This window comes from Pipistrellus hanaki (assembly GCF_964339955.1).
Source record: "Pipistrellus hanaki genome assembly, chromosome: 1".
Classification (NCBI taxonomy): domain Eukaryota; kingdom Metazoa; phylum Chordata; class Mammalia; order Chiroptera; family Vespertilionidae; genus Pipistrellus; species Pipistrellus hanaki.
The window spans coordinates 197,391,998-197,464,086 of record NC_140503.1 but is presented as its reverse complement, the minus strand read 5'-3'; the positions used below and the strand labels follow the sequence as shown (position 1 = coordinate 197,464,086).

The following is a 72,089-nucleotide window of genomic DNA, read 5'->3' as shown; positions in this document are numbered from 1 at the left end:
GCTGGTGAGTGTAGCCGCAGAAGCATTTGGACATTCCCTGAGGACTCCTGGACCAAGAGAGGGCACAGGCCTGGCTAAGGAACACACCCCCGCCAAGTGCATGAATTTCATGCACCAGGCCTCTAGTATAGTACAATTTCAAGTCCCTGGAAAACTCCTCTGCTTCCAGAAGTGCCTCTCCCAGTTCATAAAATTATACCATTAGGGCCTTTCCTTCTACTTGAGACTCTGGTCTCATTTAAGTTATATATAGGTCTCCCTGCTGCTACCTGCCACTCAATATATGTGGTAGATGACCCCAAAATATTTGAAGAATCAAATTCATTTAGAGATTGGGCGCTTCTAGAAAGAAAATTTTGCACATCAATAAATCAGAGAAGAGGAGATGGTGGAGAGAACATACAAAGTACCTTCTCAGTGGGGACCTATCCCTAAACCAGAAACCGGGCTGCTCCCACACAAGGCGAAGTTCAAGGAAAGGGAAGGTTTCTTCTGGGTCCTCTGATTCTCCCTGTGGTTCCTCTTTCTCCTACTTCATCTCCTGAGCCAGGCTCAGGATGCCTTGGGCTGCTCCACACTTTAGAGGCCAGACTTTTCTGAGAAGCAACATGTAATCTACAGGAAAGGTGATTTGGATAAAGGAAGAGCACCTACTGTGTGTCAGGCTGCTTCACACGCAATTCACTAATGCTTCCAAGAATCCCGAAAGGTAGCTGTTATTAGCTCCATTTTACAGAAGAGGAAAGTGAGGCTCAGAGACATGAACGCCTTGTCCAAAGTCACACAGCAAAGAACCTGTGGAAAGTCCACATCACAGCACCAACCACCTAAGAGACTCTCAGTAACTGCATATGTTTTATTGGCAAAAAGCTGGCCACCCCACTCTATGTCCCGGGTTGTGTAAAAAGTACTCAAGCTCGCTGTCTTGTTAGGTTCAGACCATGAATAGCTTTCTGGCATTTTCCTTCTTAGTATTGTTGCTGCGCTGTATCCAGGCTTGCTTTTCTGTTTCCAGGTTTCCAAATTTATGTGCTACCTCTCGGCCATTTATCTACACCTTCCTCCTCAAAGTTTTCAAAGGGTTATCAAGCACTAGGCTTGCTCTCTGCAGGCTGACATATGCAGTGTTGATATAGAATAGAGAAGAAATAGTGTGTTGAAACATTTTTTTTTAATGCACACACACTCACTCAACACGAGATAGTGGTGGGTGATATGCTAAAAAGAAATGACATTATGTTTAGACCAAAAACCTTGTGGGTGACAGCCAGTCAAGACAGCCCTACCTAATGGATAGTGCGAGCATTGTTTGGGGACATTTACTGCAGAATACAAGGGGGTAAAGGCACCAAAGGTGAACAAAATATCATCCTTCATAGGCAGAAACTCAGGCAGTGACAGAAAATAAATTGCTGGAGAAGCGTCTCTTAAAGAAGAGTAGCTTTAAGCGTCTGCCCGACTTGAGTACCAGAAGCTGCCAGAGTTTTATCAACTGGAGGGATGGAGCTCAGCAGAAGAAATCTGTTTTATTTTTCATTGGGGTATGTGGCGTGATGCAGAGAAGGCTGGTTGTGTGTGGAGAGACGTAACAATGCCTGGCTTCTTTTACAGAAGTAAGCCCTGTCTTTCTTTCTTTTTAAAACCACATGTTTTACATCAACTTTATAGTTCGGGAACAAATACAGGAAAATATGAGAGTCATAAAGGAAAATGTGGGAGATCACAAACTGTGGTATCAAAATCCTGACTCTAGCGACTACTACCTATGAGACTGTGGTAAGTTACTAAACCCCTGTGTATTAGTCAGGATGGGATAGCCTCTACCGCAGTAACGAATATGTCCAATAGCTCAGTTTGATTTCTTGCTCCTGGCCAGTTTGATGCAGGTTGGTCACCAATTCTTGGTAGCTTAGCTCCAAGTGGGGACTCAAGGATGCAGGCTTCTCCAGTCTTCTGACACTGCTATGTTAATACATGGCTTCTGTGGTTGCTATGGAATGGGAAAGGGCTGTGGTGGACAGTTCAGGGGCGGGGATGGGAGTTAGGGCCAGGCCTGGAAATGACATGCATTACTCTGCCCATTTTCCATTGGCCAGGTCCATAGCACGGCCCCACCTAATGGTCACAGAGGCTAGAAAGGTGGTCGTCCAGCATGAGCACATGGGATCATCTCTGCCACACTGAGCATCTGTACAGTGGAGGAGATACAAGGCAACTTACTGCCATGTCGCTGTGTGATTAATTGCTCATGCAAAGGCAGTTGTTATCTGAAGTTGAGCTGATATAGGCTCAATTAAGCAGTCCTAAAATTTGGTCTGGGTGGTGGTCACATTCATAGAGAAGAAAGTAGGACGGTGGTCACTGGGGCTGGGAGGGGGATGGGCAGTTCTTATTTAATAAGGTTCAGAGTTTCCGTTTTACAAGATGGAAAGTTGTTTTGGAGATGGCTGGTGGTTGCATCATAATGTGAATGTACTTAATGCCACTGTCCTTAAAAATGGTTAAAATAGTAAATTTTATGTTATGTTACTTTATCCCAATTTTAAATGATTTTGTTAAAAATTAGATATGAGCCGAAACCGGTTTGGCTCAGTGGATAGAGCGTCAGCCTGCGGACTGAAAGGTCCCAGGTTCGATTCCGGTCAAGGGCATGTACCTTAGTTGCGGGCACATCCCTAGTAGGGGGTGTGAAGGAGGCATCTGATCGATGTTTCTCTCTCATGGATGTTTCTAACTATCTCTTTCCCTTCCTCTCTGTAAAAAAAAAACACAATAAAATATATTTTTTAAAAAAATTAGATATGAGTTGGCCTGGCTCTAGGACAGGGTGATAACTGATCCATGGTGTTGTTGTTAAGCGCCAAGGAGGTTAGTTCTGGGTCTAAACTTCTGAGGAAATGAAGAAGTTTTAGATGACCCACCCTATTTGTGCTGTATTGGGAAGCCTGGTGTTTAAATCTCTTAAAGTCCACCTTGAATGCAGTCACTTATCAAGAAAAAGAAGGAGGTATCATGTAGTAGCAATGGTCATTCTTTTCCCAGGCACCCCTAGCTGGCTTCTCTCCTCCAGGAGTCTTATCTCAATCTTGGTTGCCTTAGGACTGAATCCCAGCCCCACACCACCCCTGGGGAGCTTTGAAAAGATAGCAAACCCAGGCAGAAGCTCGATCCAATTAACTCTGGGCCCCCCCCCCCCAGCTGGGGTCTGTTTGAAAAGGGCCCCAGCTGACGTAAATGTATATCAGCTTTCTGCAGAGCTCCTAAAAGCGGGGGCCTGGGACAGACTCTGACTCAAGTCTCATCTCCGGCTCCTGCTGTGTGGTCTCAGACACATCCAATAACCTCTCTGGTCTTCAGTCTTGTCATCTATACAGTGGGGGCAATGAAAGTGGATGAGATCCTGGGTGGGAAGCAGAAAGTGCTCGCTGCTCTGACACATGCTGGTATGAACACTTCCTGTTACTGTTACTCCTGAGGGTTAAGGGCTTAGCACTCAGTGGTGTATGGTCTTATTTTTTTTTTTAATATATTTTATTGATTTTTCACAGACAAGAAGGGAGAGGGACAGAGAGCCAGAAACATCGATGAGAGAGATACATCGAACAGCCGCCTCCTGCACACCCCCCAACTGGGGATGTGCCCGCAACCAATGTACATGCCCTTGACAGGAATCAAATCTGGGACCCCTCAGTCTGCAGGCCAATGCTCTATCCACTGAGCCAAACCAGTTTTGGCAGGTGTATGGTCTTATTACAAACACTTCCTGCTGGGAGTTGGGGCTTGCCACGTTTCCCACAGGAATTCTGTGACTTGCCATTCCTTGCCTGCTCCATCAGGGTTCTGTCAAAGGCAGGAAAGGACCGGTCCCTTTTTCTCCCCTAACCCCTCCCCAACCAGCCACCTGCTGCTCTCTTCAAATCCTTTCCCTCAGAACCTTCCAAATCCTGTCAAGCAAAACCAGACACGAATATAAATAATCAAATACAGATTTCTTCCTAGCGTGCACCTGCCACGGAATGTGACAGGAGTGTTGCATTGCAGGGGGAGTGGGGGGGCAGTTGAGGGTGGCCCTTTAACCATGGCTCACTGGAATTTGTTCAGGCTGGTTTGAAGCTTGGGAGTAAACAGAAGAATTGGTATGGTTCTGAGTTAAGCCAGGTTTGGGTCTTAATCTCCCTAAGCCAGCGTTTTTCAACCGCTGTTCCGCGGCACACTAGTGTGCCGCGAGATGTTGCCTGGTGTGCCGTAGGTGCAGACAAGACAAGAATTTTATAATTTTTCACTATTTTGTTTACTTAATATTTCATAATAAAGTAATTATAAAATACTTTCTTTGTGTTTATTCGATTCCTATTCAAGAGAATTACTTTATATATAGTCAATATAGGCACAGAGTTAAATTTTTTAACATTTTCTAATGGTGGTGTGCCTCGTGATTTTTTTCATGAAACAAGTGTGCCTTTGCCCAAAAAAGGTTGAAAAACACTGCCCTAAGCAAACCAATCAGACAGAGGCATGTGGGGCGGGGGGTGCACTGGAACTGGTGAGAATAGCAAGGCGGCTGGGCATGGAGGAGTAGAGGCTGGGAACATGCTCCAGGAGCTATGGATGGAGTGACCTTGAACTTGGTCAAAGCAGGAGGAGAAGCCCAGACCCATTAAATCAGAACTTCTTGGCAGTGGGGCCCAGGTGGCAGTAATTTTTAAAGTTCCCCAGAGGAGTCCAGTGGGTAGCCAAGGGGAGAGCCAGTCACAGAGGCAGATCCAAGAGTATTCCAATCCAGTGTTGCTAGAACAGGCAAGTGATGGATGGTGTGTGCATTATATCTCAATTAATCTGGTAAGAAACAAATGGGCAAGGATGGGAGTTACAGGATCCCAGGGAGGGCAGCCAGATTCTGACTCTGGGTGGGGGTGGGGCTCAGCCAGGCCTCCCTCGGGGGAGAGTATCCTCTCTGCTTAGACATCAGCAGTAGCCAGACGTGTTGAGGTAATGAAAGGAGAAGTGCTGCCTTAGTTCTCATTTGTAAAGTAACAACTCCTTGCATTATTGACAGTATAGGACACACTGCATAATTAAATCTGTTAATGAGTATTAATAAATTGGCACATTTCTTCATTGAGATTAACACTTTTCAAACCTCAGGAATAGCTTCTGGTGGTTCTGTTGGATCCTGCCGGGCACTCTGGGAGAAGTCTCATGTGGAAACAGAAAAAGCGAGTCTGGACCAGAGAACCTCTGGGGCAGTTTTGACTCAGCCCCTTCCCTCCTCCCTGGCTCTGAGCAGTTATCAGTCCTGGTAAGTCTCCATGGTGAACACACTCCAGACACAGCCCCCAATAATCCCCTGCCCTGCCCTCAATGGCTGCTCCTCACATTAGGAGGTGGGTTTGTCTTCTCTCCTCTGGTATCTGGACTGGCCTGTGACTTGTTTTGATCAGTAGAAGGCTGTGGAAGATATTTTTTGAATGTCCAAGGCCAGGCCTGAAGAGGACTAAAAGGTTCTACTTTGTCTCTCTGGAGCCCACATGCCATGCTGCAAGGAAGCACAGGCTAGATGAAGGATGATCAGAGCTTGCCCCTGGAGAGAGACCTGGAAGAATGCTAAGAACTGAATTGCCTGCCCTCTAAAACTCATGTTGATGCCCTAATCTCCAGTATGACTGTATTTGGAAATAGGGCTTTTGGGGAAATAAATAAAGCTAAATGAAGTCACAAGGGTGGGGCCCTGATCTGATAGGATTAGTGAACTTTAAAAAAAAGGGGGCGGGGGGAGACCAGAGTTCTCTCTCCGTGCATGTGCACCAAGGAAAGGCCAAGTGAACACAAAGCAAGAAGGTGGCTGCCTACAAGCCATAAATAACAAGAAATCACAAGAAATCAGTGCTGCCAGAAACTTCTTGGACTTCCCGTTCTCCAAGACTGTGAGAAAATAAATTTCTGTGTTTAAGCCACTCTGTCTATAGTATCTTGTTCTGGCAGCTTGAGAGGATGAATACATAGGATGAGAGAACAACTTGGAAGCTCCCAAGTAAATTCAGACACATGAAAACCCCAAGTGAAAACAACAAAACAAAACCCAAGTGAGACCAGCAGAAAATCGCCTGCTGAGCCCCGGTCAAACCAAGTAACCTACAGAATTACGAGGAAATCCATAAGTCATTGTTCTAAGCCAATACATTTTGAATTCTTTTGTTATATTGCAATAGTAACTGGGGATAAAATCTTCCTTTGGCACCTTTCCTGTCCTTTGTGGGCATCACAGTCTGACCTAACTAAGCCCATTTGGTCACACCCAATGATTGGCTGGGCAGCCACTAGCAGCCTCCCAGTAGGGTTTTTTAACCTGAGGGTCATGGAATTAAAAAAGGTTTGAGAACTTGAATAAGGAAAAAAAAGTAACATCTTTATTTTCATTAACATTGTACTAAATGCATTCTCTTTTAATTATGAATGAGGCAACAAACCACAGTAGTATAAGAGTGCTTGTGACATTGTCAGTAAAGAAATCACAGACAGGTTTTTTTTTTTTTATCACATTACAATTGTTAAAAAGTGTCCTAAAATACCTTTTATGTTGATCACTGCCCACTGCCCAGACCTTACTATTTAAGATGTTAATAAAGGAGTGCATATCCTACCTAATAAAAGAGAAGTATGCAAATTGACTGCACCTTTGTTGCACCTACAAGCCCTGCCCACCAACCAATCAGGGTGAGTATGCAAATTAACCCAACCAAGGTGGTGGTTAATTTGCATATCCAGGCCAGAGTGAAGACTGAAGACAGCGCAGAAAGAAGCCAAGCACTGAGTGAAGCTGTGGAGAAGCAAGCAAGGTGGAGGAGAAGGGAGAAAAGCAGGCAGGGCAGTGACCACAGCAGGAAGCCCTATTGCAGGAATCTGCCTACAACGGGCCTCTAGTATTATTATAATAAGTTTGTTAACTGGTATTTTGATAACAGTTTTTCAAGGCAATTCATCTCCTCTGCAATACTAGTATTTTGCTTTATGATTTAGAACCATTATCCTTCAGTGGTATCTATAGGCTGCCCCAGACTACTAAAGGGGTGCATGGCCCTAAAATGAAATAAAAACTTTTGAACCAGAGGTCAAAGTTCTCTGCTCCACAAATTTCTCACCAGGTTGCATTGAAAGTTCCGGACTGAGTACCGCCATCTGCATAGACATTTATTACCAAGCTAATACTAAAGCAGTTTCTACAACTTCTTCGGGAAGCATGATCAAGTTCAAGGCCCTCTCTTTTCCTTTCTACGACATCTCCTCTGAAAGGTTCATTCAAAGCAAATATTCTGGTTGCAGGTTTCAGCCAATGATTTGTTCCAAAGATCAACATAAAAATAGTTGGGCCGAAACCAGTTTGGCTCAGTGGATAAAGTGTCGGCCTGCGGTCTGAAAGGTCACAGGTTTGATTCTAGTCAAGGGCATGTACCTGGGTTGCAGGCGGGGGTGTGCAAGAGGCAGCTGATAGATGTTTCTCTTTCATTGATGTTCTGATTCTCTATCCCTCTCTCTTCCTCTCTGTAAAAAATCAACAAAATATATTTTTTTAAAATAGTTGGAATAAGAATAACATAATAATGGCTAATACTCAGACAGTATTCTAAGTATTCAACATGAATTAACTCATTAAATCCTCACAACCACCACATGAGGTGAGCATATTATTATACCCATGTTACAGATGAAGAAACCAAGGCTCACGGTGATTAGTGACTTTCTCAAGGATACAGAGTTCATAAATGATAAAGCTAAATATGGAGCACACCAATTAAGCTGATCTCCTCAGGTGGAACCCAGGTATCAGTATTTTTAAGCTATAAAATTATTTAGTCTTCTTGTGCCTTAGTTTCTTCATCTGTGGATGGGAATGAAAATAGGACAGACCTCTAGGCCCTAGGGCTAGGAGAATTAGCAAATGCTTGGAACTCTGCCTGCCACATGGCTATCAGTGATTACTATTGAAAGACTCTAGTTTCTTGGAAGCTTGTTAAAATTTAAAGAAGATGGAAGAGATGGCAAGGGGGGAAGGAGAAAAGAGGAAGGGAGTGGTCACTTACTGGCCACCTACTGAGTGCCAGGCGCTGTCTTGGGAACTGCAGACACACTATCTGATCTACTTCTCCTGACCACCAAGAGGTGAGGCTCAGGAGGATGAAATGCCCAAAGTTACACAGCAGAGAAGAAGAGGCAGGTTTCAAACCCAAATCTGTCAGGTTGCAAAGCCCTGTCCAGATCTACCTCTCACACCTGAGCAACAGCAGACAGAAACTGGAGCAAAAGTGGGAAGTTCTTTGTCTTTTTCTGAGCTTCAGTTTTCCCATCTCTTAATGGAGATGAAGTGAAAAATAGCCACCTCCCAGGATTGCTGAAAGAATCAAAAGAGATAATATTCCTGAGCCTTCTTTGCAAACCAAAATGTTTCCTTCAAATGAAAGAGGTGAGCAAATTACTGGAGAAGTCAGCTGGAGGGGACTGAGAGGAAGTTGGGGTGGGGTGGCCAAAACGTGGGCACGGCAGCTGGGGATGAGGATGGGGAGAAAGGCCCAGCCTGGCACTTGACCCAAGCAGCATGGGTTTGGGAGGGTGGCTTTGGACTGGACACCGTGTGAAGGCTGGACACTCAGTCCTCAACCCAGGTCTGTTCCCCTGAGGGTCAGGTTCTTTGTTTACTAGAGAAAGAAGAAGTGAGGAGGTTGAGAGAAGTGTGTGAGCATGTCTAAGAGCCACTAATGCATTTTCAGCTACCAGAACTGCAGTGCTGAGTGGAGGACGCTCTGGACCTGTGTGAATCAGCTGATGGGATTTTCCAGCAAGTGGCCAGGCCTGCGAGGTAGTTAACAACCTAATTGAAGAGCTGATTTGGGTAACATGCTCAGAATGGTGCCCTGGCACGGGCTACCTGCTCTAGGTGGCAGCTGTCCAGGCTATCCAGCATGCTCTCACTGGACATACCTGCCATAGTCTCCCTCAGTCCCACCCACCACTGTGCCTACGGCCCCTGACTGGGGCCCTAATGCTGGTGTGTCCATGCCACTCCTTGCTCTGAGTCTGATCTGTCTATGCTCAGCCAGCCAGCCCACCATGGCCCTGGCTGCAGGGTGAGTGAGAGAATGAATGAGTGAATGAATGAATGAATGAATGAATGCACAAATACTTCTCTGTGTTCCTTCACTGAGTACAAGTTGGCCCTTTGAACTGTAACTTGGTCCTAGAGGCAGAGGCTGCAGAAGGTGTGGGAGCAGGAGAGGCAAGCTGTGGGGTCCTGGCTAGGTTGCTGGTCCTCTCTGCACATGTGACACTGGATCTATAGACTCCAGGCCTGGGGCCCCTACAGAGTACAGCTTCTGAAAAGCAGGACGTCTCTGAAACAGGGTTTTCCCTCTTTGGGGAAAATTACAGCTTCCTTGCCAGGCTGGCTGTTCACCGGCCTTCTTAGGTTTCCCATCTCCCCAAGGTGAAATGAGATTCCTTTCCCAGCTCCCACCCCAGCTGGGCCAGGTCCCCTCCATCTGTCCAGGCGGTGTTCACCGTGTCTAGGAATGGGGTCCTGAATGAGGAAGGAAGGGCATTTGCAGATGTAACAACCTTGAGCCTCTGCACATCTGCTCCTGGCGAGTGCCTCGCACAGCGTGGCAGACACGATGGGTCCCAGTCATTAACTGGCTGTCAGGTTCTTCAGATGATGGAGCTAAAAATAGCACGCTATAGATAGAACTCCCACGCAGGCAGGCACAGCCTGCAATTGGAAGTGGGGAGCGGGGGCTGTGCGGCTCTCTCTCCCTTAAAGTAAGGTTCCTGCACATCTCCAGCCCCCCCGCCGCTCTCGGGGGGGGGGGGGTGCAAGTCCTCTGCCTCCAGCAGCATCCCTCCCTCCTGACCCGCAGATGCGCCCAAATGTCCCAAATCCGCGCTCATTTGTATGCCGCCCCCTGGATAAAAGCGATAAGGCCCCCGTACACTCCAAGGAGATGCCCGCCGATGAAACCCCGTGCTGGCTCGCTCAGGAAGCGAGCTATTTATAGAATCCAAATATCAGCATTTTCCACCCATTTACACAAAGCAATTTCAGCCTTCTCAGATGAGAAAAGAGCAGCCCGGGCCGTCATTCATTCCGGGGCTGGAATCACATTCGGGGCCAGGAAGCCCTGATTTTTATAGGAAACCTCAAGGCAGGCTGGGATTAAAGATCAATGGCGACATAAAATGTGGGCTGTCATATTTCCCTGCGAACATGTCCCGGTAATAAAAAATGTTGCCTTAGTAAATAAACTCGGGAGATGCATGGCTGGCTGCTGTTTATCCCCAGGCCTCACCCTCAGCGCTTGGAGCAGAAGAGAGACTTGCAGCCATAACGGGAGATCCACAGCTGAGCCGCCAGCTGCCCGCAAGCCTCCGACACGTTCTCACTTTCAGACGCTGCTGTGCTGGGGTCTTCTGTGCAGAGACGCTCACTGCTTCTCTAAGAAAAGGGTGAAATGCATTTCCAAACAATGATGAGGCTGGCAACCGAGCAGGCTGCCCAGCAGACCTGGGGGACAGATAGACTGGAGGTCAAGTAGGGCCCCTGCCACATCCTAGCTGTGTGAGTCCGGGAAGTTACCTAATTCCACTAAAGCTCTATTTCACACTTTCCAATTGGGGCATGGTTCTCACTCTCACTCTCACTCTCAGCAAAGTTCCTGTGCATTTAGACCATCCCCTCCAAACCAATCTGACATTCTTGACTCCATGCCCTGATTCGGCCAAACCAAGCAGAGCAGGGAGCTGGCAGAAGGTTGTCTTTTTTCCAGGTCCCGTCTCCTCATTCCTTACTCCCTCCCCAACTCATCTTTCTCCTAGACCAGCGGTTCTCAAACTTCAGTGTCATCAAAATCTCCAGGCCAGCTCATTAAATCCCGGAGAGCTGAGATCTATCTCCAGAGCGATTCCGAAGGGCTGGGACCGGCCCTGGGAATTCACATCCCTGACAAGTTCCCAGATGATCCTAAGTGATACTGATCCCATCAGGGGCCACATTTTGAGAACCAATGATAGAGAAACTGGGAGGAAAAGTGAGGGACGAAGAGGCTCTGATGTCATTAATCACGTTTGGTAGAGTCTCAGTGCATAAGCTCCTTAGGTCTTGCTGAGTCTGGACTTTGAAACCACCAAATCCTACCTAATAAAAGAGAAACATACAAATTGACCGCACCTTTGCTACGCCCACAAGCCCCGCCCACAAGCCAATCAGGTTGAGCATGCAAATTAGCCCAACCAAGATGGCAGTTAATTTGCATATCCAGGCCAGAGTGAAGACTGAAGACTTGTAGAAAGAAGCCAAGCGCTGTGGAGAAGCAAACAAGCAAGCGGGGCAGGGGATAAGGAAGGGAAGCAGGTGAGGCAGCGACCACAGCAGGAAGCCTTATTGCAGGAATCTTCCTGCAAGGAGCATCTAGTAAATGTACAATTACAAATTGAGATGAGTTTTTCTAGTCACGTAGGAAAACTCAGCTGTATCTTGAGAAAGCATGCAGGGGGATCTGGTTCAGGATCAAGGACTTCTCTGAGAATGTATGGAATTCTCGGGTCTTCTGAGTGAGGATGCATAGACTTAACCAGATGACGGGCCAGCAAGCAGCATTGCAGGAAAGGAGCCCAGCATACACCTTGGAGCCACATGGCCAAGGGAGGAAAGTGAGAGCAAAGGAGAGAATATAGGAAGTACGCGTTTCCAAGCCAAAGCAGCCCATTCCTGACTGTGGTGTGGGTCAGACATACTGATAAGAGGTCAGAACAGAGACACAGGCCCTTCTTTCTCGCCATCCATTCCTGTCCCTTGTCCCGCCTGTGTCCCTGTACCCCTCCCGCCTACCCAGCACCATCCTGCAGCTGGGTTCCCTGCCTTCCTTGACTGGTCTCTGCATTGCACACCTTTTCAGTGGCAGATGACTGCATGGTAAACCCCAACATTTAGCTCTCATAATTCTGTGGATTGGTTGTTTGTTGGCTGGTTGGTTCTTCAGCCAGACTCACCTGGGCTCACTGATGCAGCCATACTCAGCTGGCAGGTGGGCTGGGCCGTGGGCCCTCTGGACTGGGCTTCACTCTCCATGTGGCCTTTCCTCAGGGGGTCTTTGTCGCGTGGTGGTCTCAGGACAATTCTAAGAAGGTGAGTTGGGAGCCACAGGGTCTCCTGAGGCCTAGGCCCAAGAACATACCTGTTGAGACTTCTGCCACACTCATTGGCTCAGGGAAACTGGAAGGCAGGGTGTGTGGGGAGGAGAGTCAAAGAGGGCGGTGGAGCTTGTTCCTTCCTGCTCCTTCTGCGTGGCCTCAGGAAGAGCCTGCAGCAGGCAGCAGCAGCTTGTTGCAATCCTTCCCACCCTTCCAGATGCAGCCAGATGCCAGTCCTGCAGAGCACCCCCTCCATGCCAGTTCCCAATGACCCTCCTCTCCCTACTCCCCCAGGTTTACCTACTTGAGACCTCAGTGTTCCTTGTTTGCCTACTCAGTACTCTGCTCAGACAATGTTCCATATTTAACTATCTCTGTTCAAGGCAATTGATGCCATTTCTGCTTTGCTGACTAAGCCCTGAGTCACACCATGTCTATCAGCTAAAATGTGCTCTGTGGCAAGCATCAGACACCCACTGTTTGTTGTCGGATTAAATGACAGGACATTTATGGTTTGCTCAAAACAGGTCTGGAGGTTGATGGTCTGGAGGCTGGCTTCGTTTCTCAACAATGCTGCAGAGGCCTGAGCTGCTATTTTCCTACTGTCATCTGTGGGGAGCAGACTTTCCATCTTTGTCCCCAGGACCATAGGGTAGTAAGAGGGCTGCTGCAGCTCCAGGCACTGCATCGGCATTCAAAGGCAGAAAGCAGAGACACAGCCTCATGGAGCAGTGAGGAAGAACTTTCTCAACTCAGTCTCTTTCTCTCTCTCCCCGCTTCTTTCCCTCCCTTAAAATGTCTCCAACAGACTTTCCCCTATATTTCATACACCCCAACCTAGGACCATAGTCTACCCCTCATCACGTGGAAGGCTGGTAAATAAACTATCTAGCAAGGAGGAAGGGGTGACCCCCAGAGGCTGAGGTCAATCCTTATTCCCCACCTAGTGCTCCACCTGCTGCCTGGAAGAATCAGGGCTCCATTCTCAGTGGGGCATGGGCAGGAATGGCAGGAGTGGTGATGCTGCAAGAAAACAGTCCTCTGTCCAGCTCCCGGCCTTGACTGCCTCCCTTGTGCCCTGGTGGATTCACTGCATTCAACTCACTTCCGAGTTTCCTCACCCAGGGCTTGCTGCAGCCTCTGGGCCCACCATACAGCACAGAAGCCAAGCCCTGCCTTCCCGTTGCCAACCATGCAGGTGACTGGCCAAGCCTGAGGTCACAGCCTCTCCTGTCGCGTTGGCTTCCACACTTCTGGCAGAGGGCCAGCTAGGAAGACACATCGCTCCCTCCTGACTCAGTCTGTCCATGTATGCCCTGGGCAGGTGGCCAAAGTCCCTTCAGAAGACTGGGCCCTCCTTCCTGCTATTGCCCACTCCTTTGCTGGCCTGACTGGTAAACGGGGAAATAACAGAATTTAGGAAAATGTTTTCCCTGTCAACAGAGCCTGGCTTTGTGAGACTGCTCTCCTGCTACATAGGGCAAGAAGCCATCTCAGCCTGTTTGGCTGCCTGCTCCCAACCCTGCCTCTGTACCATCACCCAATAGGCAAGTCGTAGGAGGGCAGACTGAGGGCTGGAGCTCCCCTGGGTCCTGCAGCCTCCCCTAAGGCATGCTCCACCCAGTGCAAAAGGTCCAAACTCCATGCTCCCTAGCATGCTCCTGCCTATCTGGATATTTCTAAAGCTGCCAACTCCATCAAGAGCCAACAGAAAAGCAAGAATCAGATCATGACTTTTTTGGGGGACTCTGGCAGGGCTGAGAGGACTGAGTGCTGCCATTTTGTGGCTATGAGCGTTGCCATATTTGTCATGGTGTGACAAAAGGTATGGTCAATTTGCATATTCCCTAATTTGCATATTAGATAGCATTATATATAAATGCATCCTACGTTGTATATAATGGATATATGTCATAATATATTTTAAATATAATGTGTGTTGTTCATATCTACACTAATAAAAGAGAAAGATGCAAATTGACCATACCTTTACGATGCCCACCAGCCAATTAGGAGTAAGTATGCAAATTAACAACAATGATGGTGGGTTAATTTGCATATGCAGGTGCCAAGCGGCCAGGGCTGGGGTGGGATGCTTGCATCATCGCCATGGCAATGATGCAGGCATTCCACACTGCCCCCAGCTGCTCCAGGTCTCTGGGCAATGTGGGAAGGCAGAAAGGTGGTTCTGGCCAGAGCAAAGGTGGTGCCGGAAGCCAGGGGAAGGAAGGCCCATTCTTTAACAAACCTTTGTGCATCGGGCCTCTAGTCCTAATATATAAAGACCCAGAGTCCATAACATCCACAATGAACAGAGGCTCAACCAACTGGAAGTCAGCACTGACTGCCAAGGGAGCTGAGATCAGACCCAGAGAGAGGCTTGGGAAGAGAGAAGCAGGGTCTGATCCATAGCCTCAATGGCAGTTGTTGATCAGCACTCGCCTCTCTTTCACTCTGGGCCTGGCCAGCAGCCACGTCTCTCTTTCTCTCTGGCCTTCACTGGGGCTGCTGATCAGCCTTGCCTCTCTGATAGGCCTGGAGATGCTGACTGGCATAGAAACCAACCAATCAGAACCAAATCTGTGTGAAGTGTGAGGAGCCAATGGCTGCCTAGGAGGCGGAGCTTTTGACACTGATTGGCATATTAATGGACCAATCAGAACCTAATCTGGGTGAACTGCAAAGGCACAACCTAAGATTGGGGCTGAGGAGGGGTTTTAAGGGCAACAGCTGTTTGGTGTAAGGTGTAAGAAAGTGATTCAATTTTTTAATGATTGGTTTGGCAGTATAGTGCATATGGCTGGCTATCAGTCCAGATATAGAGATTATGTATTGTCTGCCAAGAGCATCTCCTCCTGATGAAAAAGACTCCCCCCACCCCCTCCCATTTAAGCAATCCTATCCTATATAATCTATCTATACTAATAAAAGGGCAATATGGCTAATTAGACTGGGTTGAATAGCCATCTTCCAGACAACCGACTTCCTTCCAGACAAAGCCATGGTGGTGGGTGCTGAGGCAGAGGCCGTTAGGGGTGACCAGGCTTGCAGGGGAGAGCAGTTAGATGTAAGATCAAGGCGGCAGGGGAGGGCAGTTGGGGGCAAGATCAGACCAACAGAGGAGAGAAGTTGGGGGCAAAGAGGATAGGGGTGATCAGGCAGGCAGGCAGAGGTGTTAGGGGCTATATGTCAGGCAGGCAGGTGAGCAGTTAGGAGCCAGCGGTCCCACATTGTAAGAGGAATGTCCGACCACTGCTTTATCAGGCCTAAACCAGTGATAAGACATCCACCAAGGGGTCCCCAATTGGAGAAGGTGTAGGCTGGGCTGAGGGAACTCCCTGGTGCACAAATTTCATGCACCGGGCCACTAGTTATATATATTAAATTATAATAAACAAGTCTCCCTCTATTCCAGGCACAGCACAGTGTACTTTCATATTAACTCATTTCATCCACTCAAAGGCATGCAGTTCATAAAAGAAAGAGCTGGAATTCTAGCAGGGAAGACTGGTTTTTAAAAGTACAAGCTAAAGAAATGGTATTGGCCAGCTGAGCTCAGTAAATCCAGAAACACTTCTTGAAGACGGGGGTAGATTCCAAAATATTTAAAGGACACAAAGAATTTTTTTTCTTTTCTTTTTTTTAAATATGTTTTTATTGATTTCAGAGAGAGAAAAGGAGAGGGAGACAGAGACAGAAACATCAATGATGAGAATCATTAATTGGCTGCCTCCTGCATGTCTGCTACTGGGGATTGAGTCCTCCACCCAGGCATGTCCCCTGACCAGGAATCAGACCTCGACCTCCTGGTTCATAGGTCGATGCTCAACCACTGAGCCACACCAGCTGGGCAGGAAGAATGTTTTCTTGGTGGGAGCGGACAGAGAAAACCAAGCAGGAGCAGCAAGTGCACAGGCAAAAAGCCGTTTGCCCTTTTTCTATTCCTCACTCATCTGGCCTAAGTCAGTGAACCTGAAGAGCAACTGCTTTATTTGGTTCCGGGGAAAGATCGTTGCAATGAACATTATGCTGATACGCTGACCGTACCAGGAATCGCTGAGCCCCGGTCTCGGCATTTCAGACCTTTAGTAAGAGTTCACGGTCAGTTATCAAGGTGCATTACTTTCCGTGTAGCATTCGGTGCCTTGCAGACACTCCATCCACTGTAGCTAACGGGCTCCTTCTCCGTCTGCATGATTCTCAGCGCTGTCAGTCGGCGTGACATGTGTGCACCGGGCCTCTCACCGCCATCTGGCAGCCTCTCGGAAATCACAGCTCCCCCTGCACCCCCCCACCCCGGCCTCCATCAGGAGTGGGTTCCTGAGCCAAGACTGCTAGGAAAGCGAGCGCGGGACGTATGGACGCCCCAGCGATGACAGCCGTGATTTAGCTGCGTCAATTGCTTTCTGACATTTCCATAGCTCTTCCTGGCTCTACCTCTGCAGCCGGCCAGTTGAGAGCTGCAGGAGGCAACAAGCAGAAATTGAATTTTCCACAGTGTGCTCATCTGAGAGGCCCATTCCTCAGTTCTACAGGCAGCTACCTGGGAAGGTTCCAGCAGCTGTTCCTGCCCCCATGCTCTGCCCTGGCCAACTCCCATGGGGACCTGCCCCCTCCCCCCAGGAAAGGGAGCGTGGCTCTGGGGACAGGCAGGGAGGTAAGAGTGTGCTCTTTTCTGTGGCCACCGAAGAGGTAGACAGAGCCCTCTGCCTCCCACCTCTGCCCCCCACCCCTCTGAGTACCCTGAGAAAGCCCAGGAGAATTTCCCAGGGGGTCATAGTGAGTGGGGTTGTGGGCAAGACTCATTAGTGCCCACACTCTGCCAGTCCTCTAAATCCCTTATAGGAAGGATGCTCACCCACAGGGAGGTTACTCAAGGACCAGGGAGGGGGCAGGACCCCTTGCTGTTCACCTGACACCATTACATGGGGCCCACGTGAGTGTGGGGGTGACAAGAAGGGCCACAAAACCTTCTTTCTCGCCAAACGGGTTTGGCTCAGTGGATAGAGCGTCAGCCTACCAACTGAAAGGTCCCAGGTATGATTCCAGTCAAGGACATGTACCTTGGTTGCAGGCACATCCCCAGTAGGGGGTGTGCAAGAGGCAGCTGATCGATGTTTCTCTTTCATTGATGTTTCTAACTCTCTATCCCTCTCTCTTCCTCTCTGTAAAAAATCAATAAAATATATTTAAAAAAAAAAAAAAAAAAAAAAAAAAAAAAAAAAAAAAAGTTTTCTTTTTCTATTTCACTCTAACACGCGTGAGGAGGACGCATGAGAACAAGCGCACCACAGGGGCCTCGTGCAGGGGGTTCTCTACGGTCGTGTAAGGGGTGAGGTTGCTGCACACAGTCCCTTCCTCCCGCGTGGACGCTCCCCTTCAGGGCAACGGCAAGGATGCAGCGCTGCGATGTCCCTGTGTCCTCCTGTCCACCCCTAACCTCTCAGGGCACAGCCTCTGCAATCTGCCACGTGGGATAACCCTCACCTCCTGCTTCTCTCCCTCCCACAGCTTCACTTGTTTCTACCCAATGGTGCCCACCACCCTCCCCCCCATGCCAGGTCACACGCTGGGCCTGCCTGGGGGCAGAGGCAGAAACCGAGCCATATTCTCTTCCTGTCGAGCATGGTGATGAACTTTATCAATATTCTTAAGCAACTGCACTGCATATATAGTAACACTCACCTCACTTCTCACCCTACGCTAGCTACTAGCGAGGAGAAGAAATAATGTTAATGTGGATTGATAAATGGTACTTAAAGATGAAAGCATCGAGCCTCAGATTGGGAAAGATTTTAAAAAGGGAAGTGCCAGCTTTGGCAAAGGTGAGGAGAAGCTTTGCTAATGGGTATGGGGCCGTTCTGGAGGCCTTCTGGAACCATGTGACTAAAATCAGAATGTCTCTTCCCTTTGGTGCTAAACTTCTAGTTCTGGATCTTTCCCTAAAGAGATAATAGAATGAGGATACGAAACTGTTTCCTCGGGTTAGTCCCCAAATGCCAGCTAAGCACCTAGTCTGCACAGGGCGTGGCACTAGGGCCTGGGCACTGTGACTCCGAGGGGCTGGAGGCTGTCAGAGTGTGGAGGGCCTCAGGAGAATCACCTGGCAGTGTCTCTCAGAGCCAAAGGCCCACAGCAACCTCACCGTGCATCATAGATGGTGGAGACTGGATATACTAGTAGCCGTGTGACACAATCCTGCGCAGTCATTTAAAATGTTTCTGTGAGCCCTGACCAGTTTGGCTCAGTGGATAGAGCATCAGCCTGAAGACCGAAGGGTCCGGAGTTTGATTCCGGTCAAGGGCATGTACCTTGGTTGCGGGCACATCCCCAATGAGGTGTCTGCAGGAGGCTGATCGATGTTTCTCTCTCATCGATGTTTCTAACTCTCTATCCCTCTCCCTTTCTCTCAGTTAAAAATCAATAAAATATATGTTTAAATAAATAAATAAATATAAAATGTTTCTATGCAAATTGGGAAACAGGAAAGTCCCACTATGTTGAGGGACACATGAGCGTGTACATAGAGAACGGTGTGGAAAGCATCATTGTCCGATGTCAGACTGTGCAAGGAGTTGTTTCTGGTTGGTGGAGGGTTTACATTCTTCTTTCTACTTTTGTGTATTTACATTTTCTACTAGAGCAAGTATACAAAATGCAAATAACTTTATACACAGAAAAGAAGGGATAAATGAAGGGATAAATGAATGAGGAAAAAGCATAAAGGCATCAAAGTTCAACCAAGGAGCTAACTACTAATAGCCTTCACAGAAGACCTGGTAGTCCCTCACACTCTTCCCTGGGAGGATTTGAGCTCCTGGAGGGCAGGGACAGGGGCTGGCACACGGTGGCACCCAATGACAGCTAATGCATCTGTGTGGTCACTGCCCTCTTGCCACACCCACCTCAGAAAGCCTCCTGTTCTCCTCTAATCCAACAACTGCTGGATTCCATGACCTTCCTGCGCCTCTTCCATCTCTGAGATGGGGCTGGGGCTGCCATCAGACAAGTGAAACCATCCAGCCCACATTGGGCTGGGAGTGAGGCAGCAGGCCCTGGCCCTGGCCTGTTGTTTCTTAATGGCTGAGGCTCCTCTGATGGACGAGGCACAGCTGAGGCAGTTAAATCTTCTCCAGCAACTGTATGAGTCCTCATGACTATTCATAGTAGCGAGAGTCCCCTGCCCAAGACTCCTTTTCCCCAAAGATACCCTGCCAAGCTCGGCTCATAGCTGATAAACCCATACCCAAACTGGTTTCACAGCTGTTCTTCGATGTGGTACCAGTCCCTCATCTGAGCCAAGCTTTTCGGACTTGCAATAAATCAAGGTTATTTTTCATCTGGAGCTTGTCGTTGATTTCCAAAACTGTTCTCATTCAGCAAAAGCTTTAAAAAAAAAAAGATTTTATTTTGTTTAGAGCAGCTTTAGGTTCATAATAAAATTGAGAAAGATGCACAGAGATTTCCCATCTACCCTCTGTCCCCACACATGCATAGCCTGCCCCCATTACCAGCATCACTCACTAGATTGGTATATTTTTCATCAAGGATAAACCTACATAGACACATAATCACCCAAAGTCCATCACTTACCCAAAGCACATCACTCTTGGTGTTGTACACGCAATGGCTTTGGACAAATGTATAATGACATATATCCATCATTATAGTATCATATAACTATTTGTACTGTGCTCTGTCTATTCATCTCCCCTACCCCACCACTGGCCCACAGATCTCTTCATGGTCTCTATCATTTCAGCAAAGGCTTTTCAGTAGAGACAGTAACACATAGATGGAAGAGCATAAGCAAAGAAAGAGATAAGAATCTAGTCAGGGAGCAGCCAGGAATTTATTATAATTGTATAAAAAATTAACAAGCAATATGGCAACCAGCAGAGTAAACAAAGGGCATTGCACCCTGTCCCTTCTTGTCCTATTCCACTTTTTTGTTTATGAGTAAGGCAGATTGTGGGAGGCAGGCATCTTCTGTGTTTGCCCCAGCACCTGCCCATGGTTTCTCTTGGGGAAACCACATTCCTCTCAACTCCAGCTCATAATCTTCAATTTGTTCTCTCCCACGAATCTGAGGTGGATCATGTGACCCATTCCTGAGCCAATCAAAGCCTCACACTGTCACTGGTAGAGTGATTGGTCAAGGATGGACATGTGACACCACTGGGGGCAAGTATATCCTGAACTCTCTCCCTCCTGCCATGAACATGAGAGAGGGTAGAAGAGTTGAGATGAGACTGAGGCCCACAGATGGGTGGGCAGAGCAGAGAAGGGAGAAAAGATGGGTCCTGGTATCTTCAAACACAACCCACAGACCACGGAGGAGGCTACACTGAGAAAGAATGTGAGCCCAGTATCCACAAGCATCTGGTGGTAATTGAATCCCTGATAATAACATCAACCAAACCACTTATTGACCACTCACTGCTGTGAGTGAAGCCCTCTCCACCTCGAAGGGTAGCTTCCATATCCTCCATTTTTAGCTGAGAAACAACCTCAAAGTCTTTAAGAAACTTCTTCAGGTCTCCCCCCCCAAAAAAAGACAGCAGTAAAATCAAGTTTTGAACCCATATCTTGCCACCCCAGTGGTTCAGAAACACCTGGGAAGATGTTAAGAAACTACAGAAATCTAGAGAGTTGGGTCACTTGGTCTGGAGTTGGACCCGGCATTGATAATTTTTTTAATTTTTAAACCTCCCTTAACCCTCCTAATGGGCAGCCTGAGTTCATATAGAAAACAGTTTTTATTTCTCTTGGGTAGCTTCAGTCATTTGCACAAAACCATGTGACTCCAAACCATATGAACTCCCAGCAGTTCAGGGTAACCCTAAGTTTGACTGAACACCTCCACTTGGACTACACAGGTTCAGCCTGCCCCTGACATTAGAACTGACCTCTGATCCCTAAGGTACAAGGGAGGGGTGGGGATGGGCTAGGCCCGTGGTCGGCAAACTGCGGCTCATGAGCCACATGTGGCTCTTTGGCCCTTGTGTGTGGCTCTTCCACAAAACACTACAGCCTGGGCGAGTCTATTTTGAAGAAGTGGCGTTAGAAGTTTAAGTTTAAAAAATTGGGCTCTCAAAAGAAATGTCAATCGTTGTACTGTTGCTATCTGGCTCTGTTGACTAATGAGTTTGCCGACCACTGGGCTAGGCGAAGAGGAGAATGCTCCTCCTCTTTTTTATTTGGCCTGTCATTTTTAGAAAACAAGCTTTATAGGAAATAGCAAAATGCAGCTGCAGTGGGAGACTCCGGGGCACGGTGGCTCCTGGCTGGTCACTGATGTGATTCATGTTCTGTTCCACTCCACATGCAAGCACACACATATCCCCATGATGTACAGGGACTGGGTATACCAAATGGCCCTGCGGAGACACACAAACACACACACACACACACACACGCACACGCACACACACACACACACACACACACGCACACCTGCAGCAGCGAGGGCAGGAGAAGAATTGGCCAGCGCGCCACGCCTGTTTTTTTTTAATTTGTTTTTTAGTTGTTGGAGCAATGGGGGCTGGGGCCGGGATTCATTGCTTGTTTTCCGAGCTTGTAATTATTTCCGAGCCACATGTAATTATTCAGAAGTTCCCTTCTGAACATTCTTCCTGGTTTTAGAGAAAAATGCCTGGACTGTAAATTTGGTTTTATGGCCTCTCCTTTGAGATCAGCTTTTATTTAAAAAATAAAAGCCCAGCACAAAGGATAAGGAAGCTCACGACCGTTCTGAGGACGGCTGGCTAGCGCAGGCTCTCATTGAAGTGCTTCCCAGCTCCGGTGCGATCAAGAAAACGCCTCCTGCGCTTGTTCTGAAAAAAAATTCCAGTTTCCTCCCTACCCTGCGGCTCCCTCATGTCTAGCACAGCGCCTGGCACACAGTTGGTAATAAGCAAAAAAATTTTTGAAAGAACAGCAAGAAAGGATGCCTATTGACCAAGTGGCTTCCTTCTTCATTGGCCAGATTCTGCAGGGACTTTAGTATTAATGAACCGTGAAATGAGCATCAAGCTGTTTGAATTTTGATGAAACATTTCGCCATTGAGAGAAAATTTAAAGAAAAATGCAAATAAAAAACTGTCCTATGTTTGTTGTTAGTTTTAAGGTGCTTCTACAAACGAGCAAAACCTTTAATACTACATTCGGGGGAGGGGAGGACAGATTAATGGGTCCTGTACTGGGGGGAGGGGGGTGCTGTTCATTTCTAAAAGACAACAGAGGGATGTTTGGGCCCAGGACCCAGCTCTTAAAACCTTCCCCTCAAGCAGTCTATAGCTATGATCAAAGATGAATCAACCTCCCTGTGTGATACAGCCAGACTATAGTTTTTCTTCCCACCCAAAAGGCTATTGTGAGTGTCTCTGATAAATATCTCACAAGCTCAAGGTCCACCAGGTCTCTAGCGCTTTCCAAATTTATATCAACCCATTCACCAAAGGGAAGAAAGTGGGGTTGGCGTGACTTGTTCATAGTGAACCTGTGATGGTTCTGGTGATCACTCCTTTCTTTACATGTATGCCCAAACTGTCCAATAACTCTATAAGGGATTATCATCACACCAGCCTGGCATTCCTTTCTCATTACAAAAGAAGTCGGAAAACTCTTCATCTCTGGCTTTCTCCCACTATGCCCCTCTTTTTAAAAAATATATTTTATTGATTTTTACAAAGAAGAAGGGAGAGGGACAGAGAGTTAGAAACATTGATGAGAGAGAAACATTGATCAGCTGCTTCCTGCACAACCCCTACTGGAGATGTGCCCAAAACCAAGGTACATGCCCTTGACCAGAATCAGACCTGGGACCCTTTAGTCCGCAGACCGATGCTCTATCCACTGAGCCAAACCAGTTAGGGTTTCACCCCTCTCTTTTGATTCCTTATGGAACACCAATACCAGTTCTGCGGCCACGTCGGCAAGCTTCTCAGTGTCCCGGGGTGCAATTTAGCTGAGCCTTAAAAATGGCATTAATCTAGAACAGCTTGATATATTTTCATGATTCTCTTAATCCTAAGATTCAGTGCACGGGTACCCTATACCACTGATGACAGGCAGGCCTCTCTGAAGAAGCTACAGGCAGAGTAAATGGGGTCAGGTGTGTTCTGGGCCTCACGTGCACCTGCTCACATTCTGTGTAATCACAGCTACATTTACTGAAGAACATACAGTGTGAAGAAACTGAAGCACAGAGGTCACATAGCTAACACGTAGCAGAGCTGGTATTCGATCCCATGTCCTAAGCCACTACCACACTGCATTGATCTGTCCACATTTTGTTATTTTCTGAACTTGGATTTAAAAGCCCTTTGTGGTGTGATGGAATTATGGGAGATTATTATTATTTTTTATTTTTTTTGGAGGGTGTTGGGGGGTGTTGGTTAAGGTTTTTTGCTTCAGATGCATAGTTATTTCTAAAGCCCCTTCAGGTGGCTCCAGCATCACTAACGGGCTCTGCATTTATGGAGGCCTAGCCTCCTTCCCAGCAGGCCCTGGTTTCCTACCTCCTGAGTTTCCGGTGTAGAGCCCCTCCCTGCCTTGTCCATCTTCGTGCATCACAGGCACGTTGCTGCCCTGCTCATTCTTTCCCCGGAACGCCCAGCAGGCTCCTTGCCCGCTTCCTTTTTCATTCCCCATGAGTCCTTTCTGGAGCCGCAGGCCCAGGCGAAGTCGATGGGAGTGACAGCAGTCTTCCCTGGGAGCAGCCTCCACAGGGACAGGCTTGGTGTTACAGGTGGGGTGCATCCCCAAATTCATATGTTCTAGCCCTCAGAACGTGAGCTTATTGGAAACAGGGTCGATGCAGATGTAATCAGGTAAGCAGAGGTCATCCTGGAGTAGGGTGGGCCCTCGCCCAGCAGGACTGGTATCCTTACAAAAAGAGGGATTTGGACACGGACACACCCGGGGAGAGGGCCTGAGGAGACGTGAGGATGAGGGCAGAGATCAGGGTGATGCAGCAGCAGCTGGGGAGAGGCCTGGAAGCATCTCCCTCACAGCTCTCTCACGGAACCAACCAGCTCATAGCTGGATCTCATACCTCCAGCCTCCAGAGCTGGGATTCAGCGCATTTCCGTTGTGTAAGCAGAATTTAAGGGCTTGATTACCGCAGCCATAGCAGATGAATACACTGGATATTAAATAATGGAGGAAAGAAGGAGATCCTGGTTAAGGAAGCCCTCTGATCCTCACTTAGATTGCCCTCTCTCAGGAAGCCTCCGCCAGCCTTACAGAGGTCTACAGAGGAGGGGTTGGGCTGGCTCGCAGGTGAGGTGAAGTCAGGGGATGGGGCTGCCAAGGTAACGTGCTCATATGTTTACTGTGGTGCCTCCAGGTGGGTGGATTGTGAAACTGGGAGGAAGTAAAGGCTCCCACCTGCCCCCCACCCCTCCCCCAGCCACTGAGTCCGGGAGAGGTACTCTTCCCACACTCCACGTGCGTGGATGGGCTTCCTCCGTTGCTAGTGGGAGTGGGGTTCTTCGGGTGCCGCAGGAATAAGAATTTCCGGAGGCCCCATGGGAGGATGAGATGTGGTAGAAAGCTTTTGTAGTGTGGAATTACATCCCTGGGATTTCAAAGTCCCATTTCCCCGAAGCCAGTCCTGGAAGAGGTGCAGCTGCGGTTCAGTAGAGCTGGCAGCAGAGCCAGTGTGCGGAGTTTCCCTTCCATGGTGGAGCTGGGCCCGGGGTACCATCAGGCTAGCTGCAGCCCATTAGCCCATTGTGTGTGGGGTCACATATCTGTGTGCCATGTGGGCGGAGGCAGGAGTGTGGGAGTCCCGCAGTCAGAAGTCAAGTGCCACAGAGAGCCGGAGAGGGAAGGCCTTTGCTTAGGAGTGTATGTGTCTTAAATCTTCCCGTGTTTGCAGTGGCCAGAGTAGGTGTGAACAAGGACCTGTTCCCAGGTGTGACTGACAGGAAAAGTACCTTCCTAATGTCACCCAGACTTTCCTAGGCCTGCGTCTCTCTCTCCCCAGCCCCCTGTCCTGTCCAGTCCATTGCTTCTTTCCAGTTATTCATAATTGGGTGCATTACAATGGTATCAATAGCACCTGATGCTTCTATGGTCACTCCATTCGATGGCTTAATGACGGTCTCTTTGCTTGTCAGCTCGCCCACTGGACTCAACTCTCAGGACTGAACTGAAGTCAGTACCACACTCACTTGGTCACCACTGTTCCTGCATAACTAGCTGTGCGCCCGGCCCACTGTGCATCTCGCTAGGTGGATGGGTGGGTTCATGTGTGCATGGCGGGAGGGGGGAGGGGGGGCGGGGGGGGGGGGAAGAGAGAGCCAAAAAACTAAGCTGGGAAAGAAGAAACAGTATATGTTTAGAAACAGGATTTTTCTTTTTAAAGGGGATGTCAAAGCAGGGAGAAAAAGGAAGACAAAGAAAGAATGAGAGAAGAGTGAGAAGAATGACGCTCAGCCATGCTTCTGGTATGGATTTATAGTTCCTTATCTGATATCTCAGGAACAGAGAGTTCCACACTGGGAAAGTCAGGGATTTTAAGAAGGCTGCTATGGGGTATAGACCATATAGGGCAAACTCTTGACCACTAACATTGATATTCCTGCAGCAGGAAATGGAGTATTTATACAAATCAGGATCAATGAAGACTAGAATCAAGTCAGATTTTTTTTTTTTTTATAAACTTGAGGTTTTCAGAGGGTTGGGCCTTGTTAACAAAGATACCATTAACAGAGTCCGGCTCCAAAATGGCACAAAGCCAGGCTGAGACGAAATATCTGCTCACACCTTCCATTTCTAAACAGGAAAATGCCGGGCACAGAGCCCTCCCCTGCCACTCTGTTCTAAGGCCACAGCCAGGGGGAGTCTGGGGAGGGGGTTCCCAAGAAACTGTCGCTGATAAAGCATGTGTTCAGTGTATAAAAAGTGCTGTGTTCTCAGTCAAAGCAAGTTAAAGAATGAGAGGCCAGAGGAAAGACTTCCTACTGAAAACCGAATCCTTCCTTTAGTTCCAGATCCTTCCCCACATTCCCCCTTAATACCACATTTTCCATTGTTCTTCTCTGGGAAATAGTTCTCCAGTCATCTTCCCAGCTGCCCAGAGCCCGGCTGTCCCAGGTGGCAGATGGTCTGGGTGGAACACCCAGGGGGCCCCAGGCATCTCCTGAGACCTGCTAAGCATTGAAAATGCTCCCCTCCTAGAGGATTTGTCCTTGAACCTGGCTGAGCTTATTCTCAAATGACTTGAGCCAGCTGCGACATATATTTGCTGTCACTCAAGGATCCCAAAACTTGTGTAAGCCTAGGTTTCTCCATCCCACCAAGGGGTGAGGATTGGAATAGGGCAGAGGAAGGAAAACAGCAGCTCTGGCCTTCCTTCCTGTCCTTACCAATTGCCTGTGACCTTAAGCATGTTATTTACATCATATATATATATATATATATATATATATATATATATATATATATATATATAGTTTTACATTTTATATATATAGTTTTACATTATATATATAGTTTTACATTATATATATAGTTTTACATTATATATGTAGTTTTACATTATATATATAGTTTTGTTGGATTTCAGAGAGGAAAGGAGAAAGAGAGAGAGATAGAAACATCAATGATGAGAGAATCATTGATCGGCTGCCTCCTGCATGCCCCACACTGGGGATCCAGCCTGCAATCTAGGCATTTGCCCTGATATAGAGTTGAACTGTGACCTCCTGGTTCATAGGTCGATGCTCAACCACTGAGCCACGATGCCCGGGCTGATTTACATCTTTCTCAATTTCAGGAGCCCCCCTATGTAGAAGGGGAATGATTTCTTTTGCAGGATTGTTGTGATGACTAAGCCAGATCACATAGGACAATGTATGAGAAGCCTAGGTCCTTAATAAATAAAAACCTTTGCTATGTTTACTGATCCATGACCCTCCCTTGCTACTTCCTGGAGCCAGCTACCCACCGTTTCCTACGTAGGGGTGATGGAATGGAGAACTTGGAAGACTTTTGGAGCAAAGTCCCATGTTTCTCTTGCACTGGTCCACACCCCCAAACCTTGGGCAATCCCACAGCTTTTAGGACCCTCCACAGAGTCCCCTTAGAAAGTTGTCCTGGATTTGGGATGAGTTCCTGTGAAGGTAGGATGACCTCAAAACCACGCATCCAAAATGTGAATGCTCCCATCAGCTCATCTGTGAGTGGCCTTGCCTACCCAGGGCTGGCCCTGCCTCAGCACAGACACTCCTCTGTCAAGTTTGTACTGGGCACCGCTCCTCAGTTCTTACCAAGTCAGTGGGTACAATGGTTGGGTGCTCATAGGCCCTCAGAGCCAGGGAAGGGACTGGACCAGTACTGATTACTGATATCGATGCCCAGGCCAGCACAAACACCTCTTCAGCTTCCCAGATCCCAGGACACACCCAAAAGGTTAGGTCTGGAAAAATCAGTGACACATGGTCCCTCTTATTTGTGCTATGTTCTTGGCTCCTGGCATCTGTGTGGAGTCTTTGTGGTCCAAGGCAGTTGCTTGAGCTCCAGCCTTTACATCTGTACTCCTCTTGTTTCCCAGGGGCCTCCCCAGGCAGAGTTAGCATTACTGAGATTTATGTAATTCTGTGGTGGTTTAAAACATGTCCACAAATTCTTTGATATTCTTACATGGAAAGGGGAAGGTCTGTGCCCCCTCTCCTTGAATCTGAGCCAGTGACTTACTTGTTACCAATAAGAGGCAATGAAAGAGGTAGCATTACAGCATCTAGCCAGTATCCTCTTGCTTTGGAGGGGCAGGCACCACTCCAGAAGTCTCACACCCCTGGACCACTACGCTGAAATGCCACACCTGAGGAGCATCAGTGTAATGACACTGGGCGGGACTCAGAGGGCCCAGGGCCAGCTGAGGGCCAGTCCCCAAGCTGTGCTTCCTCTCTCCAGTTTAAGGGACAGCAGTGGCAATAGTTAGAGTGTGGGCTTCTGAGGCTGAGTGCTGCAACTTATGTGCTGTTTTATCCACTCACGGCCGAGTATCCTCCCACAAGCAGCTTCGCCTTTCTGTGCCTCTGTTTTCCCCATCCGGACAATGGGGATAAGAACAACCCTTTGGGCAGAGAATTGACATGGAAACTCTATGTTAAAACATGTGACAGCTTAGAATCATGTCTCATTCAATATTATCTTGTCTTCTTCACTTCACGGCACCCATTATTTCCTGGAAGGATTGTTTCCTGCTTTGTCATTCTGTCTCCACTAGACCATGAGTGTACAGGGCAGACACTGTGTGCACCATCTTACTGCTGTCACTACCAGAAGAATGTCTGGCACACAGTGGGGGCTTATATCAGTTTAGATCAGTATATGTAACACATGAACTCATGACAACAGTTTAAAAAATAGCAGTGTGTGCCAAAACCGGTTTGACTCAGCGAATAGAGCGTCAGCCTGCAAACTGAAAGGTCCCGGGTTCAATTACGGTCAAAGGCACTTACCTTGGTTGCCGGCACATCCCCAGTAGGGGGCATGTAGGAGACAGCTGATCGATGCTTCTGACTCTCTATCTCTCTCCCTTCCTCTCTGTATAAAAATCAATAAAATATATATTTTAAAATAATTATTAAAATAAATAAAAATAGCAGTGTATCTCTCCTGAAAACTGTTTGGAGGTGGGCAGCCCGGGGCAAGTTTTATGGAGCTGCCGTCATCAGAGGCCCAAACTATTTCTACCGGCTCCTCCTCCATGCTTGGCTGCCCACCTCATGGTCCAACATCGGTGCCCGAGCTCCGGCCATCATAGCTGAATCCTGTGTCAGAACCAAGGGGGCACAACCATGTGTATTGCTTCTTTTTTTAGGAAACCTTCCAACAATCCCACGCAATAACTCAGCTTCCGTCGCATTGACCTGACCTTGCAAGGTGGCTACACCTAACTCCAAGGCAAGCTGGGAAATCCAGTCCATCGGAAAGGTGCCATTCTCCCCAGTGAAAGCCGGGAAGAAACTAGCCGACTCTGGCCGGTGCCCGGTAAATCCCGGTCAGACAGGTAAATGGGCCAGCAGCTTCAGTACTTTTCAACGTGCCCTGGGGAAGGCCAGGTGACCTGAATTGGTGCCATCCCGGCCTGTACTAGGCTGTGACTGCTGCTGGCATGAGGGGAAGTCTGAAGGTAGGAGGTTGCCTCAGGAGAGAGGAATGAGGCAGAAGCAGCCACACCTCAGTCCCTGAGCTCCCCCTCCATCCCATACAGAAGGCCCCACATCACTGCCAGAGCTGACCCTGAACCCCAAGGGCTGACTGACCCCAGAGAGGCTGACCAAGGGAATGGGGACCGCTAAGGACAGGGCTGACCGCCCTCATTTGCATTCACCCAGGATGCACCTGCTTCCCCACCCACGACCTCAGGACGCAGTGTCACCTTGCGGTGTGGCCGGAGGGAGTATCAGCAGTCCTCTGGGCAGGTGCGCATTCCTGCTGACGATGGGGAACTGCGGGCCAGAGAGGCAGACACCCCAAAGGGCCTCTTGGGACCCACGAGCCCTGCTCTCTCCTCTCCACCACAGCCTCCCCTCCTCCCTGGCTCAAGGCTATAGAATCATCCGAGAAGACTGGCCTATAGAGGGTTCCAGACACAGGGGCCAAGTCACAAGCTTCTGCTTCTGAAAAGGGAGAGCAGGGAGCTGGGTTTTGGCAGATATAGGCCAGGTTCACACATGCTGAGCGGACAGACTCGGACTTTTTCCTGGACTCAGCTCCTCCGAAGCCTTCTGTGCTCACAGGCATCTCCTGCCTGCCGCCATCCCAGCCTCCTCGGTGATGCCAGAGCCCACGGGCGGTGACCCCAGGCCTGGGCTGACCCCTCAGGGTGCCAGGAGCAGAGTGTTTCCAAAGTCCACGGCCTCTTAGTTCTCAGGTATAAAAAATACATATTTGGCTAATAGACTACCCTCTGACTCCCCTCCCCGCCATTCCCACTATCACCATTAACACCAACACTGCCGGGGTTCTTCGGAACCTGAGCTGGGAGGGAGGTATGATGAGGTGCAGACGGGGCATTCTTTATGTGCTCTGCATTGTGCTCCTAATCTTCCAAGCACTCGACAGCCGTTATCTTATTCATCTTCTCCTCAGTCCTATGAGGTAGAGACTATGGTTATTATCCCCATTTTACAAATGAGGAAACTGAGGCCAGAAAGCAGAAACTCCTTATCCTGAGATCCAGTCAGCAGGCCAAACATGCAGCCTGTTTTCATTTCACTTGAGCCTGTCACTGACAAGTTATTATTTTTTAAAGACTTATCTTTGGCTAAAAATAAATAAATAAATAAATAAATAAATAAGTATTTCTGTCCCGTAGGCATGTCTAGATTTCCCTTCCACACACAAGTTTTCATCAGCACCAGGTGCGGGAAGGGCTGAGGCTGTTTTAAAGAGATCAGAGTCCCTTTTCCATGTATTTGAAAAGACACGTTATTTCCCGAATTTAGCATCATCGAATCACGGCACCTCCCTTCTACTGCGGGCCAACTGTATAACAGACACTGCGCAGTCCTTGCGTCTCCCATCTGGTAAAGGCTGGGGCAGGTTACACACAGTTACCAAGTGTGTAACCTGCCCCAAGTTACATACTTGGTAACTGGCGAGCAGCGCTAAACGAGGGCCAGCACTAATGGCCCATAAGCAAGATCCAGCCAGCCTCCTGCTTTTATATTGACACTGTTGTAATTAACCGAGAAAGGAGCGAAGGCCCAATATTATGGGCATGTCATTTGGGCAGCTTCCCTGGGAAGCTACGACTTTACACTCCCCAGGCCCAGCTCTGGGAAGAGAGACGCACACCCACTAAAGTTGGGGGGACTAGCAAAGGTGCTTGCTGTCGGTCACACCTGGGAACAGGCCTATTTAATCCCCTGAACCAAGGCATTCGCTCTCTTGGTTTCTCCTGGTGCTCTGGGCTGTCTTGGGATTCTTTTTTTTTTTTTTTCTGGGAAAATTTTTAATGACATTGTAGAATAATATCATGTAAGGATATTCTTTGTTCTAGGCCATGGCAATTCCATTTCATACTGGCTGTCCACTTCTTTTTCTATGGGTCAGGTCTTAGTGACATTTTCTGGACCTCTCCAAGGGGCTAGTAGTGATAGTAGTGACACCCTTTCTTTGGTGTCCACACAAGCCAGAATCCGCTCTTTAATTTTACACACAAAGGGGCAGTGTTTTGATTTTGTGTCATACGAAAGGGAAGCTGGGTGGAGACCCCTGTGTAATTACACTTTCTTGCCCCTCCCATGGTCCTCCTGGATGACCAAGGTGTGTCTTGGGATTCTTGTTGTAAGGGGTGCGCTCTCTTGGCTCCCCTTCATTCACCCACATGGCCGTGGACCACACATAATGGACTGATGGACTGTATCTAGCCTGATGCTGAACTGGACCCGGCTCCAGCCTGGAACGGAGACTCTGGATGCTGGCCTTGCTTTTAGCTCTACCGAAGCCCCAACTATACTTCTCCCAGGACCGGATGAGGCAAAATGGGATTTGGGAAACCCAAGTGTGTAATTCCACACAAACAGAGATCACTCCTTCTCCCATGCGAGTCTCAGAAAATTCTTTTTCTCGATATTGTAAGGACTCAGTGGGGAAAGGGATATCTCCATTCCCCTGGTAACAGTATGACCTATGAGCTAAGAATAAATTTTACACTTTTCAATGATTGGGAACAAAATCGTATGGAAATGAATAGTTTACAACTCATGAAAATTATATGAAATTCAAATGTCAGTGTCCAAAAATAAAGTGTTATTGGAACACAGCCATGCCCATTCTTCCACCCTACTGTCTGTGGCTGCTTTCAAGCAGTTGTCACAGAGTCTGCGTGGCCTGCAAAGCCTACAATATTTACTACCTGGCCCTTTCCTTAAACACAGCTTGCTGATCCCACCCCAAAGTGCAGGATCTTAACCCTTATTCCAAAGTTTCCAAGAAAGCTCCAAGGCCGGCACCAGAGCCCTGAGCCCCAGGATTCCTGAGCCTTCCGCTGGAAGGAGGCCAGATAAGCCATCTAAGTCACCCAACTTCTCTGGGGCTTCTCTGCAAAACACCAATCATCCTCTCGCCCTGCCGGGCTCCAACGGCTGTCAGAAGACGAAAACAAGATAATGTATGTGAAAGCACTTTGTAATCCGGAAAGCACTCTATAGAACGGGAAGGATACTGCACGATTTGATTCAGAGAAAGGGGGATGGAATAAGGAAAATAAGCCAATTGGGGGAAGGGGAAGTTCTGCTTTGCTTTTGCATAATTCATTAATTAAACAGACCAAACCTGCTAGACATGGCCTTGGCCACTCATGTCAGTTTCTTTGGCCCGGAAGACAGAAATTGCCCCATATGTGTTCAAATTCCGGGTCAGTGCCACTGCCCCAGAGAAATGGCTCCTAGCCTTCCCAGCTTGGCCTTCTTCCCAGAGAGTAGTCTTCAGCCCCCATTCCCCCCCCCGCCCCCGGGGAATCTTAAGGTGCCAGCATTCCCCTTCCCCAAACATGTCCAGATTCATTTCTCTTTATTCCGCACTTAAAACAAATATGTCTGAAAGGATAACATGAAACCCTATTGGTTATTTCTCTAGTGTGAACAAGTTAGTTGTTAGTTTTTTTTTCAACAAATATTTACTAAGCTCCCCCAATATGCTGAGGAAAATGTACGTAGATCAATGATCCCCAGGAGGGAGGCCATCCAAGGGACAGGCCGGGGAGGCTAGGTGGGTGCCATTGAATCTGGTGCCATCACACTGTGCTTTTGCTTTTTCCTTTTTAATGTATTTTATTGATTTTTACAGAGAGGAAGGGAGAGAGATAGAAAGTTAGAAACAACGATGAGAGAGAAACATCGATCAGCTGCCCCCTGTACACCCCCCATTGGAGATGTGCCTGAAACCAAGGTACATGTCCCTGACAGGAATCGAACCTGGGATCCTTCAGTCCGCAGGCTGATGCTCTATCCACTGAGCCAAACAGGTTTTGGCAACCCCATTTTCCGAGATGTCTAGAAAAGTGGGAGGTGCAGAGCAAGGCTGGAAGCTCCAGGAGGTATGGTTGGGATCGGAATAGTTTTGTAATAGAGAAGGCCAAGAGTATGAGGTACATCTTGAGTGTGAAGAGGTATTTGGAGCTGCTGCCTGGTAACTCTGGGGTGGAGTTACACTGAACCCCCTCCCACTTCCCTCCTCCCCCAAACCTGCTGCCAGGGGGCTCTCAACACAAAAGCCAATCTGGAATCTGACGGCAGCCCTGCTCTCCTGTGCCCCAGCCCTGCCTGAGTCCCCCTGCTGGTACCGTGCGGGCTGACACCCAGTCCATCTTTCCAAAGGGAGAGACACACAAAACCGTGGGCAGAATTGGATGTTTATTCCCAACATCTGCGTGGCGATACCAGTTCAAGTTATAATGGCATCCGCCCTCCATCCGTATTAGGGAACCATTTAAACATCCACAGCCATTTAGTGATTATAAACACACCCCGAAAAAAAGGCGGCAAGTGGCACGCGGCCCCGCACCTGGTGCCCTTGTGTGTCAGTCCATTTCATGCCCAGGAAGCACTGGGCTCCGTGGGGATGGCTATATAAGCAGGTTGGTTCGTGTGGGTTTGTTTGTGTGTTTTTTCCTGGGAAACAGTATAAACCAAGTTGGCTCAAAAATACACTTATCGCAAATAGATGGGAATAAATGAAAAATAGAGAATGATCATAAATGCAAACCAAAAACTGCTGACTTCCCTAATTGTTAAAAGGTCCATTTACTTCTAATTATAATAGTAGATTAAAGCTGAAGAGTATTTTTATCAGCCTTCAAGAAAAGTTATGAGGGGCTGCTGTGCCAAAGGCCATCTCCCATGCCCAGCCCCTCGCCACCCCACACCACCCACTCTCACCCTGGACGGTTTGAGTTTCTGGCAATGACAAATAGGGGATAAACTGGACATGGTGACAGCAGGCAGGAGAAACTGAAGGAACAAAGAGAAATTGATGCTGTTTTTTTAGGTTGACTTTTTTTTTTTTTTAATTATTTTAGAGTGAGGAAGGGAGAGAGAAAAAAACAACACCTATGTGAGAGAGCAACAGTTGCCTCCTGGATATGCCCTCACTGGGGATCGAACCCACAACCTGGGTGTATGTCCTGACCACCCCAATCAACCGAGTCACACCAGCCAGGGTGACGCATGTGCATTTTACAGGGAAACAAGGAAAGTTTACCTAAAAGGTGTAACATGTTTTCTGGATCATTTTATCTTGCCTGCTTCTGGCCAGCCCCTGCCTTGTCATTGGCCCACTCGTGGCTCCGTACTGAGTCTGACCTGAAATTAGCCGTGTGACTTTGGGCATCATTCTCAGAGCCTGTTTTCTTACTGGGACAGCTTCAAAGGGGGCGTTCCATTAGACCTGTGGTCGGCAAACTCATTAGTCAACAGAGCCAAATATCAACAGTATGATTGAAATTTCTTTTGAAAGCCAAACTTTTTAAAGTTAAACTTCTTCTAACGTCACTTCTTCAAAAGAGATTTGCTCAGGCCGTGGTATTTTGTGGAAGACCCACATTCAAGGGGCCAAAGAGCCGCATGTGGCTCGCGAGCCACAGTTTGCCAACCATGGCATTAGACCAACAGATCCCAGGAGCACTGGGTGGCACATTTCCAGTTCACTTTTCCAAGGAGAGGTTTGTTTTTGCTCTGTTTTGGGGTTTTTTTCTGACAGCTTTCTAACTATAAGTACTTTCTGCCTCTATGACCAAATGTTTTGGAGGGAGGTGTGTGGAATAACACTCAGCTTTTTTAATATGACTTTTCTTGCTGACATCTAGGCAAGGTGATACTGATTAAATAAAAAAGAGGGCAAGTAATTTTGTGTTAGTCATCTGTACTTTCAGATTTTATCTGTAGCAATGATTAGGTGAAATGATACACTGTACACTGTTAATGATTTTTAAAAATTTTATTTCATGTAATAAATTATATAATTCATTTTTATCTTTAAACAGTCTAGAGCAAAAAAAAAATATTTTTGAAAACATCTTTCTCTTTTAGTAAAACAAATAGGTTAGCAGGCTGATGTCAGCTTCAATTCCAATGGCTAAAAACCCCCACAATTACACATACATTTCTCTAAAAGTTCAAATGGGTACCTTGATAAAAAGAACACATTTCTATTCTGCCTAAGGCCTTAGATTGAACTGTAAAATATTAGGTGGGAGATTATAAAGATATACTCGTTAGCCTTGAACTCATCATCTTACATCTGCTTATACCACAATGGCCAAAAGGAGCATGACAGTGAGAAAAAGAAAGGCACAATAGGATGCAGTGAGTAAGTCTTAGTCCTGTATATTATGAGCAGCTGGCCATAAAAGACATAATCCACATAATGTGACAGATAAGGACAAAAACAGTTCACAGGAGGTGTTGAGGTTTTTTTTTTTTTTTTTACTGTTAACAGCAAATTTGATTGTTCTTATCAAATTATTCAGAGGTTATCAAACTTCTGTGAACATCAAGCATGTCAAACCCACAGCCCTCAAGCCACATGCCTCGTTTATTGGGTCCGTGTTAGCCTTTGAGTTTGACGTGTTTGGTGTAATAAACTGGATTACTTTTTCAGTTACAAAGTAAGGATGGTCTCATGAAGTGCACAGGATAACAAAACCATTTAAGGGCTTGGCAGAAATCAGTACATCTTAGAAAGTGGGAAAAGAAAACCCAACTTTTAAATGCACCAAAGGATATGTAAGCAAAAACATTTCTCTGAATGTACATAAAATGAGATTGATCAGCATTTGTTGGCGCTGTCAATTTGTTGGCTATTTTCCTCCATGAAAGAACATAAGAGTTTAACTCTCACGATGAACTACTTATTCAATATTAAAATAACGTCACCGGGTTATAAAATTACCTTTGTTTAATTTAAATTTTATTAAAACCTATCCTAGGCATATTGTCCTATAGCTTAGGCCTCATTAAAGTTCTCATTACAGGGTAGTTAAAGAAACAGAGCCAGACACCATGTCACCTAAGGCCTATCCTCTGGCAGACCCAGCCAAATCATTAGTGCCAGGATACTTTTCTTTGGTCCTCAAAGTTCAATTCAGGAATTCATGACAGTACATAAAGGTAGCACTTGCAAGGACAACAACATTTCACATGTCTTTCCTTCCATCCACCTTAATCATAGACATAGAGCCTTCCTCGGCCCAAGAAGTAACCCTTTTTTATAAGCTGAATGAGCAAACATACTCTGATCTTCACACCAAACTGATCATTCCAAAATACCATCCCCAACCAGGAAGGATATCACTCACACCAGAACCATTCTCTGCTAAGATTAAAGTCGAAACTTTCTAACTTGGAGCATTCAGCCCAGGCCCACTTGCGAGTGAAATCCAAATAAAATGCTCACAAAACAGGCCAGACCTAACGGTCTCCCTTATTAGATTCCATCCTCCTCAGACTTACAGAAATGATCTCTCTGCTGCTGCCTCACTCATACTGACAGCTGTATCCACTGCTTGGAATTCCTCATCCGACCTAACAATTCGAGTTCAGTAACATCCCAGTCATTCTCAACAACAGAGAGTTTCTGAGGGTATTAGAAAAAAACATCTGTATTTGCTAGAAGTAATTCACACGGTTTCCTTTTCAGAGACTGAGTACCAATGTGCAAGACTTGTCTATGTCATTGAAATCAAAGGGCTCCTCCGCAGCAGATTCAGGAAGATAAGCAATTGGTGGCAGCCCTTGCACATGTAGATCCTGCACTGGGAGGTCTTCCTTCTCCTGCCACTCAGCCGTCTGTCATGCTGACCCCTTTAATTTTCCAGCTCCATCTACTCAAGACCGCTATTTCATGTGGGGTCTCAGCTGGAAAAATTCACCAGATTGCTAAGCTGTATATGCTCAGGCACCAAGCTCAATCGCCTGTGTTCTGATCCCACATGCCTTAATATTAGACCGTTGCGGAGACCTGAGGTTGTGTTGAGGGAGTGGATTGAGTATTCACTTGGAGAAATGATGGGACCATCATGAATCTTGAGCCTTGTACAGATAGACATTATTGCAAAAGGAGAGATCTTGGCAAATGATCTTTATACTGTACACTGGAACCTTTATACCTTCGGTTACCACATTGTTTGCTCAATAAAAGCAATGCTGCCTATGCAAGTTTCCGAAATCAAGCACAATCATTGCTTTAAGTGAGGCTATTAGTTTGAGGTCTATCACAGAGGCTAGTAAAGCTCTCCCCAGCCACATTATCACTAGCATTTTTGCCCCTAAGCATGTTGGCCTTAACATTCTGGATTTCCTTCATGGCTGTACTGTTGATACTGCAGATAAGCTGAGAGAGTTAACACGGGGAAGAAAATTACATGGTGTAACTATGCCTTTCATAGCAGAACAAGTTAAACTCTGTAACTCGGTCATTGCCCAGTGTGTGAGAAGATCAATAATCTTCAGGCCTTTGTCTTTCCTAGAACCACGATGTGGGGTTAAAAGGGGGAATAGGCCACTATATATAAGCTCACAAACATTTGTTAAGATAAACCAAGAAGCAATGACAGGCCTACCAGAGGGAAAGATAGGCAAGATGGCTGAAGACCTCACAGCCGCATGTGACTGGATTAAGCTCTGTGGATCTGTTGGCCCAAACCTGAAGCAATTATTATCTCGCCTGCTTGAGGAAAAGGATGTGATTCCACCTGATGTTCCTAGTGTTGGATAGAATGCTGACCCACTGGCTGCCAACAGCTTCAGATGACCAATCTTGACTCACTGGGTCCTTAAACATCCTTTCAACCCATGTCATGTTCCCTAATGACTACATGGCAGACTTGACCAAATTGCAATGTGACTATGTGCTACATTTTCAAGCAGCATTCATACATGGTTTCAACCTCCTTGCCTCAATAATGCACTGTTATGAGCTCCAGAAGAAGTGTCATGCAACTCCTGTATCCATGAGATCTTAGAGAAGGGGTTTGGCTTAAGTCATAGTCCTATTTATCAGGGATTCTTTTCTCAAAACTGCCAACTGAAACTACTACTCATACACGGTCATGGGAAGGCGATGCAGCAATTGCAGTGTCCTATAGGCTGGCAGAATAAATCTTATCATTTGCTCAAGAAGTTAAAGAATTGGGTACTCTTCTTAACTCTGGTCAATTGCCTAAACACTTGGAAAGATTGTCCCTAAGCCATATTGCCCCTCTCCCTGGACTGCTTACATTTGTGTCATTTTGGTACATGGGGCAAAAATACAGAGGCAGTCTCTTCTGTAGCCAGGTATATCAGAGTTGCCTCTTACACACCAACTCTTCTCCAACCCTCAGGTGGTTCATTAAGGCCGTTTATAATCTGCTTGATATCAATGAGACCTTCTATCTAATATTTAAGCTCAAGTTGACTTCTATTATAGCTTAGCCAGGCATATTAGTCAGGGAGGTCCTGATTTCTAAGTTACTTTTGTAGGGATTGTGACTAAGTCCTGATGTCACCCGGCTAATGAGGCTAAACATTACTAGGGTTGATAGTCAAGGTGTGCAAGCGCCTGACTTGTACTCCTTACTAGGAATGCTGAAGCCTCTCGATGCAATCAGGACAACCATCACTGAGGTAAAGAAAACCACAGAATTCTGCCCAACCTCCCCTTGTCAAGCTCATCAGAACATGAGGTCTTTGCTCACAAGCCCCAACTGGCACTTGCCTGTACTCTATATAGCAGTGTATGTGTCCAAAGTACTTGTTCTCTCTCAGGATACTCCCTCTGAGGTCATTTTAGACTTCTGCCATGTTTGTAAGATCATTATTCACACAAAGGGTGATGCTAGGTATTCAGAGAGTTACTGAAGATTTGTGTGGCACTACCCAAGAGAATTTGTTGTCTAATTTTCCACTCGCCACACTTACTAGTGCTCAGCCTCAACAACACAGAACTTGATCATGCTAATTCCGGGATTCAAGGAGCTATCACTTACTGTACCTTCGAGAAGCCTGCATTGGTAGGACCCTGCCGGACTTATCTTGTAACAGTTACTCAGGGATAACAAGCTTATTGGTCTGTCAGAAGCTTCTTCTTTGCATCTTGAGCATGGTGATTTGTGCTCCTCAGTATGTGCAAAAACTGATGGTATTTTCTGTGCCACAGTTGATGCTACACTGTCAGTACTCGATGCTGTAGAGTCTTACTCAATTGTTGCCAAGCATGCTTGGTTTAGAAGATCTGATTTCTCCCGGGAAGTTCTTGTTGCTCCAAGCTTATCCCATTGATCCAGCAACTGCTTTGCTATCTGGAGATATTCTGCAGTGCAATGAAGATGAGGTGAAGGAATCCTCATGTTTGCTTGCCCTCAGCTTGTGGGGGTGTCCAGGTTTCATTATTTGGGGAAGGACTTCGCATACAGATTCAATCTGATGTTCCTGACATGGGTTGGGTTGTCCTGCCTTCCAGTTTTCAGCTCTGGATTGGATCTCACCACTGCTATAATTTAATAACCATTAGGACCATTTAAGAAAAGAGGAAGGAAGGAAGGAAGGAAGGAAGGAAGGAAGGAAGGAAGGAAGGAAGGAAGGAAGGAAGGAAGGAAGGAAGGAAGGAAGGAAGGAAGGAAGGAAGGAAGGAAGGAAGGAAGGAAGGAAGGAAGGAAGGAAGGAAGGAAAGAAAGAAAGAAAGAAAGAAAGAAAGAAAGAAAGAAAGAAAGAAAGAAAGAGAAAAACAGAACCACAGTAGTGTTAAATGCTGGGGAAAATACTGAAAAAAACTTAGTTTAATTTACCATTCCGTATATCAAGTGCCTATTGGTTGAACAAAACTGTATTCAATAATTCACATTCTATAGCTTCATTCATCTAATATACAAAGCTAACTAGAAAGATTTATAGCTAAACACTGAGTTCCTAAGGCTGGTATCACATGTCATTCCCTGATAGAGCGAGAATTCATCAGCTGAGAACATAAGAGCCAAATTGAGAGTTGGATTTAAAATACCTTTCCCTTCTATGTGTATAAGGAACACATTGTGTAGTGACCTAAAGAATATTTTCTGTTATTCAATTTTCTTTTCTGGGCAGACTACCACAGCACAGTGACTTTAAAAACCCAACTCCAAAACTCTACCTGACAGCCTGAGGAAGAGCAGTTGGGTCACAAAAACAGACAGGACACCTTAGTCAATGACAGAAAGGCATCATCCTTGGCCCCTGCCACAGTTTCAGGACAACTAAGGCCAATTAGGAGGGTTACCAATTAGTACTAGCAATTTAAAATGAACAACTGTTTGTATATACTTTCTTACACTTACACGTGGAAATGGAAGAGAGCTAGGAAAACAACATTGGGGTAGGATAAAGGAAAGCCTGTATATACAGAACCTACAACAGCCCTTCAAAAACTCTTAGGAATTCTATGATCTCAAGGTCAAATTTAAACCAGCAGGAATAGAACTAGAATTCCAAAACCTCTGAAAAGAAAGTGCTCATAATAAACACTGTAACTGATTTTATGCACCAGGAATGAAATGTTATAACATATCTACCATTCACATGTGGGCTCATGTAATTTATCTTCAATTAGAATGATTATCTTTTCAGCAACTGAAGCCCAAGAGCTGCTGATACACTGCAGAAGAAACAATATTTACTAGTTTATCTGCTCTGGCCTCTCTTAGACGACAATACAGATCGCTGTAAAGCAGTTCTGGCTTACGCAGAGACAAGTGCACTGCCAACATTTACACCAGCAACATCACTTCATTCCTTCTCGCAGACTCCAGAGGTTCTGTGCAGACACTTCAGCTTACGGTTCTACAGTTCAGTCCCAAATTAACATAGAAAACATTACACAACTTTTTAATCCAGGATTTACTCCTTTAAAATAAGTTGTTAAAGCTATTTTTAAAAAACAGATCTTTACAATATTTGAACTCGAGATATATGACATTTATAATTAAGTACTTTATGACATTTATAATTAAGTACTTTATTTCAATAGTCTTGACTTCCAAGGTTGTCAAGCCAGTGTCTAAAGTACCCAAACTTATACTTTAATGAGAGTGGATCTATCTAAGCTCATGTCTAGTAGTGCACATTGCCAAATCAAGAGAGAGAAAAACCACCCAGAAATCAAGGCAGACTCTCTACTGCAGTGTTTTCAAAAGTATGTTCAGTGGATGTCAATAAGTCTTCAGATAAGGATACATTCAAGTGGTTTCAAAGGAATTCTCAGAACCTTTAATATGCCAATAAGCCCGTCTGCAAAGTCCCCAAATTATTTGTCCACAAGATCTTTTATCCCCATGAGCACCTCTTAGGAACAACACTCCACAAAGTGGGTCTTGAGAAACAGCTTCACCATTTGGTGTATTTTCAGAAGCTTCACTAATTCCTCTAACTATGAGACATCAGTCTATTTCTTAAATGACACTAATAATTGTTACAGCCAATAGGTGTGGAATTTCAGACTCAGAAAGTGAACATGTGGGCAGGGAAGGGAGGATACACCTGTTTATCATACTACATCATTTCACTTCCCTAGCAATATATGTTCAGAAATACCCATGGTTAACCACTCTTTCTAATGGCCGTGCACAACACCTGGGCACACTAACCAAAACCCGAAGGCTGCTTAAAGCAAAAACAGTGGAATTAAGTTTTCATTTAACTAAATGGAAAGGTGCACAAGTGCCATATAAAACCATTTATAGTTACATATTTAGAACGGGTAACGCTGGTTACTACCCAAGAGTCTATACCATATAGACAAATAACACTGTAGAGCTATCTTCTTTGAAGCACTACTGAGTAATTAAAGTTTCTATGGAAAACTCTTCCCTTGAGGAATTAGTTTACTTTAGAGCAGTGTTTCTCAATCTCAGCATTACTGAGAATAGGAATTGGATAATTCTTTGTTTTTGAAAGTTGTCTACTATAGGATGTTAGATGTCAACAGCATCCCACCAATCATAATAACCAAAATATCCCAGATATTTGCTTAGAAATAAGCAACTTATCCCAAGTTGAGAACCAATGCTGTTGAGAGAAAATTAAAGCTTACCCCTTGACTATGCTTCTCTGGGAAGTATCCATTTTACAGGCATACTGTGGCTTGCACATATCCACAAACATCTAGAAATTAGTAGCATTAGAGATCTTTCTAAATTCTATGTGATTAGAAACAAAAGTAATTTGTGATCGGTAGAGAATGGTTAGGAAAAAACAGTCTACACATTTCAAAAAGTATTGTGGTAATTTACTGCTCTTATATTAGCAAGAATTATCTGAATCATAATGCTTAGTTGACAAATACTTTCACAATTAGAAAAAATGCTAATTGTGTACTATAATCCATTAAGGATCATAATGCTTGAGGCTATATAAGAATAAAACGTATAACAATCGTAAATGGCTAAATCAGACCATATTCTATTCTTTGACCATACATTCTCCAAGACATTCTCAATTCAAAAATTTCAAGACTTGTTTTTAAACTGCTTGCTTATATTGTCACCTCATCATTTCTTTCAAATTATCAAAAATAAACCCTTCACATGTCATGAAGAATCCTCGAACTTGTCAAGAAATACATTCTCTAGTTTTAAGCCCATTTCTTCAGTAACCGCATCTTCAGTTTTGTCATTGTCAACTCCAGATCCATCACTCTCTCTATTTTGTTCTTTTCTTACTATCTTGAAACACTTGTCCAGTCTCTTTATAAACAAGTCCACATCCTGTGTCTTCATTCCAATGGCTGAGGCAGCATTGAGGTAGGCACAAGGGTAATCATTTGTATGTGACATGAAGCCTTGGAAAGTGTAACCACTCACAGTTTGCACAGCCCCAAGAGGCACAACTCTAAAATGAAAAAACAAAATTACCAATTTGATATGTCTGGTGATATTAAGAGTATCACCCACAAACAAAAGATAGCTATGTTTCTAAGCCTTACATCTACTTCTTTAGAAATTTATAAACAGCCATAAATCATGGTCTATGAAGAAAGACTGTCAGCCTTAAGCTAAATAGTATACAACACACTCAATTTTACATGGAAAAAAGATTACTACCATGTTTCCCCGAAAATAAGACATCCTCCGAAAATAAGACCTACTTACAGGTTTCCTTCTGAGTGAAATATAAGGCATCCCCCCGAAAATAAGCCCCCCCTCCCCCCCCCCCCCCAGGCTCTGTCTCAGAAACTTTGTGAAACCTAAACTGCAAGAGTTGTGACTTGGGTGAAGAATTCATGGGAGAAAATCACTGACAGTTGCATTGCAAATGCACTGTGAGCAGGCTACCTTGACAAGAAGTACTCATTTAAAGACAGTGCTATTGCTAAACATGAGAGATTTGGTCCACTGATTCTGAAAGAAATGGAGTCACAAGAAATTCACCAAAAAATTCAGGAATTGGATTGTTATGATGATGTTCCAAAAGATGATGACATGATTGTCATTGAATAAATGAGTAAATTCTTTTTTTTTTAATATATTTTATTGATATTTTACAGAGAGGAAGGGAGAGAGATAGAGAGCTAGAAATGTCAATGAGAGAGAAACATCGACCAGCTGCCTCTTGCACACCCCCTACTGGGAATGTGCCCGCAACCAAGGTACATGCCCTTGACCGGAATCGAACCTGGGACCTTTCAGTCCACAGACCGATGCTCTACCACTGAGCCAAACCGGTTTTGGCTAAATTATTGATACTGTAGGATTCACAGTTTGTCTGGTTTGTTATTACCGTATACAGGTAATAAATTTCCTTTATTTTCATTTAACAATAAATGTGTACCGTATTCTTCTTCATGGAAAAATAAGACATCCCCTGAAAATAAGACCTAGCGCATCTTTGGGAGCAAAAATTCATATAAGACACTGTCTTATTTTCGGGGAAACAGGGTATTTACTTATCTCTTATTAAAGAGGTAGAAGCTCTAGGAATTGCAGACACCTGTACATCTTCTTCAAAGAGTTAAAATTGTTTTTGTAGCAAATATGGAATCTGATTTCACATATAAGAACTTTAACGGAATGGTGGAACTAGTTTGTCAAAATCACTTTGATTAACAGCCATCTGTCACCTCAAATAATCAACAAACTAAAATTACACCTATCTGATCAGTGCTATGCAAAAAGTATTTTAAAGCAAGGATCCAAAAGAAATTATGCAACTGCTTACAGTGGGGCAGTGGTCAGCAATCAGTAATGGCACACGCATTTTTTTAAGCTTGATTTCATTGGCACACTTGATATAAGCAGATTTCTAACAGTCCTTTATTTCTCAAAGAAGTCAATTAAGATTAACTTAAACAGCTGAAACCAGTTTAGCTCAGTGGATAGAGCATCAGTCTGTAGACTGAAAGGTCCCAGGTTCGATTCCGGTCAAGGGCATGTACATTGGTTGCAGGCACATCCCAGGTACAGGGTGTGCAGGAGGCAACTGGTCGATGTTTCTCTCTCATCAACATTTCTAGCTCTCTATCCCTCTCCCTTCCTCTCTGTGGAAAATCAGTAAAATGTATTTTTTTTAAAGATAAACTTAAACAATCATGGCAACACTAAAAGCAAAGCTAAGAAAACGATTTCAGAAGTATCTAACTATGTTGTGTTATATCATGGTAAAAGCTGAATTCATCTAAGATTTTTTTCTTTTAAAAGTTGTCCTTTGATATGAAATCTCTAACCTCTGATAGTCAGAGGAAAGTAATAGAATAATGTAAACAGGAATACTTAAACCAAGGTATTTCTTTTCAAGTCATTCTTCTTTGACATCATCAAATTAAAAATGAAATTAATTTTTAAACCAGGTACATAAAGGAGCAAAATGTACATTTTTCAAAGAGAGTACTTAGGCAAGAACTGCATAACCATTTTAGTTTAGGAATGGGCTTTTCTTTAAAAACACTTTCACTTAAATTTAGTAATGAAGATGACATTTATAACACCATTAAGTGACATCACTGAAAATTATCTAACAAAAGAAAATAAACACAAACATAAAGAGGTAATGAACTTTTTTTTCTGTATGTCTATTAAAATAAACGAGATTCATATATTTCTGTGTCTATTTGAAGTGTAGGCAGTCCACAGGTGGGTATATAATAGACTTATAGATTCTCGACCTCAATATTTATTCCACAATGAATTCTTAGGAGTAGTTCAGCATATTCTTGGAGGACTATTGTTAAAGAAAGATACTTTATTAGCCAAATGACTTTAAAAAGCCAAATCAATCCAAGCTTTTAAATATAATTACCTGGCTCCAGAAACCTGTCTGGTAAAAAGCATTGAGCCAAGTTGAGTGACAGCTTTGTCACGATGTTCATCCAGTGTCTTAAGTGTCACAGCTGAAAAAGAAAAAAGCACCCCAGTGAGCCTTGATTCACGAGCAAAAAAAAAAAAAAAAAAAATCACTCAAAAAACAACACTTAATAATGAAAACATTACTTTTGTGTGTGTTAAAATACACATAATATGAAATTCACCATCTTAGCATTTTTAGGGTATGTTCAGTATTGTTAAATACATTCGTATTGTTGTGCAACCACCACCCATTCATCCATCCCTACAATTCTTATCACTTTGTAAGACTGAAATGGTATACCTATTACAAAATAACTCCCAATTCTCCCTTCCCTGAGCTGCTGCAACCACCATTATACTTCCTGTCTCTATGATTTTAACTGCTCTGAGTAACTCATATAAATGAAATCACTCAGTATTGGTCTCTTTGTAACTAGTTTACTTCACAGAGACATTACTTTGTATTCGTTGTCAAGTGGCATGATTGGCATGCACTTAATAAATTATAGTAAGGTTTCTCTTGCATATCAGACAAAAATACATTAATATAAATTAATGTACTAAGAATCAGACAGAATTTCCATATTACCTCTCTAAAGAGTGAATTTTCCAATTAAACAGATGAAACTATGATATGATCAATATGGCAGTTTAGTCAAATTCAACCATATTTTAAGAACTTGTAAAATGAGAAAATGGGATATATTTCAGCAAACATAAAACACTAAATAAGATCAACTTCTACATATAAAAATGAAAATTATCTTTCTAAGATTAGGTGAGTAAACTCTATGCATACCACCAATCACTGATAACTAGGTACCATTTCCTAAGGACGGACTTAACCATACTAGGTAGTTTACAAACATAATCTTAACTATATTATCTAATAAAAGAGTAATATGCAAATTAACCATCACTCTATGACAAAAATGGTGGCACCCATAGCCACAAAATGGCAGTGCCCAGTCCTCTCAGCCCTGTTGGAGTCCCCCAGTCTCAGGGAGGGCTGCCACTGAGAGCCTGCAGAGTAAGCAGCCTGGTAGAATGTTGCCCAGAGGCCCTCCTGACCCTTTATAAAAAACAAAAACAAATTCACTCCCCATGGGCAGATTCCCTCCCAGCAGTGGCAGCCTGGGCTGGAGTCTCAGCCTGGCAGGGGCGCACACCCTCATGGCACAATCCTCTCCACTGAGGATCTCAACCACTGAGTCACACCAGCCAGGCATATATGGAGGAAGCTTAAATGTTTCTTTTAAAAAAATAAATTTTATTGATTTTTTACAGAGAGGAAGGGAAAAGGATAGAGAGTATAGAAACATCTATGAGAGAGATTAACATCGATTAGCTGCCTCCTGCACACTCCCCACTGGGTATGTGTCCCCAAACAAGGTACATGCCCTTAACCATAATCGAACCTGGAACCCTTGAGTCTGCAGGCCAATGCTCCATCCTCTTAGTCAAACCAGATAGGGCTGTCCAAACCAGATAGGGCTGGCAGGGAAGTGGTTAGGGGGTGATCAGGCTAGCAGGCAGAAGCAGTTTGGGGTAATCAGGAAAGTAGGCAGGCAAGCAGTTGGGAGCCAGCAGTCCTGGATTGTGAGAGGGATGTCTGACTGCCCTTTTAGGCCCAATCCCGGTAGGATCGAGACTAAACAGGTGGTCGGACATCCCTCTAGGGGCCCCAGATTGGAGCGGGTGCAGGCTGGGCTGAGGGACACACACCCCTGTGCATGAATTTTGTGCACCAGGCCTCTAGTCTTACCTAATAATAGACAGACATGTAAACTGACTGTACCTCCACTACACTCACAGCCAATCAGAAGTGAGTATGCAAATTAACCCAACAAAGATGGTAGGTTAATTTGCATATGCAGACATGGAGCAGCTGAAGGGGCGGAATGCCTGCTATGATGGAGAGAGGGGGAGATAGAGGGAGCTACAGAAGCAGTGCTCTGGCCGGGAGCAAGAACTTTCAGGCTCCTGGGTGGCTGGAGCAAAGCCAGGGGAAGGAAGGCCTATTATTGCACAAATATCGTGTAATGGCCTCTAGTTCATTAATAATTCTGCATGTGAGGATTATTATCTCTATTTTATAGATGGGGAAAGCAAGTTAGGGGCTAGTACAAGGCAGAATTGGGATTCAAATTATACCACATCACCTTTTATAGCATCTACATAAATTATAAACCTGCAAAGGACTGGCTGGGCCAAATAGTTCTCCATGGAAGCCACTCCTGAAAAATGTTTAAGTTACAAATGACTATTTACTAACTTTCCTCAGATATGCCTGAAATATGAAGCATATTACACTGCACATATTCACAAAGTAAAAGGAATATAATGAAGCTTAAAAGTTAACTTAAATGCATAAAAGTCAACATTTATATTATGCCGTTCAGCAGTTCTTGTCTATGACAAAAATCATAGCCCTTATACAAAGGAAATTATCATAAATGCAGAATTCTCTAACACAGAGATGCTCTAGAAAACAAACAATAATAGCAATAAAACAATGTAAGAATAGCTTTAACTTCTAATATTATGGTGTTTGTTAACTGACAAATATTTTTTAATATTTATATCGAGTCCTTACCAGCGGCCAAATGATTTTCATTAGAAGCAGGAATTAAAGTATTCCTTTCTATTAGCCATAATTCTTAATATTGACTTGGATTCTTTCAGAATATAGTTTTTTTTAAATCTTAGAAACACATTAAAGCATTTCCAAAGGCTAACTAAACCTTTTCAATTTACAAATTAATACTGTAATAAATTTAGAAATATCATTGGAACCAGAAGGAATTCATACTCATTTGAGAAATACCAGTTTCCTGCTGGGGATGGTTCAGAAGTGCTGATTTTCCTTTTAAAGGAAGAAAATTACCTAAAGATATGGGATTGTGAGGTGTATGCAACAGTCTTTCATCGTAGGCTTCTGCCAGCTTCTTTAGTTGGATGGACAAATATGAAAACATTTCCTGCAATAAGAAAATGTTACAGTTGAAAATCAAATAAGTATGTATTGAAACTTGCCAAATTTAATAAGACAAAATCTGACTGGTGTCAAGTTTGTGATATAAATTAAATTAAACTCATTCATGTGCCCTAGGAGCAATTCTTCACTTTGCTGCATTATAGTGAAATTCAAAGCTGCCACAATTATCAGAAACCACAGGATTTAGGTAAAGAAGACGATGAACCAGCACATTTCCTGCTTTGGGGCTATCATGTATCCGTCACAATTTCATCCTCTTTTCAGAACCTCCAGGGCTTCTGCTCTAGTCCAAGTAGCTGTCGATCTCTGCCCTGGACCACAACGGTACATTCTAAATGATTTCCCTGCAGCCTTTCCAGCCCCTGGACAATCTGTTCTACACACAGAATGGTCTTTCAGAAGCATAACTCAGACCATGTTCCTCCCAATGACTACCTCCTGGAAGTATAAAAATACAAACTCTTCACCCAGAAGGCCCTGAACGATCTGGCTCGGCCCACAAGCACAACTCAGCAACTTACTACTGTGCCACTTACTACTGTGCCAGCCACATCAGCCTCCTTTCCAACAGCTGAACATGCCAAGCTCATTCTAGTGTCACACCTTCATGCCTGCTTCCCCTGGACTCAGAAGCTCTTCTCCAGTCATTCCATGAGTGGTCCCTTTAGACACAGACTAAGGAGACCTTCTTTTATTACTTCCCCATAAAAGTTGCTCAACAACTCTGTCCATTCTCAATGCTCAATCTCATTCCAACACCATTATTTATCACAATCTGAAATTATCTCATGTATTTGCTTAAACAAATACTGCTTATGACAATTTACTAGAATAAAAAAACTCCTTGAAAGAAAGGACTCTGACTTCTTCACCACTATTTCCTCAACACCAAGAAAAATGTGCCAAGCTTTTAGAATGTAAGTAACTTAGAAGAGGTAGTTTTAAAATGCATTTCTTTTAAATCATATGAACTTAATATTAACAATTCTCTAAACTCAATTTAAAAATAGAGCAACTAAAAACTAAATATTATATTCATGATCCTACTCTAGAGAACAATGCATAGCTACTGTTTCCCTGAAAATAAGACAGTGTCTTACATTAATTTTTGCTCCTAAAGATGCACAAGATCTTATTTTCAGGGGATGTTTTATTTTTCTATGCGCTAGGTCTTATTTTCGGGGAAACACGGTAATAGTAGAAAATAAAGTAAAAATATTTTATAAGTACAAAATTTCATGTGCACATGTAAGAAGTGGGAGTTCAACCAAGTTACATATAAATATTAAATTGGCAACTGTTTGACCTAAAATTATACTTTTTTCTCCTAGTAAGCCCTTTCCAAAGTCTTGAAATGAAAATCTGTCCACAAAAGTCTGCTCCTGAACAACCCATTTGCACTGACCTCCTCCAGCCAAAGTCAAAACCTATAAGGTCTAAAGATACAACTAAGAACCCCAGGCCAGCAGAGTACCCTGATGTGGAAATGGCAGGAAATGATACTTCTCTAATTTCAAAGGTCACAAAAGCTGCTTCCATTTTCTGTAAGGGTTGCAGAGCCTGATCCCACACCGAGACTCAGAATAACTTTTCTTATGTTTAAACCACATAGACAACTAACTCTATCCTTGGTTAGGTAAAGATTAAGAGAAGAGAAAAATTTCTACCAAGTCTATAAATTACTAGGAGCTCGGTGCACAAAATTCGTGTGGAGGGGTGCGGGGAGGATGTTCCTCAGCCCAGCTTGCACCTTCTCCGATCTTGGACCCCTCGGGGGATATCCAACTGCCAGTTTAGGCCTGATCCCTGAAGAACTGGCAGTCAGACATCCCTCTCACAATCTGGAACTGTTGATTACCAACCGCTCACCTGCTTGCCTGCCTGATTGCCCCTAACCACTAAATAGAGCATCAACCTGCCAGCCTGATTGTCCCCTAATCATTCCCCTGCTAGCCTGGTCATCCTTAACTGCCCTCCCCTGAATGCCCAGTCCCCCCAACTGCCCTCCCCTGCCAGCCCAATCACCCCTAACTGCCCTCCCCTGCTGGCCTGTTTGCCCCCAACTGCCATCCCTTGCCAGCCATCTTGTGGTGACCATCTTGTGACCACATGGGGGTGGCCATCTTATAACCACATGGGGGTAGCCATCTTGGGCGATGGTATGGCAGTCAATTTGCATATCACCTCTTTATTATATAGGATTAATGAATCTACTAAAGACCACAAAACAAAATTGACACAGTTTTATATTCTAACCTGCAATTTTTTTTTAGCTAATTGTTGTTCTTGAATTTTTAGGGTATAAGATTAATCTCAGCATGTAAGAAATATGAAATCTTAGATCACGAAAAGAAATTGACTTCTTTATATTTAAAAAGTTAACATCCACATTTGTCATATCTATTGAGCATGTACAGAAATATTTAAGGAGACAAAAGTTATCACCAGAAACAGAAAAAAAAAGTTGTGGTAGGTATCTTTTTTTTTTTTTTTACTTTTTATTGTTGACCCTGATACAGATGTTTTCATTCCCTCCCCCTTTCACCAACTTCCTCCCAACCCTCGCCAGACCCCTCCCCTTAGCCATCACCACACTTACGGTAGCTATCTTTTCTTAGACATATAAAAATTTCTGACCCCTCCTTCTTAAACTAGTTTCAATATTCACTTCAGAAGGTGAAACAATAAAATAGAAGGAGTTAAGAATTTTCCAACAACAGAAACTATTCACAATCTTTCAGCACCAGTTTTTTAAAAAGTCACATTTTAATTTAGTTATTGATTTTTTTCATCTCTCTTATACGCCTAAGTCTTAATCTGCACCTGTCTCTCTTATTGTCTTATAAATCAAACTCTCAGCAGAAATAAGCCTGAAAGTCCAGAAACACCTTCACAGACTCCCACATTTTGCACCCCCAATAGAAACAAAAAACAAACACATTTTAGAATTGAACACCAATTTAAAATATTATTCTACCTACTATGGCTGCCACAATAATCACCAATGTGGTCACACTTATAGAGCACAGCTGACCCTTGAACAACACAGATTTGAACTCTACAAAGCCACTTACATGCAAATTGTTTTCAATAAATACAGTCGGCCCTCTGTATCACAAGTTCACATTCACAATTAAACCAACTACAAGCCAAAAAAAGTATTTCAATCCATGGTTCGAAATCTGTGGATATGGAGGGCCTACTGTATACAATGCTCTATGTCCATATATATAGGTAGGGATGTGGGCATCTGCTGATTTTGATATGAGGGGAGGGGTCCTAGAACCAATCACCAAAGACCCAGTCACCCACAGATACCAACGGCCCACTGTAGTTAAATTTTAGGGGAATCAAAAGTTATACATAGGTTTTTGATTGCATAGGGTGTTGGCACCCTTAATCCCCATATTGTTCAAGAATCAACTTAATTTGTAGTTAGCTACTTCTAAAAAGAGAGGAAATGTTTCCTTAGTAACACCCCTAGTGGTGCTTTTAAACTTATTACTGCATACATGTTAATTAAAAAACGGAGATTTTTCCCAATGTTCAATTGGGAAAACACTTTAACACATCAGTTTTAACTAAATTAGTTCTATCAATCACTTGCTAATACCACTAAAATTCAGTTTTGACTGTAGCTAACATTAGGACAAAAATCTTTAAACAGTAAACATAATACTAAGGTAACTAAATCTGATATCACTACTATGGGAATAATCAGAGAGAAAAAAATTATGAATCAAGTTCAAATCCATCTGCAAATATTTACAGTATCTCTAGTCTGTGTAAAGGGTTATGAGGTAATCCAATAAGCAAATAGGCTTAAATTATCTGAAAGTACAATATACTGAATCCTAGGATATTCCATACATTAAGGTCCTAAATGTTCTCCCATTAATATCACTACCTTTAAAATAGATCGTTTAGGAGACTGTACCACTATTTCCTACACTAATACTTAGCTAAGCAGTTTTTCCCTGATATATTAAAGGCACTAAAGAACCTGCTTGCCTTTTTTTTTTTTTTTTTTTTTTTTGCTACAGTTAAATCTATAACTGACATTTATTATAAAATACTTCTGTAAAGGGGGAAATTTATTAGCACCCCAAGCAAATATATAGAGAGAGATTGTACTTAAAAGAAATGAAATACTATTGATTTTCTATGTCATTTTTGCTGTATTTAACTTAATTTTAAAAGACTCTTCACTACAGATAAACTGAGCTGTATACCCGAATGCTAATGTCAGCTACATTTTCAGAATAAAAATACAAAACTTTATACAATAGTTCAAGATGTTAATGGAGGGGAAGTTGAATTATATTAAGCATTACCTTTCCTATGGCCTTTTGTAAACTGATTTGCAGTCATGAAGCCCAACATTCAGCCTATCCCTCCCCATAACCCAAAGCTGTGCATAATTCACTAAATTTTAATGAAAAGCGTCTTATGTAGTCATGTTTTTAATACATACTGTTTCATATTCAGCATAAGATATAAATAGAACCTTGCATATTACTACAGTACGCCTCATAAGGTGGGTAATACATCAAAAGGAAAACAAACAAATAGTCTAATCTTTCACTGATAACATGGAAGGGTGGATAGACAATGGGCTGTAGGTAGATATCCATGCAAAGATGTCCATATTTGAAGATAACAGTACAATGCAATGTGTCTCTATGATTGTGGCCAAATTAAAGGATCCAGGCACACTCGGCAGTCTTTGCATCCCAGGCTAAAGTACAGCTTTCAAACTCTTCTGTTGTGGCCCACAAACAGGTCACAGGCTGTTGAGATTCAATGACTCCACGTTTAGGGCTGCAGAACTTCTAATGTTTCCAAACCCAGCTTTGCTATAGAACATTGTTTGGTCTAGATGTCTGATGTTCTTTTATAATGTAGTTTGTCCTCCAAGTGTCAACCAACAAATTCCAGCCCCTGGAGCAGCCATTCGCTGCCATCCTCTTCTGCACTTGTCCAATTTAGCAGATATTTGCAACTATGATTACCTCCTGACCTGTCAATAAAGCACTCTTCTAAAAGGAAAGCTAAGCAGAATAATGGCCTTCTCCAGCAAAACAGGTAAGGATAAACTTGTAAGACTGATCTATCTGTTTGCTTAGAGAAATTCAAAGAAACAGTCTCTTAAATTTAACCCCTTCTCTTGAAGGCTGTTTCAGTTAAATTCCTGGTCATTTCTCCTGTCAATGAAGCAACTGTGATGGTCCAGAAGGGGCTGAGGGCAAAGAGGCTCAATTCACAGGCATAGTTCCACTTCCTCTGATCCTTTCACCCTTCAAAAGAGACAGCTTGAGGAGGAATGGCTTCAAGCTGAGTTCTTGTCTGCTTCTACTGTGAGAAAGATAAAGCCTTTTCTGAAAAGATATACTAGATAAAATGCCCTCTAAAAATATCATTGTGGTGAATAAGGGCACAGAATAAAAAAATTCCAAGTTTTCTTTTAACACTCCTTTTTTTAGTATGCAATAACGCCGATAATATAAAAAGGAGCTCTCGGTGATGGTATATAAATAGCTCCGGCTGGAACAAAATAGCTTTGCCTCAGCTTCTCCAGAGCTGAACCAATAAACTATCACGATTAAATTTTCACAGTTCAAAAGCAAGTCCATTTAAACAACAGAGGCTCTTACTTCTGCAACAAATCCAATAAATAAAAAAAACAATATTTATGCTACATATATGTAATTATGGTTTATGGAGGACATCGACATTTTTCAATGAAAAAGCCTGCCTGTTGAATGAAGTTGTAAAGAACAATTTTATTCACTTACAGTGACAGAGTTCTCAAATGAGCATTCTAATACTAAAAGGCTACTACTGCAGATACTCTGTATTCTAAGTCTCTATTGAAGAATTTTAAATAAAACCAATTAACACAGAATAGAGCCTTTGGGATTTTTACATACCTCCACTAGATAAGAAAGGGGCAGTCACAGGATCACCGTTTTTTTTATGGCTCAAGTGCCTAGTACAGAGCAGGCAAGCACTCCCCTGACACTGGAAGCGGTGAGAGCAGAGTGATCAGATAGCAAGTAGAGACATTAGCACCACACTAACCTGAGTTTTACTGGCAGTTCTGGCACTTACATGTGATCCCTGAGTAAGTACTTAACTTTTCTGAGCCTCAATTCCATTTGTAAAATGGGATAATGCCTACCTCAGAAACTTACTCTGAGTAATATGAAATAATGAATATAATAAACCTAGCAGAGTTTCTGGAATACAGCATACATTCATAAAAATGCTTTCCCCATCCACCTACTTTTCCCTTAGCCTAAAAGAGGTTTCAAGTTAAAATAACTAACTTTAGCTAGCAGGACCCCTTAAACTCACGCTAATACCCAGTAGCTATAATCCTATTCTTATTCTCTTTTTGTTTATTTCACTCTACTCTATCTAAATCAAAAGAAAAGAACAGCCCTAACCAGTCTGGCTCATTGGACAGAGCATCGGCCTGCGGACCGAAGGTTCCCAGGTTCGATTCTGGTCAAGGGCATGTGCCTTGGTTGCAGGCACATCCACAGTATGGGGTGTGCAGGAGGCAGCTGATCAATGTTTCTCTTTCATCAATGTTTCTAACTCTCTATCCCTCTCCCTTCTTCTATGTGAAAAATCAATAAAATATATTAAAAGAAAAAGAAAGAATTTTGTTCTGGGTGTTATAAAGAGAGATGCATCTTCACATCTGATAGGGGTAGAAATGGGTATGAGGTACCATGAAATTGAAGAGACCATCATCTTAAATTGTTCAACCTTACAAAATGTTTGATTTATAAATTACCAACGTGATTTGTACTCGATTACTAAATTATATGCCAATTAGCATGATTATAATGGCATGCCCAGGAAATAACTATTTTAAGAAATATTTACAGTCTTTTAAAACCATAAGTGGTCTGAGACAGGTGATTCTTTCACAAACAAGAAAATAAAATCTGCGAATTCAAGTATCTTTTTCGTAGTGAAACAACTATTTAGGAAAGAGCTAAGACCCACTGGTTTCTGATACAACTAAACTTTGAGGTGACAGTTTACCTCACCTACAAACAAAAGCTTCATCTGTCCTTTGAGAAGGTTCCTTGAAGATTTTGAGGTCTTCTCTTGGCTATTACAATCTATGGTCATGATGATTACTTTATGGCGTTAATCAAACTGGAGTTCTATTCTAATCATTTTAAAATTTTTCCCTCAGGTTTATCAAGGATTAATTTACATACAGTAAAATTTCAAATGTCCACTTTTCATGTGTCCACTTCTATTAATTTTGGAAACATACTAACAGTCATGAAACTACTTCTACAATTTGTCACAATAGTTCCCTCCCCCAACCCAAGTCATTGGCATCCATTCATCTTTTTTCTGTCCTGATGTTTTTTGCCTTTCCAGCATGACATATAAATGAAACCATATAAAAAAAATATGAAGAGCTTTTTAAAAAAAATTTTTAAAGATTTTTAAAAATGCAGAACTTTTGAGTTTGATTTATTTCATTTAGCAGAGTGCAGGATTTGAAAATCATTATGCTGTTGAATATATTAGTAAGCCTGTTCCTTTTTATTGCTGTGTATGTATGTACCATAGTTTGTTTATACACCAGATGATGGACATTTGAGTTATTTCCAGATTTTGGCAATTAAGAATAAAATCATTATAAACACTATATTTTTATAGAGACATAAATTCTCATTTCTCTTGAGTAAGTACTAAGAGGTAGGATGGTTAGTTTACATGTGAACGTTAAACTTTATAAGAAACTGCCGAAATATTTTCCAAAGTTGCTGTACCATCAACAATGTCTGAGTTCTACTTATTTGAGATCTCAGCCAAGATTTAACAGTGTCAGGTAGCTGTTGTTGTTTTTAATAGTAGTCCTTTTAATAGGGGTGTGCATAGTGGTATCTCACTGTGGATTTAATTTGCATTTCCCTAATGGCTAATGATACTTAGCATCTTTTCCTATTCATGTAAATTTTAAGAGATATCCTCACAAGTAAATAATTACTTTCCTACAGAATGAATAAGTGGGGTAGGGGAACTAGGGTAAAATAGGGCACAAAAACTTTATAACTTAGTCATATTCATAAAGCTGTTGAGAGGATCTACCTGATAATATAGATAAAAATATTTAAAAATATGTAAAGTATTATTAGAAAATCCAAGGTGCTATAACTGCTACTCAATACTAAAAAGTTATACAGACACCAACATTGCACCAGAGACCTCTAGTTCTCCCAGAAGAGAAATGACTGAATCATCTTAGTCTGACTCACCCTGCCAATACTGTCTCTGTCTACAGTTTTAGAGCTGTCCTGAATTAAGCTAGTTGTTAGTGTCAGAGACAAAGCCCAGTATTCAAGCACAAATGTCACTTTTCTTTTCAAAGTCAATATAATCAATGAGTTCAACATTCCAATAATAACGGAAAGGGATAAATTTATTATTTTAGAATGAGAAACTGGCCAACTTCTGACCCGGTTCTTCCTCCTTTGACTGATGTCTCATGCCTAAACAAGTCTCCAGGCTTCCAAAAACAAAAAAGAAAAGCCTTTACCATTTGTCTTTCAAGAACCTCTATCTAAATGATAAATGAATTGGATTTTACTGAACTAATAAGAATCCCTGATGTAGGACTTTCTCAAGATAAACAGAAAAAGTAAAATCACCTGTCCAAGGCTCCTCAAAGTATCTAGATAAACAGGATGACAATGACTAATTGCAAATGACCTATTGTAGTTCCAGATCAAGTATATCCTGTAGGACTGTACTAGATATCTATTGTCCAAAGTGACAAAACAACAGGCAAAAACACCAATGATTTAGAGTGCAGTCCTAGTCAGGAGGATTATTTTATAGCTAAAAGGAACAGCTTACCTTTCTTTCTTTTAATAGCTTCTTATAGCCATTTGATCCAAGTGATAATAAAGTAATAAGGACATCTAAAGAAGGTGAAGCTGAAGCTCTTCCTGAAATAAGAACAAGTCACACTCAGAAGAGTAAAAAAGCTTTGGAAATTCAGATTTATTATAGTAGTCCATGTACAAATGGATTTTTGTTTATTAGGTACTTTTTCTGAAGAGCAACTAATTTATTTACCTGGATACATCTTGCTGATTTCCTGAATGAAGAAATCATTAAAGCCAGCAATTATAGCGCCACCTACTGGAACCATAAAATTTTTGTCCAAGCTCTGAACGAAAGCATCTATTCTTCCAACCCGAGCCCCCTAGAATGATATAACATGTAGTATTATATATTAATTTCTAGAAGAAGAGACAACAGTAGCTATTAATAAATAAATACCATTAAAGTAATGCAGAAAATAAATTATTTATTTGCAAAAGTGCCCGTAATATATTTTAAGTATTAAACTGAGTTTTTAAATGCTCTGCCTTATATGTGTAAGAGCACTTGATAGTTTACAACCTGCTTTCACACAAAAATCATTGAATCTTCACAACAACACTGTGAGAAAGGCAGGGTTTCAATATTAGTTCAGGTGGAAACTACATTGAAACTGAGCTTTTCACCTTAAAATTGGGTATTAGAGTGTGGATTCCACAGTGCCTCTCATCTCTGATCTTCTATTAGGCAATAAATGTCATCAGTGGGCCCTAAAACTATTAAGTAATTATAAGCACCCTCTGGGAGGTTAAGAGTGGCCACCATAATCTAATGGACTGCAGCCACCCACACTGCCAATCAATTAGCTACAACATTGAAGTGCCTCTCTTTGATTCTTAGATAACCTACTAACTACATGATCACTCAAAGCAATAATCCTGCTCCTACCACCACTCAGATAACAAAGGAGAATAAGAAATTTTTATTTTTAACATCACTTAATGGCTTTTTTTTTTTTTTTGTATACTCTTGGCAATATTTCTACATTAACTCATGATTCCTAATGTTATCATCTTAGATGATCTCATTCCACTGCAAATGAACTTCAAATGAAAATCTAATATTCTGGTGAAAAATTGAATACTTACTTACCAGAAATATAAAACCGACACAGTCCCCATCCAACACAGTCTATGACCTTCTGTCTAATGTGCTTCAATTTTCTCCTCTTAAAAATAGAGATACTATCTAAATTTCAACTAAGATAGTTTATTTGCTTTATCTGTGGGGACAGATTTTCAATCTGTATTCAGAATCTACATTTCTATTAATATAGCCATCTTTGACCTTCAGCTTCACACTTTCTCTCCACGTCCATATCTCAGAAAGAATGGAAGCAGCAGAGAGCTGGTCTAATCTCGGAGACCAGATACAGGCAACAGAGAGAAGCTGCAAAGGCTGCAGGCTCTCACATGATTAAGTCTCCACCTTCCCATTACTCCTCCAATTCCTCGTAAACTGTGACCAGAGAGAATCTCACATCACAGGAAAACAGAAGCATGTAAGACTAATAGAATAAGTGAAAAACATGCAAAATTAATACGTAAAACAAAGTGGAAGTTACAGTCGCCATTTATGAACATTTAAGTACTACTGTCCAAGGCTTCCTGGGAGAAACATGAACCTCAATTGGGAGCAGAATTACCAAGAACAATCAGAGCACCAGAATTTGCTAAAGCCCCTTCACCAGTAAACACAGAAAGCCCTGAAAGGGCAGCACAGTCTGAGGCAAGGAAAGACAGGCTGGATCTAATCCCAGGAAGAGTACATAGACCTCATGTTCGATATCAAAGAGCAGGAAAAAAGATTTGAAGGATGGAAGTGATTAAATAGAATAGGAAACACAGAAGTATGTTCTATGAAGTAAAGAGTTGTCATTTATCGGTTCATCCATTTACTATCTATTGATAGAACAAATATACAAACTTAACATTTGCCAAACATTGTTCTAGGTTCTGGGGATAGCAGCAGTGAATAATACTAACCGCTGACTCTTAAATAATGTGGGGATTAGGGGTACTGACTGTGGAGAATAACTGAAGTTGGTCCTCCACATACACAGATTCCCAACTGCCTGATTTCAGGAGAGGATCCTGGATCACTCCATCTACTGACACCCCCACCCCCCAAAAGATGAGGGCATTAACCAAGACTGTCATACTTATTGTTTACTGTCTGCTTCTGCTCCATGAGGACACAATTTTGTTATACTCACTACTGCATCCCTAGCACCTATCCTGTTGCCAGGCACATCAGTGGAAACCCTGTAAATATCTGTTTAGTGAACTGACAATTAGGTCCATGAATAAGTAGTATAAGACCTACGTCTCTCAAATTCTTAACATGTAAAGTTGCTGCTTCCTACACTTTGGATCTTTATAATCCATTTGGACTCTAAATGACTGAATTAATTATATGTATTTTTGTAGTTCTACTATATCCCCCACTCTCCATTAAGTTGTCTTAACATCCGTATTCCTTGAGTATCCTAAATTAGTCAGTTCAGTATATAATCGTAAGAATAGGTTCTGCAAAGCTAACTTCCTGGGGACTACATGTGCATATAGAATGTTCTGTATGCTCAGCATTAAGTCATTTGGGGACTCTGCCCCTTAAAAAAAGAGAATCCTGACACATTTTAGTTATAGCTCTTGCTTCACTGGTTGCCTCATTATTGTAATACATGCTTCCCAAGAAAGTATCTGCAGTTTTAGTACTTTGTCTTTTAGAGCAAAATAAAAGCTTCGGATCTTGGGCAAGTCACTAAATCCAGCTGAGTTTGCTTCATTTGTAGAATGAAAACAATAAGAAGTACACTTTAAATTAATAGATTAAGCTAACAAACTTGAAAAGTCTAACAGGATGCCTGGCACATGGTGGGTAATGAGTAAATAGTATATATTACTAATGAGAACTATTGGGAAAAATTAAACCTAACTCATTTTTATTTTTAGAATGGCATAAAACAGCAACCAGTACTCAACAAGATCCAAGAACTTATTTGATTTAAAGGAACTGTGACACTCTAGCTGGTGTGCTCAGTGGATAGAGCATTTTCTTTCCAAAAATCGGGACTTTTTTAAAACGCCGCAGGACTCAGGACAAATTGTTAAAAATCGGGACTATCCCGCCAAAAGTGAGACATCTGGTCACCTTACCATACTACCAAAAAATAACTCTTACTGAATGAATATTGTATGCAAATTATTAACACTCCATAAGATAGAGGGTGCTAGATAACTGTTTTTTACAATATTAGATTGCAAGAAAAACAAAGGATTAATCATATATGTTAAAATCCATTTCTTTCCTTGACATATTTTTAAAATTCTCTTACCTGCTGAATGAGGTGCATACACTTTGAAGACTGCAATCCGTAAGCATTGTTGACTATATGTGGAACACCATAAGAAGCACAAATAAGAGCCAGTTCTTCTAATCTACAAACATCAATATTCAATAGAAAGATACATTCATATTATGCTTTTATAAATTACAGTGTGAAAAGTAATATAATGGTTATTGTTAATGCACATGAGGAAAAGATGACAAAAATGAAATTTCTACAACAATACTTTAGCATATACTAGGTGTACCAGTTAATAATGAGGATTTTTTTCAATAAATGGAGTTACACATATGTTGATATATATGCAATTTGATATGTATGCTATTTTGTTGTATTGACAGCGAGCTTCAAAATTTCATGTCAAATTTGCTGAAGGTGTTAACATCATAGATATTTTTATGCTTAAAAATGTCGAATTTCATGCCAAAAAAAGAGCATTTGTGGTAAGTTTTAATTCATTACTTTATTTTGAAGAAACATGCTGCTGAAAGTTATGTTATTGTATACTTCGGATGAATATGCTCCATCTCAAGAATGCTGGTTTAAACGTTTTAAAAGTGATGATTTCGATGTGAAAGATAACGTCCAGGTCAACCAAAAACACATAAAGACAAACAATTACAAGCATTATTGAATGAAGATGTTTGTCAAACTCAAAAACATCTTGCAGAAAGATTAAACTTTGTTCAGCAAACAATTCCCTTTTACAAGCAATGGGAAAGATTTTAAAGGAAGAAAAATGGGTGCCACATCAACTGAATTTACTGATGACCGAAAAGTCATCAGTAAAATGTTGCTTCAATTGCATAAAAGAAAGTCTTTTTTGCATCTAATGGTGACTGACAATGAAAAGTGGATTCATTTTGAGAAGCCCAAATGCACAAAATCATGGGTTAATCCAAGTCAACCATCAACATCGACTGCAAGGCCAAATCGCTTCAGAAAGAAGACAATGTTCTGTGTTTGGTGGGATCAGGAAAGTGTGGTGTATTATGAGCTTCTAAAACCAGGTGAAACCATTAATACTGATCACTACCGACAACAAATAATCAATTTGAACCACGCTTTGATTGTGAACTGACCAGAATGTGCCAGAAAACACGGCAAAGTAAATTTGCTTCATGATGACGCACCATCACACACTTCAAAACCAGTTAAAGAAACGTTAAAAGATCTTGCCTGGGAAGTGTTAACCCACCAGCAGTATTCATCAGACCTTATTCCTTCAGATTACCACTTGTTCCGATTCATAGCACACGCGCTTTCTGAGCAGCACTTCAAAACGCACGATGAAGTGGAAAATTGGGTCTCTGAATGGTTTGCCTCAAAACAAGAAAAGTTCTATTGGGAAAGATGTCCAAAATTACCTAAAGATGGGGGAAATGTATAGCTAGCAATGAACATTACTTTGAATAAAGCAATTTTGATGTTTCTCTTAAAATTATTGTGTTTCATTTGATTACAAAATAGGCATTATTAACAGGTACACCTAGTAACTAAAGGCTCAGTGTACAAAACTTGTGCACGGATGAGGTCCCTAGGCCTCGCCGGAGATCAGGGCCAACAGGTGCCAGGCCAACTGGGGCCTGCCAGCTGGGGGAAGCAACAGGGGGAGTGACGGGGTGCAGGAGGATGGCCACCTGCCCCAAAGAGGAAGCCGGCACTCAGCCCCTATGGGAAAGGGGCTGCGTTTACCACCACCCACCCTTAGTTCCCTAACCCAGTCCGGGGTCTGGCACCACAATGCTTTCTGTCCAATTAGTGAACTAATAAAGACAGTATCTACCCATCCAAATTAAGGCTACAAAAAAATTAAGCTTAATGTAAAGACATCAAAATGTTTTAATTTAATAAAATCAGAAATTCAAACATATTACTAATAACAATGCATCACCACTTTCCTAAAGTTCACTCTTGTAAGAAACACTCACCATATAATACCGTTAAAAAGTGGTATGTGAGAATTTTACTGATAAAAAACTTCATACATGTAAAATACTTTACTGCCAAATTACATAATACCATGGAAACCAAAGTATAACTTGGTGCTCCAAAAAATAGTACAAAGTCAAAATTTTTACAAATTAATAGCATTTCTATTCAAAATGTTAAAATGAACAAAAACTAAAAATGTGTATTCCTATAACTAAGCATATTACGTTTGCAAATAAAAAAATTGTGGCCATCCTTTAGAAAAGTAAACATTTGCTTTTTTTTCCCCTTTGCTTTTATTTTCTTAAACATTTGTATTTTTCTCAGAATGCAAAGGCAACCACTGTATATACTCAAGAGTACATCTGGATTAATCTCCCAATTAAAAAATATTCAAAGGGCAAAAAATAATTCTAAAATTTTCTGTTACTAATGATAGTTCCTACATAGGAGAACTGTTAGATCAAAGGAGTGGAGATAACAATGAAAACAAGTAAACTCACTGTTTTGTTTAGAAACTTCTACTACATAATGAGGAAAAAGATGCCAAGAAATTAAAAACAGAAAAAAGAGCAAGAAAAAAGATGCTCTGCATCAACGTGGGTGAGAAATGAATCTCCACTTGGTACTAGTTGCTTTTTCTTCTTCTATATTAAATTTTTATTTTCTCAAGAGATGATACTTTATCTCAGCAAGATCAATCAATTCTCTTGGGACAGTCCATTCACCTATTTATTGCCAAATGTTACTTAAGCATCTTTGAAAATTAGTGTATATATATATATATATATATATATGTGTGTGTGTGTGTGTGTGTGTGTGTGTGTGTGTATATATATATATATATATAAATATATAATTTTTTTTTTTTTTAAGACTGATGAAATCCTAGCCGGTTTGGCTCAGTGGATAAAGTGTCAGCCTGTAGACTTTAAGGGTCCCACGTTTGATTCCAGTCAAGGGCACATGCCCAGGTTGCGGGCTCAGTCCCCAATGGGGGTGGGCAGGAGGCAACCGATCAATTCTCTCTCATCATTGATGTTCCTCTCTCTCTCTCCCTCTCCCTTCTTCTCAGAAATCAATAAACAATATATTTAAAATAAATAAATACATAAAAGACTGATGAATACCTGAAGGACAATATTCACAAATCATTTACCTGTCAGGTACCCTTGGAGCAAAACAGGATGTAGTAGAATGAACACACAGCACATTATCAGACCCAAGTTCCTGGATTTTAGCTTCTACTGCTTTCAGGTCTGTGCGCAGCTCATCACCTTCTAAAACATTCTCTATCACTACAGGCTCAAAACCTAACCAACCAAATCAGAAATCAAAATATTAGTGTAAACTGAAATAAGAGAAGACCCTGAAACTCTAGGAAGTAGCGCTATTCGACAAAAGAACTCTAAATACTTACTTTGGTCAATGAGCCCTCCTCTAGCAATAAACACCTGGCTCACCACTGGAATGAGTCAAAGGCATGTCAAAATAATGTGCATGACCACTAGCCCACAATTAGGACCACAAATCTATTTAGCACTTTGATATGACAAAAAAGATTAATTTTGGGAAGGAGAACATATGTTAAATATACTCCTATAAAAGTAGTAACAGCCAATGATGACAAAAATGATCACTAGTCCATAGAAAAATAAATCTACACATTCTTTGGCAATGCCTATGTTTTATTTTAAAGTTCACTTCATTTCAGATATGAATAAAAATAATAACTCAAGTATTGAAACAAATCACAATCATCAACTTAATATTTTAGCTCTAAAGAAAAAGGTAATTCATTTTAATAGCCTCGGGATCACTGACTCATTTCGTTTTTCTAGATAGCAAAACCATCAATGAAAAAGAAGATGGTTTACAAGGGCCTTCTATAACCTAAATATAAAAATTGTTTTTTGTCCTGGTTGTTGTGGCTCAGTTAGTTAAGCGTTGTCCCATACACCAAGAGGTCACCAGTTCTATCCCCAGTCAGGGCACATGCCTGGGTTGCAGGCTCAATCCCAGGTGGAGGGGCGTGCAGGAGGCAGCTAACTGATGTTTCTCTCTCATTGATGTGTCTCTCTCTCTCTCCCTCTCCCTTTCTCTCTCTAAAATCAATAAAAATCTATTTTTTTAAAAACTGTTTTCAATTGAATTAGTACACCTAACTAGCATGTGATCAAAGGTCACTCCAAATAATAACTATATAACCTTATAGGGTAAATATTTAGGTATCCATAAACTTAAAAAGTTGTATAAGCAACATAAACTCTAAATAATGTTCAAAGCACTTATATAACTACTAGAGGCCTGATTCATGAAAATTCGTGCAAGAGTAGGCCTTCCTTCCCCCAGCTACTGGCACCGGCTTCCCTCCAGCACTGGTTTCCCTCCGGCACCTGGAACCCAAGCCCTGGGCTGCTTCCCTCCTCCAGCCGCCTGCAGGCACCCAGGACCCAGGCTGCTTCCCTCTTCCTGCCGCCCACAGGCAACCAGGACCCTGGCCAGCTTCCCTCCGGCCCTGGCTTTGTCAAGAAGGATGTCCAGCACAATGTCCGGTCTAATTAGCATTTTTCCCTTTTATTATTATAGATGTCCTCTGTGATACTAGTAAATGCCTAACCAAGCAAAAGCTATGGTAAAAATAAAACCTAAAAGTTTAAGTCTCAGAAATTGGATAGAAAATAAACCTAGGAAATTTTGCACATAAAGTTATTATGCAGTCTCATCTTCAGTCTTCCCAAATACCAAATCTAGCAGCAGGCTAGACTCATGGATTTAAAAGCCTAAAGGATTTAGAAATCATTTAGCTCAACTCACTCATTTCAAAGATAAGGGAGCCAGAGTTCAGGAAGATTAAGTTGTCTCCCCAAGGTCACACAGCAAGTTAGAGCAAAGTTAAGAGCAAGTAGTTTTCTTTTGAGTTTTAGAATCCACACCAAGTTGTCTGCATTCTATCCACAGAAACCTTAGTCACTATAAAATCATCATTTCAAATATGTGGTTCAGAGGTATCCAGGTTTTTTAAATCTGTACCTTCATAGCTATTAAGACAAATATATGAACTTTACTTAAATAAGTAACTTCCTGAAGACAGCTCATTTTTGCTGTTTCTCAAATTCTCTAGACCTAACCCTATATTGCTTTCAAGTTGTGGGGTTTTTGTGGGTTTTTTTTTTACTAATACAACGATCTTGTTTCCTAAGAATAGGGGCTATCTTGAAAAAGAATAAACTGTAAATCGTAGGCCAACATCTTTTAGAAAATAGTTTTCAATAAGGCAATCTTTTCCAAATTCCAAGAATGTGGTTATCGTCGGAACCGGTTTGGCTCAGTGGTAGAGCGTCGGTCTGCGGACTGAAAGGTCCCAGGTTCGATTCCGGTCAAGGGCATGTACATTGGTTGCGGGCACATCCCCGGTAGGGGGTGTGCAAGAGGCAGCTGGTCGATGTTTCTCTCTCATCGACGTTTCTAGCTCTCTATCCCTCTCTCCTCCTCTCTGTAAAAAATCAACAAAATATATTAAAAAAAAAAAAAAAAAGAATGTGGTTATCAATTCTTTGGTTAATAGAATGCAAATTAACAGACTTGATAACTTTATACCATTTAAAATAAATCATTTTAAATGATTTTTTAAAGTCTATCAATTTCGGCTATATGTCCTTATTATAAGTCCTTTTATATGAGTTTCTTTATTATTTATGCAGTTCAATTACAGCCCAATACTGTTCATTTCACACAACATTCTGAAGTCATTCAAAAATAACGTTAAATTCTCAAATTCGACTTGACAGACACACACACACACACACACACACACACACACACGCGCACGCACACGCATATGCACAAGCATACATTCATACACACACACAGAGAACGGAATGTCAGTCAGTCTTTAAAACAGAAAGAAATTCTGACAGGTAGTATACCATGGATTAAAGCTTAAAGACGTTAAGTAAAATAAGCCAGTCACAAAGGGAAAATACTCTAGAATAGTCAAATTCATAGAGACAGAAAGGAGAATGATGATTGCTAGGGACTGGGAGCAGCGGGAAGGGGCAGTTACTGTTTAATGGGCAGAATTTTAGTTTAAAAGAATGAAAAAGTTCTGGAGATAAATGGTGATTATAGTTGCACAACAATGTGAATGTACTTAATGTCATGGAACTGTACGTTTTAAAATGGTTAAAATGGTAATTTTATGTATATTTTATCACAATAAAAAGAAATAGGTTTAGTTTCTTTTCATTTATATATCTTTACACAAAAAGTTTGAAATGTCTAACTGTGATACTGAATACATTATATACAACACTCTTTTACCTGCAGTGATCATGGATTTAAAGCAGGACTTCTGGTCTATTCGAGGCCATATAATATACTTTGCCTTTGGTCTTTTGTGTCGTAAAGTCAAAAAACACAGAGTTAGACTCATACCAGTTGCCATAGGTACTACAAAGCAATTGGTCACTGAATGGACACCTAGGAATAAGAAGTAAAACAGAAATTAGTTATTTCATTGAAAAACCAGCTTTCTTCTTGAAGGAATTATATTCTTCTAGCAAATAATAAAAGTTGTAGATTTACTGCTGCTGCTTCTTCTGTACTCACTCTCAGGAACCTGTCAATTTCATCCTTCATGCTAATGATCTGATTTTCTATCTTATTCTAAAGGTTTTTATATGTACACTACAAACCTGGTGCACAGATTTGTGTACATTAAAAGGAAATTAATTAGAAGGTGGCTGGTGGGTGGGACTGGGTGAGAAGGGCCAAATATTCCCTGGAGCCAACCTCCCGTGGTCCCACCCCAGCCAGCTGCACCTGGGGTGGCGCCATGGCTCCAAGGGCATCTGCAGAGTAAGCAGGGTCCCTCTGGCAGGTGGAGTCCCTTGGCCTGGCCTGCCGGGATCAAGCCAAACTGGATCTCTGGCACCCCCAAGGGGTCCCAGAGTGCAAGAGGGCACTCTGCAAAGTTGCTATTGTACAGGATTGGGACGCAAACGCAAATGTGCAATACACCAAATTCAGGACCAAAAGTACTCCAACAACAACATAACCCACGGCCAAAGGTGGAATCACATGGCCCTGTGAGGAATCGGGGTCCCTCCTCTCTGGTTCTGGGGTGCTGCTGCCAAGTCACTGCAACTTGGCAGCTCCTGCAGTGAGCATCTGCCCTCTGCTGGTCAGTGTAGATCATACCTACCAGCCAGTTGGGACGGTCGCTTAGCCTTTTATATATAAAGATAGATACATCTTCTCAAAAATCACTTTTATCCTCTTTGAAAGAGACATTAATAGAAAACTAGGCAAAGGCATGTGTGGCTGGTCAGCATGTGTGGCTGGTCAGACAAAAATATTACAATTAACACAGTACATACCAGCCATCTTTATGATGTCCAGGACCAAAGAATTGGCAATTTTGTTCAAAAGGCTAGAACCTGCAGCTTTTGGTTGCACAGCAGAAATATCACCCGATCGTCCAATTCCATGAATGAACCTAAGCAAAAGATGGGCCAACAACTGGACAAAAATACTCAGTGTTCTAAGTAATCTACTGTAAAAGTATACAAATGCAATAACCAAAAATAAAAAATAAAATACCAGGAGCAATACTTGACTATTGTAGATATATTGCATAAACTATTTATAATATGAAAATATCCTATTAAGTTTAAACAAATTCATCAATTTTGCTCTGGTATCTAGTCTCCAAAGCTGGCAACCATTACTTCCTTTTCTCCCTATGCCCATATGGTACTGCCACACCAAGAGATGGAGTCTAATTCCCTCCACTTGAATCTGGACAGGCCTTAGAGACTTGCTGGGCCAGAAAGAAAGTAGCAGAAGTGATGATCTGGAACTTCTGAGTTAGAGCATAAGAAGCCTTGAAGTTTCCTACCCAGGCTCTTGAAGGGCTCGTTCTTGAGGACTCCCTCTTATAATCCCTCCTGGGAGAAGCCAAAGCCACATGGAGAGGGCAACCAAACTCCCAGCAACCTAAGTGCGCCAACTTGGATCAACTGCCCAGATGAACCTTCAGATGACTAAACGCTTAGCCACCATCCGACTGCAACTACATGCGAAACCCAAAGCAATCATTACCCTGCTGAGCCCAGTTCACACACAGAACTAGGAGATGATAAATGATTGTTTCAAGCCACTTTGTTTTTGAGGTTTGTTGTGCAACGGTAGAAAAGCAAAATATCTGCAGCATTAAATTCTCTTCTTTATTTCCTTTTCCCCTAATCAGAGTAGGGGACTAAGTTCCAATGGGGATGAACTGATATTTCAAATATTGCCTTAATCAGTTCTTTAAAAATGCATGTGCTAACCCACTCATTTTAAATTAGATGTCATACACTGTTTAAAAGACCTCTGGATATTCTTCAAAATCAAAAATCTATTTGTAATTTACAGTTAAATAGATCAGAAATTCTGCATCCTGGAACTATCACAAAACACGAGTGCCACGCTTCATTACCACTGAAACCTCATGTACAAAGTATTTTTTACAGAAAATAACTGTTATCAGCCCATTATTAACATGAATTTTTCACCCAAGTTATACATTTGTTATCAGTAGTTTTAGCTGCAATTAGGTTTTTCTTTTAACTAACACATATAATTGACATATAACATCATATTAGTTTCAGGTATACAAAATAATGATTCAATACATGTATATATTGTAAAATGATCGCCACAAGTCTAGTTCACGTCCATCATCACACACAGCAACAAATTTTTCTTGTGACGAGAACTTTTAAGATCTACTCTCTTAGAACTTTCAAATATACAAAACAGTATTAGTAATTAGAGGCAACATGCTATACATTAAACTCCATGACTTACATATTTATTTTTTTAACTTGAAGTTTGAACCTTTTTTAAAAATATTTTATTGATTTTTTACAGAGAGGAAAGGAGAGGGATAGAGTTAGAAACATCAATGAGAGAGAAACATCAATCAGTTGACCCTTACACACTCCCTACTGGGGATGTGCCAAAACCAACATACATGCCCTTATCCGGAATCGAACCTAGGACCCTTCAGTCTGTAGGTCAATGGACTATCCAATGAGACAAATCAGTCAGGGTGAAGTTTGAACCTTTTGATTCAACTAGAAGTTTGATGGTTTTGATTGAAATAAAATTCAACTATGGGATAGAAAATGTCATCATGGAACTTTTCTTCAACTAAGATTATTCAAACCAGACTGTTAAACCTAGGGGTTGTCAAACTTCAGTAAAATCTTAAATCATGGAAGACAGGAGTTTTCATTTTAGAGTTTACCTACATTTCACAGAAAGGTAGAAGAGAGAAATTATTATATTTGAAATCACTGTCAATTAAATGGTTATCAGAACTGATGAAAAACTTTTTGAAAAAATGTAAGAGTAACTTAATAATCTAATAGTAAATTTAATATACCCTTTCCTACATCTATTGCAAAAAGGTGCTTATAAAATGGGATTCAGTTTAGATACAGATAAACAATGTTTTATAGTTCTATCTATATATATCATTCTCTAAAAAAAAAAACTTGCAACTGTAGAAAAGAAACATGGAAAATCATAACAAACCTTGATATTTTAAACTCATACAAATAATAGGTTTATTAGGTTAATTGTTCTTAACAGAACGTATAGCTAGTATTGTAAACTACCCAGAACGTGACAAGAACTTTTACCCTGCTATCTTGAAAAGCACCTTCTCAGATTAAATTGTTGCATCTAAATTTAGATGCCCATTTGAATAGGAAAGAAATATGTTCCAAACAGACATTTTGTAATCTAATATGATGAATACTGCCACCATTGTTTTTAGAGGGGGAAAAAAGCAAGGAAAGAATGCTATTTGAAAAAATGTACCTGTAATGACGCCGAGCAACTAAAGCGGAAGCCACTCTCCCTTCCCTTTCTCCCACACCACAGTTGCCCAGGAAATTGTTGCTATCCATGATCGCCAGTTCATGCAGGAAGAGTTCAAGTGTACTTTCATCCCAACCATCCTCTGGACATTTGCCCTTAAAACAAAAAACATATCATTATATTGAATTATGACTTAATTATATTTAAGGTGGTCTCGTCGTTCCTTAGAACGCACCTCGATGCATTTTAAACCCCTTTAGTGTGTTATTTTGCCATGTTCCTTGCTATCTAAAATTCAGACAGAAATTCAGCACGATGAAGAAACCCCAACTAGGAAGAAGGTTTTGTTACACTACAACTATCTAGATTCGAGAAGGAAGGAATGAATGAATGAATGGATACATGAATAAATAAATGCGATGAGATTTTTTCCGGTTTAAAGTTGTAGTAAGTTAAGGTTACTGAAAACCTTATCTTCAACGAAGATTCTTCAAACCAGCCTGCGAAAGCTACAGGTTTGCCAAACGTGAGTCAAACTAAGATTCGGAGATGGCGTGCCCGGTGATGTTCCGAGGCAGCACGTGGTATGTACACCGTGATTTCTGAACACGTGTTCCCCGAGTTCTCGGGAAGAGTGGAAAGAGGGAGGTGCGAACTTTGCTCTTTCCGCAAACAAAACAAAAAAAGTAAACCAACTGGAACTTTCACTCCCTTCCCCCATGTTACACTCAACGGGACTCAAAATCGCGACCCCAAACGCGCCCTCATACACTGTCCGGTTTGGGGGCGCGGCGAGGTGGAGACGGGGCGGGGCGCAGCCAGTGGGCGCAGCGCCCGCCCAGATGGACAGACCGGGGGCGGCTCCGGCCGGCGAACCGAAGCGGGCGGAGCTGGACGCGGCCGTGGCGGGGGCGCAGCGGAGCTGGGGGCTCGGCGGCGGGCAGCCGCCCGACCCCTGGGTACCTGCTCCAGAAGCAGCCGGATGAGGTGCTCGTGCGTGCGGCGAGCCTCACAGCCCTGCCGCACGTAGGTCGGCGACACCAGCCGCTCACCGGCCGCGAAACTCTCGGGGTTCATACTAGGCGGTGGCAACGGTGGCGTTAGAACAGTTGACACCGGGACGAACACCCGAGCAACCCGGGACGCCACTCGCCGCCCGGACGGTACGGCAACCCCTAGGGCCAAACTTCCGCGTCTCGTTCTCGCACATGCGCAAAGCGCCCCAGAAAGTGTACCCGAAACAGATGGATCTGGAGCATGCGCAGCGGGCTCGGGCGGGGACTGAAACATGAGCCCCGCCTCGCCGCCTCTGATTGGTCAGCTTAATCCTTCGGCTTTCTCAGACGGACTTGACTTTGCACTTGTGCGAAAGGCTGAGGAAAGTGAAGGGCAGCCGCGTGGGGTGAAAGAAGAAATTTCCTAAGTTACCCTGTGTCCCAGCCCTGTTGAAATGGTGAGGTTTGCACGAAGTCTGTGCTTCAGCCTTCCTTAGACCAGTGGTGGGCAAACCGCGGCTCGCT

General features: G+C 42.9%; 1 protein-coding gene across 1 annotated transcript; it reads right to left on the bottom strand.

The window, feature by feature from the left end:
- Positions 1 to 39,941: 39,941 nt before the first annotated feature.
- SEPSECS (Sep (O-phosphoserine) tRNA:Sec (selenocysteine) tRNA synthase) lies at positions 39,942 to 71,782 on the bottom strand. The gene is made up of 11 exons (XM_084871867.1): positions 71,533 to 71,782; positions 70,570 to 70,724; positions 68,076 to 68,194; positions 67,018 to 67,176; positions 63,854 to 64,007; positions 60,751 to 60,853; positions 57,606 to 57,735; positions 57,384 to 57,475; positions 48,378 to 48,471; positions 45,444 to 45,534; positions 39,942 to 43,040 (listed from the first exon to the last, which is right to left on the bottom strand). The coding sequence occupies exons 1-11, from the start codon at positions 71,644 to 71,646 to the stop codon at positions 42,740 to 42,742; spliced, it is 1,512 nt and encodes a 503-aa protein (XP_084727993.1). The 5' UTR covers positions 71,647 to 71,782; the 3' UTR covers positions 39,942 to 42,739.
- Positions 71,783 to 72,089: the final 307 nt, after the last annotated feature.

Excerpts from the sequence above, each read along its gene's own strand:
- SEPSECS (XM_084871867.1), bottom strand. The coding sequence starts at position 71,646 with ATGAACCCCGAGAGTTTCGCGGCCGGTGAGCGGCTGGTGTCGCCGACC. Across the intron at positions 68,195-70,569 it reads GTTGCTCGGCGTCATTACAG|GTTCATTCATGGAATTGGAC; the intron begins GTACATTTTTTC and ends TCTTTTGCTTAG. Across the intron at positions 57,476-57,605 it reads AATCAGCAAGATGTATCCAG|GAAGAGCTTCAGCTTCACCT; the intron begins GTAAATAAATTA and ends TTCTTATTTCAG.